The 72,089-nt window shown below is 41.3% G+C and overlaps 1 protein-coding gene across 2 annotated transcripts; it reads right to left on the bottom strand.

Moving 5' to 3' along the window:
- Nucleotides 1-35,588: 35,588 nt before the first annotated feature.
- On the bottom strand, nucleotides 35,589-66,054 carry MTNR1B (melatonin receptor 1B). Of its 2 annotated transcripts, XM_063336516.1 has the most exons (3): nucleotides 65,832-66,054; nucleotides 50,613-50,631; nucleotides 36,734-36,800 (listed from the first exon to the last, which is right to left on the bottom strand). In XM_063336516.1, the coding sequence occupies exons 1-3, from the start codon at nucleotides 66,052-66,054 to the stop codon at nucleotides 36,797-36,799; spliced, it is 246 nt and encodes an 81-aa protein (XP_063192586.1). In that variant the 3' UTR covers nucleotides 36,734-36,796. The 2 variants fall into 2 exon arrangements, with proteins under 2 accessions (XP_063192507.1, XP_063192586.1); XM_063336437.1 differs by lacking the exon at nucleotides 50,613-50,631 and having other exon boundaries at nucleotides 35,589-36,800.
- Between the last annotated feature and the right edge of the window lie 6,035 nt (nucleotides 66,055-72,089).

Raw genomic sequence — 72,089 nt, 5'->3', positions numbered from 1 at the left:
CCCTTGCGTTCTAACACTCCTCACCGAGGTGGGAGGCCAGGTGCGGCTGGGTTTAAATCCTGAGTGATGCCCAATTCAGCACTATCAGTCCAATCGTGTTTAATATGTATTAAACTATTACGATTTGGGTACACTAATAGTGGACTGCACCTTCAGTCTAGTCGTGCTCCTGAACTAGCACGGCCTCTCTCGAGTCTTTGGTCGCATTCAGTGAGAAAGCGAAGTGGCTAGCTACTTAAACAGTGCAGTTTATTTAAACAACAGATATACAGGTTCTTTAGGATTGCCAGTGATAAATACACTGTCTGCAAAGCACGTGCAAATAAAGATATCGTTAAGTATACAAAAGCGCAACAAAATTATAAACGATACAGCCTGGCTATAAATGTAGGGTAGAGATTCTCTAGAGAAATTTCTAAGTCCCCGAGAAAGCGCTCGGTGTAATCGAAGTCTTACCCAAAGGCGTCCCTATGGGGGGGAAGAAAGGCTCAGCCCGTCGACTGATCCCGGAAATCAGCGACGGAATCCTTCGCGATGGTGTCTTCCCTGACATCCCCTCTCTCTTGGGCTATTTTTATATTATTTTTTGTCTTCAAAGTGGAGTTTGAGTGACTTTAGTCGTACGTACTTTTATTATGATTAATGTATTCAAGGAGGAGTGTTCACACCTCGGGGGCGGATAGCCTCCGGGATGGAGGTGTGTTTTGGTACATTGTGGTGAGCAAAGTTCGCACAAAAGGACAGCATTTCATCAACATTTGACGAAATGTTGGCTCGGGTAGCGTGTAGGCCGCTTATCTGTTCCGTAGTACCATCTCGTCCCCATATCTGCTATTCGTCACAAGGGAAGGCCACGGAAAAAACGCGTTCCGTTCCATCCCTTGTGTAGTTTCGCAAAAAACCTTGTACAGGGAATCACAGATGTGGCATTCTTCATGTGCTAGCTGCGGCTGTATTCTACCTCAGAAGCCTCTTGATTTTATGACTTTCCTTAATGTGTGAACAATGCTGTATTTTTGTATTCTTGGCCAATTTAGTAATTATTCCACAAACCATATTATTAAAAAAAAGAAAATTATCATACCACAGAAACAGGTTTTAAAATTTTCCTTTTTTTTATGTGGCTTCTTACCAGGGTAAAAGAACTGGATCAGAACAAAAGAAAATAATGTAATTCCTACACGCACACCCCTTCTGTGAAGGCAGATTTTAGGCAGCAGCTATAAATATGCCCCTGTTGACAGCCTGCAGAAGGAGATGTTTAGGTGGAGTCCAGCTCCTTCGCTGGTCCTCAGCTGGGTGAGGAGGTTCCCGGGCTGGAGATGCTGCCATCCTTAGGTAACTCCTCCTGCCCCTGAGCTGACCATAAAGATCTGATTCACTTCTGAATTCTCCAGTTTGGTTGCAGGGCTCAGCTGAAGCTTGGGCACTCACCTGGTTCCCCCTGCATCTGCGGATGGAGCATGGAGTTTCCTCCATCTGGCTGAGAAATGGCTCATGAATTTTTCCATAGAAAGTAAACGCGCACAGCGGTGAGCCTGGTGTTCAGCGGGGAGGCCAAGGTCACTTATCAACTGTCTTCGGCCTACAGAAAAGACATGCTTGATTAATTTTACAGGTTTTAACTTATGGCCTCTGTACTCGTGACAGATGTCAGCATGTGGACATGGCTTTCATGTTTTAAAAACCTTCCACAATTTGGATATCCTGATGACTTTCTATTTTCTTCTTTTATCAAAGCTTCTTCTAATTGTTTCAGTCTTGTTTTGCTTGTCTGATGCAATAGTCTTGAAAGCACTTACCCATATGCTTTTTATGCATGATGTTAAACACTTCCAGGCTTGAAGCATATAAACTTTTTATCCTGAACCCCTTCCCTTTTTAGATAAAGCCCACACAGGTGCAAAGCCCCATGGTCATGGGTGCTCTACAAATGCAATATGAAAACAAGTTGCAATTCCAAACACTGACCTTCTGAGATTTTACATTCACGCTAGGGAAGATGACAGCTAAATCTGGAATACACTGACCAGTTTTGGGGTCTTTGGTGCAAGACAGAGATCAACAAGCTGGAGAGCAGAGTGGAGGACCACTAGCATGGAGATGGGTATGACTTAGGAGAAGAGGCTATGAGAACTGGATGTGATTAGCCTGAAGAAAAGGAAGCTAACGGGTGATTGAGTGGCAGTTGTTCACAAGCAATTGGCAGGTGAGTGCATGAGGTCTCTGTTACACAAAAGAATAAAACTACAAGTTTTATGTCACAGGTTACGGGCTGCTGGTTCTTGCCTTGCTAATGGGAAGATCCTGGAGAAAACACCTCCTGTAACTGCAGTCAAGTCCTTAGTGGCCACTGTTAATTTTCCAGTCCATTGTCAGCAATTAAATTGCCTCTTCTTGTGCAAGAACTCAGCGTAGCCAGGACTCACCTTCTGGCGAGGCTGCATGTGGGCTTCTACCACCTACACTGAGGAATGAAGACTATTACATTACAAATAAGAAGCTTCTTAGAAGCAACATTTTTCTTTAATTGTACCTTTAAATTATGCCTGTACTTCTGATTAATTGCATAGACACTGAAGTATCCAAAGAATGGAAAACAGATAATTTAGTTTTGGACTGCAGACAGTCTGGTGCTCTTGATATGTGTTGCTCGATGCAGTAACATTACAAAGACTATTTTAGGCTAACAGAAACGCGGACAGAAAAGCAGCAGACCTTGAAAAATCTTTCATTAAGATTCTAGCTTCTTGATATGACTGAATTCTTGGCACGATGCACTGAAGTTGGCATGTTACCCACAAAAGTGTAGCAGCTTCCTGCTGCAGAGCATGTTAACTGCATAGGAAAATTAAGCTGGAATTGTTAATTGTATTTGCTTTTGGCTAGCAACAAAGTAGAAAGCAAAGGTAATGTAGTAATTAAGTCCTGGTCTTAGCACACTACAGTGATAAAGATTTGGCTGATGAAGTATAGGTTAATTATTTGGTTGTTCTATGAGATTTTACAACTCTAGGATCTTTAAATATATTCAACAAACGTATTTTGGAAAAATCTTGGGAAGTCAAAATATAGCTTATATAAAATAAGTTATAAAAGGCATTTCCAGGGGGATTTCCTTTGGAAGTTTCCCAAGGTGAAGTGGATAAACATCACCACAGTGTAGTTTAGGAAGATATATAAGGCTGTAATCATGGATGCAAGCTGAAGTTAGTTTGGTTTTGTCGTGCTTTGGTACTGACGTGGGAGGAAATACCTTTGATTTTGGAAATAAAGAGGATATTAACTTGTTTCTCTCCTCCCGTTTAGTAGACCTAGGATCCTGTAATAATTTAGAGGAGCTGTTGGCAAAGTAACAATTACTTAATAGGTACTTTCTAGTCCATTAAAACCACATGCAGGAAGCAATAGAAATATAAAATGCCTGAAATAAAAAAAAGCGCAGCTTTTCTTCATTGGGGTTTCTCTGGAGCTCGTCTATGTTATTGTCTGTCAGGGACGATGGGTTATCTGGCCATTGCTCAGTCTCATAAAGAGAAAAGAGAGACTCATCAAATTGAGGAGTTACAACAAGAGAAGTGCTTACATTTGATTAGTCAGGTTTTACAGCCGAGGAGCTGTGTGATTCTCAGCTCTTGCCCGGTAATCCTGTGACAGCAGTGAACCAGTGCCCTGGGGAGGCCCTCAACCCCCAAAAGCTGTCAGCAGTACCCATTTCCTGGTCTGAGATTGCTTCAAATTCTATGCCAACTTTTTGGAAACGCAAACTAGGAAAAATTACGGCTAAGAAAATTGCTTTGTATGAGGGAATTGCATGGCAGAAACACTGACGTACGGTAGTTATCTTACTGCGTAGAAAGTTTATAGAGGTCTTATTGATTGGTTAGAATAAAAATGTGATTATTTTTGTTAGCATGTTTCAATTCTTTACTAGACTGGTTTTGGTTAGTGATGGAATGTAAGATAAAGGGTACTAATAATAAAGAAGCAGAAAAACAGTAATAAATGCCAATATAAATAAAATTTATTAATCTAGCCAGTGAGAATTGAGGCCTAACCATTAGATTAAGAAACACTTAGAAAATGAAAATGTAATGGAAAAGTATGTAAAAGCCATGCTTAAAGTATGCTTTCTCAAATCATTCTCCAAATTGGAGAACTGCGGTATCCAAACCAAAAGCTTTTGGATACCGCAGATTCTGATGAATTCTTATCTCTACCTCTTGATCAATACTTGTCTATAATCCTTTATTGTAAAAGTTTTGCTGTAATGGTGAGAAACTCTGGGGAGACCTTATAGCGGCCTTACAGTACCTGAAGGGGGCCTACAGGAAAGATGGGGAGGGACTCTTTATCAGGAAGCGTAATGATATGATACAGGGTAACAGTTTCAAACTGAAGGAGGGTAGATTTAGATTGGATATTAGGAAGAAATTCTTGACTGTGAGGGTGGTGAGACACTGGAACAGGTTGCCCAGGGAGGTGGTGGATGCCCCATCCCTGGAAGTGTTCAAGGCCAGGCTGGAGGAGGCTTTGAGCAGCCCGGTCTAGTGGAAGATGTCCCTGCCCATGGCAGAGGGGTTGGAACTAGATTGTCTTTAAGGTTCCTTCCAACCTGAAACATTCTATGATTCTATGAAACAAATTTAGGGAAAATAATAGGTATTGTCTAATCCAATTGTTACTACCAGATTTGCTCCAACAATGGGACTGCTTAACCTCAGGTGATGTATGGCATGAGCAAAGGAAAAGATAGGACACAGAAAGATTTAGGAAAACATCATATTTGTTTTATATATATACATTAGAATGACGCTTTATGTTTTGTTCTCCTTGTAATAGGTTGTTTCCAAACCTTGCAAATATAATTTAAAAACCATTATGCCTTGCCAATGAAGCTTGTCTTCATTTTCTTCCATGGCGCTGGGGAACGAGGTGAACTGGAGTGAAAGAGGAGAGCTGAGAATGCACCACTTCCACCGTGGCCATGTGTTAGTGTTGTGAGAAGGTGTCCTCAGAGCTGATGTGTGGGAGCAGTGCTGTGTGGGATACTGCCAGATGCCTGCTTTTGGGGAGACGCACCCCTCAGCAGGCAGTAATGAGTATTCTTCCTGCAGGGAGCAGATGGATGAAAGTCATCTGGCTGCCCTAAGCACCCCCAGGGTTCACACGGAGGCACGGTACTTTCTCATTTCCATCTCATCAAGGAGGCGTCTGACCACAGTCGCTGAGATCCACACTGTTTCTGCCTCAATCAGTCACTTTAATGCTCTTTACACAGAACTACGCCGTGAAGCCCTCAGAGAGGGACATTTTGCAAGCATTTGCAAGACTGCGTTTCACAAGTGCCTCCTTGCTTGAAGGAATTTCTTGGAAGTGCACAACAGCACTGCTCTGAACCGCAGCGTCTGATGTTGGTTACTGAGAAGTCGGGGAGGTATTAGTATTGATGAGAGCTGAAAAAAGGATGATGTAGCATAAAGTGATCGTATTTCTTTTTAATGTCCATTTTGTGGATGCTAAAGTGTTCTTTTAGGTGCACAATTCTGGAAAAGAAAAGCAGCAGCAAATAAAGAAAAAAAAAAAAAGAAGGGGGGAAACAATTGTAGAAAGGGAGAAAAATCACAAATATAAAGTTTTATTTTCTTTCTTTGTCTTTAGTTCCACTTTCAGCTTTCAAATCTTTCCGGATTTTGCAAAGTTACAAAATGGCAAAATCCTGCTGAATTTTATCTTTTGTCCAGAATCTTTTTTTTTTTTCCCCCGCAATTGAGAAATTTCAAAAAACAACATGGTAGTAAAATAAAGAAGAGAAAATATCTGTTTATATATCATCTGTCCTGTCACACACTCAGGGAGAGCTTGCAGGGCAGGTTAAAGCTGAGCTCAACTCAGTGCCAGAGGCTACCTGGGAGGTGAAATATTACTGAAGGTTGCTGAGGCACATCCCCAGACCATCGGCATGGTTCTGCTCGGTCCTGTGAGACCTGCTAATGATCCTACACTGATCCAAAGTGACTGCGAGATACTGGAAGGAAAAGTGAAGGACTGGGGACTTCCATCTGTCCCTCAGTGAAGGGACAAAGCACATCCACGTAAAGATGCATCCAGTAGACAAGTGTATGGCTGAGCAGATGGTGCAGTCAGGAGGGCTTTAACTGCTTTATCCAAGAATATTTCCTGAGTCATTCATCGACTGATGGCAGAGTCCAAAACACATAAAAGGGGAAGAGAAACTTTGAAGATTGCTTTACAAATCTATTGAGGAGAATTTTAATTCAGGACCAAGACTAGTATGGGACAGTGGACTACAAATGAGTATAAATAACACTGACTTGCTGACTTGGACAAAGGTCAAGAAACTAGAATTGATATTTATTCACTATAGGGCTATAGGAGTAAAAAAAGGCATCACAGAGTAGGCTGCCAAACATTTTAGGTTTCTATATGCAAGATAAAAAACATGGCGAATACATCTGCAAACCAGAAATTACTCATGCAAATGATCAGAATGTGATTTAATTTATAGAACAGACTTGGTGAGAAAATTCACATAATCGGCATATTAATATAAAAGGGTATAGTGTGTTTGTGGAGAAAAGGAAGGACGTCAAGGACATCAAAGAAGTCAAAGACTTAGGCCAGATCTGAGGTCTTGAATGTAGTAGGAGGTGAGTTTTGCTGAAAATCTCTGGGTGGGGATGGAAATGGAAAAAATACATACAACACAAGAGTGGGCCAGCAAATGAAGAATGTGGATGAGACTTTGTGAGAAACAAGCACAATCAACCAAAACACCACAAATCTTATGACAGTGGGGAATCTTCACGAGGTGGGAAAGGAATAAAGGAATGTAGAAGTTGTACCTGTTCTGCTAAACAGGAGGAGACAAGGACCAGCCCCTGGGTCTGAGGAAGGGCATGCACCCTGGTTTCCTTCCTTACTGTTGAGGATAATCCTTGTTTAGAGCAGACGGACACTGTCTGCACTTCACAAAACTGGGTCCTGACTCTGATCCACCGCAGCCCTAGGCATAAGCATGATTTTGCATGATATCTTCCTTTGCAATTCAATGTGTCTGAAGTAATGCAAGGGCTGTGTTATAGCTCACCAGGCTGCTGCTTTTATAGTGTGGAACTGAGAACACACGCTCCTTACCTGGGGTAAGGTGTGGATGTGGGGGCCTTCAAAACCAGGTTACACAGTCATTTGTCAGGTGGGGTTTGGGTTAGGTGTTTCTTCCTTTGGCAGAGGAGTAAAACCCAGGTGGCTTCTTAATCCCTTTTTTCCTGAAATTCCTTGATTTACTGGCAAGAAAAGAAGGGGGGAAGGGGAGAGAGAAAAGAGAGAAGAAAATTTACAAAATAAATCAAAATAAAACTATCAATTTTGAAAATAACAATTTAAATTAAAAATGTAAAAGGCCACTTCGGTGTTTCCCAGTAACAAATTTCAAAACTAAAAAAGGCGTTTTCCTAAAAAAAATAATACTTTGCTAAAAAATTTCTGTGGGAAACAATGTTGGTCAGAAAGTCTCAAATAATATGACAATATGAATGTCCCTAAAATGTGGAGGTCTCATGCTTTCCCACTTCGAAGTTTACCTTTTGTGCTCTTTTTCTATAGTTGATGTTCAACAGATTCCTTCTGGGCTTTGTATACTTGCATTTTCTGAGTTAGGTCTGAAAACTTATCAAATCACTTCAAGTCCAAGAAACAGGACATATGAAAAACCTATACCTTTTTCTGTCTTTTGGGAAGAAGATCATTGTCAGAACTTGGGATATCAGTCTGTGTTTTGGGAGATTGCTGTGTCTGTTTGCTGCATTCGTGTGTTCTATATTTAATGTACAGTCAAAGTGCCTAGAGCACCAGCAAGGCAGTTTTATTATTTGTCTATGAATTCGAACAAATAAATAAATGAACTAAATAAAGGAACCAAGAAAACCAGAGGGGATTTTGGATTTAGCTACTGAGGAAAGCCAAGGTATGATCAAAATCCTAGAGGTTCAGGTACGTTTCCTTATGTGATCGTACTGCACAGTACTCTTATGCACCTATAGATAGTCCTACAGGTAATTCCAAAGTAAAATATCAATCACCTTCATTTCAAATAAATGTAAATTAGCTTGGCTCCCATTCATGCTCCTTGCATCACACTAATTCTCTGTTCAGAGGAAGAGGCTTCCCATCTCCCTCGCCGTAGGCAATATCCGTTTTTGTAAAAGCATGACTCTTACTGACCCACCTACTCCAGGACTCACATTGGAGAAGTTGGCGGAGGACTGTCCCCCATGGGAGGGATGCCACACTGGAGGAGAGGAAGGGTGTGAGGAGGAAGGAGCAGCAGAGACCTTGGCCTCTATGTGGCTTTTGTGTGCCAGAAGAACATTGGGACCACTGAGTCAGTCAGCATACTCCTCTTATGGTCTTCAGGTATTGCTCACCCTACAAGGCAGCCTATGAGCACCTCGAGACTATGCAGTTGTCATCACTGTAGGGTCTGGAGTCTGCCTTCATTGCAGGCATTTAATTTCCTACTTAATGGTTTGGTCTTCAAGAAAACCTGTGCTACTTATGGGACATTGTATTGGGTTTGTGTGGCAAGGTTTTGGTAGTGTGGGGGCTCCAGGGGTGGTTTCTATGAGAAGCTGCTAGAAGCTTCCCCCATGTCCGATACAGCCAATGCCAGCCAGTTCCAAGACAGACCCACCACTGCCCAAGGCTGAGCCCATCAGTGAAAGTGGTAGCACATCTGTGATAACACATTTAAGTAGGGGAAAAAATTGCTGCACAATGACAATTGCAGCCAAGAGGAGAGGAGTGAGAATATGTGAGAGCAACAGCTCTGCAGACACCAAGGCCAGTGAAGAAGGAGGGGGAGGAGGTGCTCCAGGCACCATAGCAGAGATTCCCCTGCAGCCCATGGTGAAGACCACGGTGAGGCAGGCTGTCCCCCTGCAGCCCATGGAGGTCCATGATGGAGAAGAGATGCACCTGCAGCCTGTGGAGGACTCCATGCCAGAACAGGTGGATGCCCAAAGGAGGCTGAGACCCTGCGGGGAGCCTGTGCTGGAGCAGGGTCCTGGCAGGACCTGCCTGGAGTCCACGCTGGAACAGGTTTTGCTGGCAGGACTTGTGACCCCTTGGGGGACCCATGCTGGAACAGTCTGTTCCTGTAGAACTGCACCCCATGGAAAGGACACATGCTGGAGCAGTTTGTGAAGAACTGCAGCCTGTGTGAAGGACCCCCGTTGGAGAATTTTGTGAGGTAGTTTGTGAGGAGGTAATTGGTGAGTGATCTTCCTGTCTGTATCTCAACCCATGAGCCTTTCATTATATTTTCTCTTCCCTGTCCAGCTGAGGAGGGCAGTGATAGAGTGGCTTTGGTGGGCACCTGGTATCCAGCCAGGGTCAACCCACCACAGACATCACTCTCAGTTCAAGGCTCCACAGGAAATAGTTCCTCTCTTAGAACACAGGCAGTTTTATATCTATTCAACTCCACAGGATTTCTGAAGACAGCAGTATCTTGACCGCCTGACTTTATTTTGGAAAATCTGTACAACTAACTCAAACTGTGGCATAACATGCTTTCTCCCACTTCACAACCTGGGGCCAGGTGAGATTCCTGATAGCCTTGCAGTGAGGCTAATACAAATAACCAGTCACTCCTTTCCTTGTCTTTGCAAGATGCTGATTCAAAACAGCAGTTTGCGCTGTGCTCCATGCAATCTCTTAGATGGCCAGTAGTTTTGCAGTACACTGAAGTTGTCTTAAGAAAAGATTATTTTACATTTTCTTCCATTAAACATCAATTTATTGCCATTAAATATGACTTTATTTCAGCACTGAAGAGGATGAATATTGTCAGGAGGCTTCATATTTGACAAACATTTTGCTGAGGTGGGGGTTGCTAGTCAAGCAATTTTGTCTGGTCCCACTAAGATAAACAGACTAATTTTTAAGAATCAATTTGCTTTAGGGACTTTCTTTCCACAGGCTTTAATATTTGGTTAATATTCAGTGTTAGATACATCGTGCTTATAGTAGTGAGAAGTACTGGTTTACTCACACTGCTTTGTTTTGGAAAAGCAGAATGAAAATGCAGTGATTTACTAGAAACAGGAAGCAGAGTTTTGCATCACCAAATTAGTCGGAATGCCTTAGTGCAATGGAGTGGAGGTTCCAAAATAAAGGCTGGGACAGTCCTGTCTGCTGCCAAGGAGAACGCCTCTTGCATTTAAAGCAATCTGATTAGAGAAGACATACACGCGCTCCTTGGGGATTAGGTAATGCTTTATGCTTTGCTGATAAACTGCACAAGCTCCTAAGCGTGGTGCCTCTGCTTTATAACACAGTTTTACAATTGACACAAACTCACCACATTATAAGTAAAAAGAACGGGGTGGCACAAGCAGGGTAATTTACCATTTCATGTCTCTCTACATAGGTACAGAAATTGTTTCTGTTTGTGTCTGGCCATTTCAGATAAAACTACTATTTGTTAATCTCTTGCTTTAACAGGGTTTTCCTTTATGGGGCCATGCTTACACAATGCTTTAAAGTAAACGGTCTTATGCTCAACTCACATGATTTCCATACAGTGATTCCTGCTCCTGCTCATCTGCCTCAAAACCAGATAAGGTCATTTCTTTGTGGGACTTGCTGCCTCCAAAGCCAAAAAATTATGTTGTTTGAGAAAAAAAAAAAAAAAAAAAAAAAAAAAAGAGATGCAAGAAAGGAACAGAGGAAAGTTTCCAAATTGCTTTTCCACATCCCTAGACAATTATGTGGAAGTACATGTTTAGGAAAGAAGGCTTGGGAAAAGCAGCTAACAGTGGGTTCCTTAGTTTAGCTTTTTGCACGCATGAGGTAATGGTGTAATATATTGGATGGGGAATCAAGAGAATTTCAGAACATTCAGCTAAATCTTTACCCTGACGAATGGACTGAAAAGCGAATCTCCAGCACTGGTTAAAAGATTATTTCAGAGGGTGATTTTTTAATTTTAAGACAAGTGGCTAAAATACTCCTAAATTTATCTTGGCATATCTCAGGCTCCTTCAGTGGTTGTACTGGATTTGCCTCCCTTACTCAATCAGTGGAGCACTTTTTTCATTACCTGATTTATCCCCTTCCTTCACACCTTTTTGAAGTGTTAGTATCTTATCTATCCCAAATGGTGATCCCAGGGAGTCAGGCTAAATGATCCCAGTGACATCTTTCAATCTGCCAAGAAAAAGTCTTCAATAACTTCAGGTTTGGCGTGACTATAATTCTCATGAGTTGAAATTAAAATACACCAAAAAAACAGGATACAGGAAAGAAAATGGAAAATCACTCATCCACTGAATTCTCAAACATCTCTGGTGTATAAAAATACCCCTGAAGGAATTACTTTTTATCACATTGTTCGTTAAAGGAAGCACATATTCTAATTACAATATTAAGCAAAGTTATAATAATGAAAGGTCAAAGTAATCAAGAACTATCTTTACTCACAGTCTGTTACCCATCCTTATACAAAGAGCTGTCTCTGCCAGCCCTCCTCCCTCACTGCCTGTAATAAGGAAATCAGGCAATTGTTTTGAATAGAAGTAAGAGCAAGTGACATATTACAGCTAATTAAGATATTGATTTAACAGTTGCCCACAGGGAGAATGGAGCAGAATGCAAAAATTTATTATTTTTTTTAGCTTTCTTTCCTTGTAAAACTTCACAACTTTATTCGCAGTGAGTAGAGCCTGGTTTTCCAGGCTGCAGCTGGCTGATTTGGACTGGTAGAGTCCCGTCCTTTGGGGACCAGGGGGTTTTGGTTCTGTCACAGAGCTAAGGAGTGGGGCGCTGATGCCAAATGCTGCCTCGGAGATCCCAGGGCTGTGAGCCCACCTGAGGCCTATAGACTGACTAGATGGTGGCAAGCACTGAAATTTACTGTGGTGTTCATCCTTGGAGATATTCAAATCCTTACTTGGTGTCCTGAGCAACCTGAGAGGACCTTTCCCACGACTGCCGTGCTGTGATTCTGTGATATGTTTGGTGCCAAGTGGAGATGGCGATATAACTGAGATCTTTTCTAGAGGCAATGGGGAAAGGGAAGCTGTGCTCATCCTTACTCTTCATTTAGTCTTCATTATATTAGTCATTAGTCTTCATTTATACCAAACCAATCTCAACATCTGTCAGGTCAAGAAGACTCTCATATTCTAAGGCCCATCTTGCATAATTTGCCTGGTTTTATATAAATTCAGACCAAATAACTGTGTATTCAGCTGAACCATACACCAGTTTTACCTGCAGCCAACAGAACATACACATTTGTGGCTGGAATTGTAATTCTGGTACTATGAGGCTGTCTGGAGCTGCATTTCCTTCTGAACAGCACGCAGAGACCACTCTCAGTCTTTTAGTTCTGCGCCTTCAGTATTTATAATCCAGCAGTAAATTTCTGCCTCCTGGACACTTTTAGGCAGAGACTAGCAAGAATATAATAGAATAATTAATCACCTCAAGTACTGTACTGTACTGTCCCCCTACTTTTGTTGAAAAATTATCACTCTTGATCTTGATGAGAGAGATATCAAGTGTACAGCTTGTAGATACTGGAGCGCCACTGTTAGGTCCACCTGAAGCTGTCTCTGCTCTAGGCTGAACAAGCTCAGCTCCCCCAGCCTCCCCTTGCTGGTCAAGTGCTCCATCATCCCTCATTGTCTTTCATGGCCCTCTGCTGAACTTCCTCCAATTTATTGATGTGTTTCTTGCACCAGTGGGCCCAAAGCTAGATCCAGAATCTAGATGTGATCTAATGAGTGATATTTTGGATTGATCTCTTGTGGGTTTAATTGTTCCCTTGTGAATTTAATGTCTAGGAACTGAGCTCAAGTTCATACATCAAGTGTAGAAAATTTGTGATCGAGCTATAAACCTTACCACATGTTAACTCTATCCGCATAACAGGGGATGTCCCGGTGCCAGCAATCAGCTCCCTCGCCACTTGTCAGAGTACTGGTGACAGATGTTTCAGATGCTCTTTTTAGATTTGAAAAAAAAAAAAAAAAGAATAGGAAGCTGTTGGCGCCTGAGGAGGTGAACCCGTTTCACGCATTTCTTTAATCACTGTATGAAGGGAACTTCTTTGCCTGTTGTGCTGAGGGTTTGGTTATTTATACAAACTGGAACAGCATAAACAGGAAAGAATAAGATATCCTTACTAGTGTAGCTTTGGCACACAGGGGAGTCTAAAGGTATATCTGTGGAATATATCTATGCCTGAATTAGCTGTGAAATAGCTATCTCAGGTGGTGGTAGCCATACGGAGTTCAAAACAGACTGCTATTTACACACTTCCTGTGTTTGACATGGGGTCTTTCGGGGGTTTGTTTTGTTACTTTAATCACACGCTTGATTTATTTAAGAATGAACGCGGGCCTTAAAATGCTGGTGCCTGCAGTACCTAATGCAAAGCTGTCTCTGTTATCCATATGTGAGCTCTGTGGCCTATACATTGACTGCAGTATGGACGTCTCTCATAAAGAATACTAAAAGCTCCATATTTCTGATGGTGCCAAGCTCTGATTTGTGATATCTGACATCTCAAGGTGGGTACAGTTTGTAATATAGTGATATTCTTTAGTGATGTTTTTTATTGATGTTAGGTTGATGGTTGGACTAGATGATCTGAAAGGTCCCTTCCAACCTAGGCAATTCTATCAGTCTATGATTCTATGATTCTATCAAGTATCGCAACTATTTCATATTAACTAATGACTGGGGCCAGGCTCTTTTCAGTGGTGGCCAGTGACAGGACAAGAGGTAAAGGGCACAAACTTGAACATCGGAAGTTCCACCTAAACATGAGGAGGAACTTCTTTACTTTGAGGGTGGCAGAGCCCTGGCACAGGCTGCCCAGAGAGGTGGTGGAGTCTCCAACTCTGGAGACATTCCAAACCCACCTGGACGCGTTTCTGTGCAACCTGCTCTGAGTGACTCTGCTCTGGCAGGGGGGTTGGACTAGGTGATCTCCAGAGGTCCCTTCCAACTCCACCATTCTGTGATTCTGTGTGATTTGCTTTTAAAAGGTTAAATTCCCCTTGACAAGAGGGGGTGCAACCAGCTCTCAGCTGGTAACCCACAGCTTCAGAAATCCATGTTCATTTCCTAGTTTTGCAGCAACTTTGCACCAATTTGAGCAAAATGTTTGCTCTTTTCCAAACCCTGGTTGCCTTTTATGAAAAGGGGATTATAATCTTGTTTTTCTTCCACCTGCTGTCAGCCTTTAGATGTGAGTTTTGCAGGTCACACGGTGCTGTGTGTGGATAGTGTCTGAGAACAATGGGGTTCCGAACTCCCTCACAGTTACTTGCCTCTGAGCAGCACAAGTTGTGGGTTAATTAAAAACGAAAGGCTGTGCAGTTCTGTAAATGTACAATAATTGCAGTGTGGCCTTGGCTAATCTGAAAGCACCGGGGAGGCTTTCTCCTATACAAAGGAATCGACTCCTCTGTTCTAGTCTTTTTTCTATCTGACTTTAATAAACTGCTTACTTCCCAATACTTCCCAAAGTCTTAGCTTTCAAAAGTGGATATAGCATTTTCTACTTTTGCCTTTTCAGCACAATGCCATTATTGAGGAATAGGCGTGCAAGGTAGAGCAGAACAATTCTTGCTCCACAACTAATAGGCAAAGAGCTATCACAGAGTGAAGCTGAGCTTATACAATCAGAAAGATCTTCAATATGTATACCTAAAGGAATGAAGGTCATTAAATTCTCTTAATAGTTTGCTACAGGATTTGACCACTTCAGGACAGTCAGCCTGCTACGCATTTACAACTAGATTTTTAAAGTTCAAAGCTGGAATTTTCAAAAAGACTTCCCCAAGTTGCTTTAGCTGGAGTAAGAGGAGTTTTCCACTGACTCAGCATTTTCAAAAATTAAAATGATCTGAAGTCTCTTTTTCCAGTTCTGCTGACTGAACGATGCCACCAAACACAACACATTGTTAGAAAGTAGTGAGCATCATAGGGTCTGCATGGGAGGGCATTGTTTCTACAAAAGCCTTCAAATATGAGTCACAGGGACAAACTCCCAACTTATTTTAAGAGCACATATGTCATAGAATCTTAGAATCTGCATGGTTGGAAGGACCTTTGAGATCATCGAGTCCAATCATACACACACACACACACACACACACAAACCCCTAACAACCTACAATCTCTGCCCTTCGGAGCATGCCCTGAAGTGCCAAATCTAGACGTTTCTTAAATACCTCTAGGGATGGTGACTCAACCACCTCCCTGGGCAGGCTGTTCCACTGCCTGACCACTCTTTCAGTAAAGTAATTCTTCCTAATATCTAATCTAAACCTCCCCTGGTGCAGCTTCAGACCATTTCCTCTGGTCCTGTCATTATTCACCTGGGAGAAGAGGCCAACACCCACCTCTCTCCAACCTCCTTTCAGGGAGTTGTGGAGGGCAATGAGGTCTCCCCTCAGCCTCCTCTTCTTCAAGCTAAACATGCCCAGCTCCCTCAGCCTCTCCTCATATGCCCTGGTCTCCAGACCCCTCACCAGCCTGGTAGCTCTCCTCTGGACACGCTCCAGCACTTCAAGGTCCCTCTTGTACAGAGGGGCCCAGAACTGAACACAGTACTCCAGGTGAGGCCTCACCAGTGCCGAGTACAGAGGCACGGTCCCTTCCCTGCTCCTGCTGGCCACGCTATTCCTGATACAAGCCAGAATGCTGTTGGTCTTCTTGGCCACCTGGGCACACTGCTGGCTCATGTTAAGCTGGCCGTCCACCAGCACCCCCAGGTCCTTTTCTGTGGGGCAGCTTTCCAGCCACTCTTCCCCAAGCCTGTAGCGCTCAATACCCTCATCCACATCATTGATAAAGATATTAAACAAAACCGGCCCCAAAACTGAGCCCTGAGGGACACCACTGGTGACCGGCTGCCAAGAGGATTTCACCCCATTCATCACAACTCTCTGGGCATGGCCATCCAGACAGTTTTTAACCCAGCGAAGAGTTATGTCATTATGAAAGGTATAAGTGAAGGCATGTGGGATATCAAGGGACTGGATTTAGAGGCCCAGGCTTATGTCTTCCAGGTTTATGTTTTCTAAGTCCTTTCAGAGGTTACTGAGAATCCAGCCTTTAAGAGTCTGATGTACAGACTGACCAGTTTAGTCTGGTTGTTTAAATTTTACTTTCATATTTATACTCTTAAATGTGTGTCTTGGTTATGATACGTAACGAATAACATTTACTCACTTTGTCCTTGAGTAATGAGATTGCTAAATTGTGGAGTCTGAAAAATCTTCCCTTTTCTCAAAGCCTGAGCAGATTACTGAGTACCTGAGCAGTATCTGAGTAATAAGACACAGAATTGTCACTTTGGAGCCTAACATGCAGTGTTCCTGGGTTGTCAACATCTGGTAAATTTGTCCTTAAATAGGGAAAAGAATCACAGAACCATGGAAGGGGTTGGGTTGGAAGGGACCTTTAAAGATCATCTAGTTCAACCTCCCTGACATGGGCAGGGACATCTTTCACTAGATCAAGTTGCTCAAAGCCCCATCCAACCTAACATTGAACAGTTCCAATGATGGGCAAAAGATAGGGCATCCACAACTTCTCTGTACAGAGTGATCCAATGTCTCACCATCCTCATTGTAAATAATTTCTTCCTTATAGATAATCTAAATATACCCTCTTTCAGTTTAAAATTTCCACCACTTGTCCTATCACAACAGTCCCTGGTAAAAAGTCTCTCGCCCTCTTTCTTATATCCCCTTTAAATACTGGAAGGCCACTATAAGGTCTCCCCAGAGCCTTCTCTTTCCCCAGGCTGAACAATCCCAACTCTCTCATCCTGTCTTCATAGGAGAGGTGCTCCAGCCCTCTGATCATTTTTGTGGCCTTTCTCTGTACCTGCTGTAACAGGTCCTTGTCTTTCCTGTGCTGAGGACTCCAGAGCTGGATGCAGTACTCCAGGTGAGCTCATGAGAATGGAGCAAAAAGACAAGAGATAAGAAAAAGTAAGAATGATTAGTAAAATCCATTTAAACTGTGTAAAATTTATTCAAACAGAGAAATAGTTTAATAAACCACCATTTTGCCTGGTGAAGAACATCACAGCAGATTGGAAATCTATACTTAACGGAGACCTGTATGTGTCACCGTACAGATGCTTTATTCATTATGCCCATCAGTGGTTTTGGGCAAGTATTTTGTTTGACAAAGGGCTGCGTACACAGTGAAGGGATGGAGCTCAGTTTGCAGAGCCTAACCCTTAACAGAATCAGGAGCAGTTGTAAAGAGCTTCCCCAGCACATGATGAGCAGTGAAGAGGACACAGAAATGAAAGCCAGTAGAGAATATTTTTGCTCCAGTTAGCCACCCAGGCAAGAAGCAAAGCTGAGCTGAGAATTTGCTGGGTCCTTCTTAATATCATGATAAATCCAGAGGGCCGCCATGGTAATTCCTTCTTCCTTACTCCCCTTCTCTGTTCTATGTTCAGTACTGGCTAGTCAACTGAACACCAACATCCGAGCTCAGTTGCTGGCAAGCAGCTTTAATCTTCTTAGCCTGAATCCAGTTTAGTTCCAGCCCTAATCCTTTGATCTGTTTTTCTGTCAGACCCTAAATAAAAATTACAAGTTGCTTTTGTCTGTGTGGACTGAGCGTTAAGTCTTCAGCTAGGTGGATCTTAGCTCCCTGCAAAGAGTGTAAGGGATGATCTGGCCAGTCATTCCTCAGAATTTATCAGTTTCGCATCTCTCTCTAACAAATTATGTTGTAGGAAGCTCTGTTGTTTTTTTACCACTTCTTTGGCATTCCTCTGGTTTGAGACTCATCTGTGAGACGATTTGACAAGACCACCTTCAAGAATTCCTGTGTGCATTTAATCGTTGTTGCCAAGCACTTATACAGCAATCACTAACTTCTTGAAAGACAGACATAAATATCAGGAACTCTCCCTCTGTGTTGACATTTGAGTGGACAGGCTGAACTATAAGAGTGTACATTTCAGTCCTCAAACTTTGATGCAGTAGCATCACCTTTCCAGTCCTGAGCTCGTGGCTGGACTCTTGTCTCTTTAAACTGTTACTATTAGACTTCTGAAGTCTATCTACTTAGTGTTGAAAGATTTAGCTTTACTCTGTCAGAGAACACATGCCACCTACTGTTTACTAGCAGAGCTTGTTCTTAGATATCTCAAAAGCGAAGAAGAACAGGAGTCTGAAGATATATTCTGGTCCCTCCTAGCTTTTCCAAGTAGGCAGCAGAGAAATTCCTGAGAAAAATAAATGCTATCAGAGCTGTGGGCTGCACCCTAAGCTGTCTTTTTCTAAACTTACATTAACTTTTTTTTTTCTTTCTTTTCCTCAAATCCTTGAAATCAAATGGAAATTGAACGCATACTTTTACCCAAGGCTGAGCGCGAGCCAGTCCATTTGGCAACTGTGAAGACGTTTCAACAGCACGTCATGATATTTTATGTTTACTTGCTTCTGCACTTCCTGCTTTCAGGCAGAGGTGCCTGGTTGGAGGACAGGTTGCCACCAAGTCCAAGAACTCCAGTCTGCTTGGAAGGCACCTGGAAGGATACTGGTTCTTCCTGCTGTGATTCCAATTCTCTTTCTTCAAGTTCTCACTCCTGAAGAAGGAGACTAAAAGCAGATTGTCCTGTGTGGTTTCATACCATGTTAGTTACCTGTATACAAAGAAAGATTCTCCCATGTTGTCTGCCATCTGAGGTCAGATGTCTCCAGAGATTTGTGGAGTTTCACTTGCATCATTCTTCATTGAGCTACTGATGCTGACTCTGAACCTTTGATCTGCCAGTGTAAGTGCTTGTGGAACTGCTGTCTAATCCAATTCATTAGACATGATCTACCTTCTCTTAAACAGTTTAAAGTAGATCTCTTGAAGTCCTAATTGTATTGAATGAATTCTGCTAGGAAGCAATTACGTGGGCAGTTAATGCTGACAGATGTGAAGAGCAGCGACCAGACGTTGGTCATAGGCCAGGGACTCAAAAATTTTCACAGGATTCACACAGCATGTGTGACACTAATCTTATGGTATTTTGCATACAGCTAATTACACATAGGCCGCTGGGGAAAAGAGACTAGTATTGAATGCACAGCAAGGTTTCAAATTAACTTTGAGCTACAAAATACTGAAAAGTCAGGACTGAGTGGCTGTTGGATTTAATCTAGCCTAACAGGTAGTTTAAAGGAGAACATGAGTGATATAAACCTCACGCCCAAACCTTACAATAGTTTTCTTCTTGATAATAGTGGAGGTATTTCCTTTGGTAATTTTAGGAACCATTCTTTTTTTCTTCCTTAGAGAGCTGACATTTTATTGAATTATGTGTCAAGTCCTCCACAGATCAGCTCTACCCACGACTGACACCTGAGTTAAGTTTATTAAGCTTTTAGCCTGTGTCGTGTTTCTCAACCTTGGGAATTGTTTCTCTTTTGGATGTGATTTATCAGCCTGAGCTCTCTGCATCACTGGAGACTACAGACTTCTAAAGGGTCTGCCAAAGCAAGCCAGTGCTCAGTTAATTTAATCGGTTTTGTAGGGGTCCATGATTTTGTTGGAAGACGTTTTAGAGGTTTGAGGATTTTTCATAAGAAAAAGACAAAAACCCCACTAACATGCTTTAAATTACATTGGAGATCATTATTATTGAAAATTATTTTTACTTAATTTTAATAAATTTATTTAATTTATTTAATTGCTTTAAGTCACTCACTTATTAAACGTAGTTGCTGTACTGCTAGGTGTTTGCATTAAAGATGTTTGTGTGAAACGAAGCTGACAAACTAAACTGCTTTCTCCAAGGAAAGTGGTGATTTAGGAATATGGAGAAATTTGAAAGCACCCAATCAAACAGATCCGTTTTTGAGGGGTGTGGGGACCATGCTCAGAACCAAGCGGTATGTGGCCTGTGGGATTACCCATTGCTTTCCAAATCTCCACATCCCACTACAAGACCACCAAGGGTAAATTCGAGGTGCTTTTTGGTGTCAGTCCCATTATTTGTGTTGCAAAGCTAAATAATGCTGCTCATAAATGAAAAGTCATTCTTTCATTAATTAATCTTGCAAAGCTTTTAACCCCTAAACATTTCCATTGATTTTTACATGTCAGTTGCCTACCTGATTTAGCTTGATTCCTTGCTAGCTTCCCTGCAGAAAACCCTCCTCGCTCTGGAGGTGAGCAGCCCCTCTGAGTCAGCCAGGGAGAGCTGCCCACGTCCTCTCACACAGCGGGATTCAGATCTGCGTGAGAGTGTCTCTAAATTCCGTGTGAAAGGCTCTTGCCTCCATCCTGGTGACATAATACAGGGTTTTAACTTACCTATTGTGCATGCGCCGCATTTGTTTCCAAACGAATAGTGAACAGACTGCGGATACTATAAATATTCTATGTAGTTACTTAATAAACCCAAATGGCTGCAAATAAAAAGGACCTTTCTGAATTAGTGAGTAAATAATAATTGCTCAAAGCCTTTTTGCCCCAGCAGACCTCAATTACAACTGCACAGTATGCCAGAAAACATTTAATTACTTTCCAGAGGGCTCTGTAATTCTGCTTATAATGACTACACCTCCCTATTATTCCTGTGCAAAAATTACCCTTCTGATGAGTTTTTATTTTGTTTTCCTTTGCTGTTTTTGATTAAAGGAAGCAACTCTGTGGGAGTCTTGCTGCCTGTCCATCAGTCCCCCTTGCCCACTAGAAAATTTGTGCTTAAATCCCTTTTCTTCAGGGCTGCATATGGTGCTAGCACTTTGATGAGATCAGATCTGATAGCTGACCCTTTGGTGGGACCAGATCTGACATCAGCTGAAGTCATTACAGTAGGGTTCAGTTCTAATTAAGACAACAAAATGAAAATTTTCATATATGAGCCAAATGTCTAAGCTGACATCTATGAGACACCCACTCGTAAATCCCACGGAGCACTGAAAGCAAATTGGCCGACCAGACATGAGTGGCCTGAATGACCAACCTATGCAAAGGTGTTTTAAATGATCTGAAATGCCCTAGGGTTTCTCCAGAAATGTACACATTTCCCACACGTCCTTTGTCATGCATGCCTTAGAATATAGCTTCAGATATCTCAGGTTATTTGAAATAGCATTAAATATCTACTTCTAGGCAACTGGATGGCATCTTGGTTATCTGCTGTAGGGTGAACTGAACTGGTGTACAGATTCCTCTGTGTAGTAACCTAGTGGACACCTAGATCACACGCAGATATCTACATGGAACTCCCTAAATTCAGATGTCTTAATACTGATATCTTACCCTTTCCATATAGAGTAATAATTTTGCTTCAGGCCCTTGTAGCTGGAAAGGACTTATGCTATGAAACTGGGATGAGAAGCAAGTCAGGTTATATGTGGCTTTAGCTTATTGCAGTTGGATTTGTCCATCGGCACATAAGCGGCTGAAAAGTACCAGGAATATTGCTTTGAATAATCACCGTAACTGTTGTCTGTTGATGTATCTCCAGGTGCGGGTGTGTGGTGACAGATGCCGTGCTGTACAGGGAGTGATTTCCACATCTTGCGGAATTGCAGCAAGTTGGCTTCAACACTGAGCGCTCGGGAATCACCCTTTAGGCTTCAAAAGGGCTTGTAGAGAGGATTTCTCTCCCAGATAGTGTGAGTGCGGTCCTCCTCTAGAAAGGATTTTTATGGTACTGGTTGCAAAGGGCAGGACAGCATGGCCTATAGCAAACTGCACCTATGCCTGACAGAAACAGAGAAACCTATGAGCAACTACGTAGGTGTTTTGTTAATTATGGGTTCAGCTCTCTTTCCTGATCATAGTAAATAGTATTTTAATCTGAAAGGAAACCCAGTCATCTTCATGAAACTGATATATCATTTAGACTGTGAAATGCCCTCAGTTTAAGATAAAAGATGAGTATATCATAGAATCATAGCATCATAGAATCATTTAGGTTGGAAAAGATCCTTGGGATCATCGAGTCCAGCCACCATCTCCACTCTACAAAGTTCTCCCTTACACCATATCCCTTAACACCACATCTAAACGAGTCTTGAACACATTCAGGGATGGTGACTCCACCACCTCCCTGGGCAGCCTATTCCAGTGTCTAACCACTCTTTCTGTGAAGAATTTTTTCCTAAAGTCCAGCCTAAACCTACCGTGCTGCAGCTTGAACCCATTCCCTCTTGTTCTATCACTAATTACTTGTGAGAAGAGACCAGCACCAACCTCTCTCCAACCTCCTTTCAAGTAGTTGTAGAGAGTGATGAGGTCTCCCCTCAGCCTCCTCTTCCTCAAACTAAACAGTCACAGCTCCTTCAATCGCTCCTCATGCGTCCGTGAGTTTAAAAACTGAAAATTAGGATGAAAGAAAGGAAGAAAAAGGTTTGATACTGCATTGGTAGTGTTTGTTTATTATGGATTTCTACCAATGTGATTCCAGAATTATGTGTTTCCCTGGAGTTTGTACTCATCTGTGGCGGAAGACTGAACCTGTACTTCATATCAGGAGCCTGTTAAGATGAAGGACCATAGGTGAACCAAAATCAAGCTAAAACCAGTGAACCTACTCACTGCATCTTAAGGACTGACTAGAAACTCACCACACAGCTTACAAATGCGTCCCTGTGGCAACTATGAGGTGCCACCAGGAAATTTGTAGGACCTTACATGCCTTGGTGTGTTCAGTGGCTTAATCTGGCTGATAGGTGGCTTAATCCACTAGCAAAAAGACATTAACATGCTGTCTGGTGGACGCTCACATGAAAGCCTTGTGCACAGGTGTCGAGCAAATATAAAAGCATCTCGTGTCATGGATGCGTCCTTGTAGCTAAGCCCTGAATATAAATACAGAGTGCAGGTAGACCTTCCATACATCTCCTACTGTTTGTTTCTGTTTCAGGAAAACAGAGGTGAAATTTTGTGGATGCACTGATTGAAGAAAACAGTATATAACGGAAGGAACTGGCAGCTGATTTTTCTTTTTATATGGTCTTTGAGCTTCTGAAGATTTTTGCTTGATTCTACTTCCCATTTTATGGAAAGACTTCCCATTTTACCATAACAAGATGAAAACCCAGGATGGTTTTGCTTGCCTTCTTGTATACTTAGCAGGTATACTTGCAGCAGAACAGATGCCATATAGTAGCCTTTCATGAACAATAAATGCTACCTGAGAATGATTGGCCTCTACTTCAGTGTAGCTAATGAATTAACAACTCAGCTGTGACCACAGGCGTACTTCCTTCTGCTGAAACTCTTGTCTTCCTCTTTTTCTATGTAACTATGGAGAATTCTTTCTGTGTAACTGTGGTGGGTTGATCCTGGCTGGATGCCAGGTGCCCACCAAAGCCACTCTATCACTGCCCTCCTCAGCTGGACAGGGGAGAGAAAATATGATGAAAGGCTCGTGGGTCGAGATAAGGACAGGGAGAAATCACTCTCCAATTACCGTCATGGGCAAAAAAGACTCAATTTGGGGAAAATGAATTTAGTTTATTACCAATCCAATCAGAGTAGGATAATGAGAAATAAAAACTAAATTGTAAAACACCTTCCCCCCACCCCTCCCTTCTTTCCAGGCTCAACTTCACTCCCAATTTCTCCACCTCCTCCCCGCAAGTGGCGCAGGGGGATGGGGAATGGGGATTGTGGTCAGTTCATCACACGTTGTCTCTGCCGCTCCTTCCTCGTCAGGGGGAGGACTCCTCACATTCTTCCCCTGCTCCAGTGTGGGGTCCCTCCCACAGGAGAAAGACCTCCATGACCACCTCCAACATGGATCACTTCCATGGGGTGCAGTCCTTCAGGAACAGACTGCTTCAGCGTGGGTCCCCCATAGGGTCACAAACCCTGCCAGCAAACCTGCTCCAATGTGGGCTCCTCTCTCCACAGGGCCACAAGTCCTGCCAGGACGCTGCTCCACCGTGGGCTCTCTGTGGGGTCACAACCTCTTCTGGGCATCCATCTGCTCTGATGTGGGGCCCTCCACGGGCTGCAGGTGGATCTCTGCTCCCCCATGGACCTCCATGGGTTGCAGGGGGACAGCCTGCCTCACCGTGGTCTTCACCACAGGCTGCAGGGGAATCTCTGCTTCGGCACCAGAACACCTCCTCCCCCTCCTTCTTCACTGACCTTGGTGTCTGCAGAGCTGTTGCTCTCACATATTCTCACTCCTCTCCCCTGGCTGAAATTGCCCAGCTGGTTTTTTTTTCCCCTCCTTAGCTACGTTATCCCAGATGTGCTACCACCGTTGCTGGTGGGCTCAGCCTTGGCCAGCGGCAGGTCCATCTTTGAGCTGGCTGGCATTGGCTGTATCAGACATGGGGGAAGCTTCTAGCAGCTTCTCACAGAAGCCACCCTTCAGCCCCCCTGCTGCCAAAACCTTGCCATGCAAACACAATACAATAATCTAGAGGAAACATCATTCAACATGAAAACCTTCATAGTGAAGGCTGGAAATAATGCAGCAGTTTAGAAGTTTGAAGTTTAGAAAATAACACATTTAAATGAAGCGTAAAAATAATAGACTGCTGCTGAAGTTCAAAGTTGAGGATGTGAATTTTTTACAGAGGGCACTTGCATCTTCAAAGAAAGAATCATGGGCTTTAAAACTCATAAGTCAAATCTTGCAGCCTATGACAATCCAGTAAATCGAAATGAAAAGGGTTATGACAAAGAATTACAGGAGCTCCATAACAAGGTATACAATAGTTACCTGGCATGAGGGCATCTGAAAAAGGTCTCTTAGGCTTAGTTTACTCATTCTAACTAGTAAGCTAGTTTAACACTTGAGTTACCAGAGGATCCTCAGTCAAATCTGAACTGCGCAAAGAGATAGCCATTACCCTTCCAGCAGCTAATGTCTCTGAGGAGCCATAGCAAATGATTCAGCCCTTATTGCTGTCAGATCTCATATAGCAGAGAAGAAATATGAACATTACAATCAATATTTTATCCTGCTTTCCTAAACATCACTTGGGTGCCTAATTCTTCTTTTCCTGGTGCTTCATGCTGCAGAGTGAGAGGTCTGTCGGCATGTCTAAAGGCAAAAGAAGCCATACATTAAGTATGAGGTGATAAAAAGCCTGCTTGCTGACTGTTTTAAGAGATTTTCAAAGATATTTTTTCTTTATTTTTAAATAATATGTGTTATGATTTATCCAATTAACACTATCAAGAAACTGCTTAAATGCAACAGACACGCGAGCTGTCAGCCTTGGAAACAAAGAACGTGTTAACTACTTATGGCCTAATGAGAGAAGATTATGCTTACCCTCCAAAAGCGCACACACCATTTATAATAGAGAACTCTTAAAGGAATAACTAATTTATTAACACAAAAAGCCCTCTAAAATTTAAGGTACATATTTTTAATACCCATGTATTTTAAAATATAAATAGTCATCGATGTTTGGAGGAAGACTAAAAGGAACTTGATTTTTTTACCTTCATGACTACAAATGTACTTTGGTGGTTTTGTGTTTGCAGTGGGAAAAAAAAGATTCTTTCTGCGTGCTTTTGTTGTGAGATAAAATAGGGTAAAATGCTATTTGTGTTACAGAACTGTTCATCCCTTTATCCCATTTCTGCCAGTGTAGGTGGTCATTATATCCTAAATTTGAGAAAATAGTGTTATGGGATGGAGTGGGAAATTTCAAGTGAGATTTTTCCATAGTCTGGGACAAGTTGAAGATCTAAGGTCAGACCTTCCAACACAGCTAGTATGTCTTGATTTCTTAATTGTATCCCTCCTAAAAGCTCACAGTGGTTTTGCAACTGGATAAATAACAGTTTAATCTCATCCTGCTGGTGCTGAGTCTTTTACGGCATAACAGCTCTAAGGAGCTTATATGTTTATGTATGGTGTTATATATTCACATATATCTGTAGATGATGTTTGTTAGCTATCCTCATGTATATGCTGCCACCATACCAAACTCTTACAGCAGCTCTGCATGTTAGGTCTTCCTTCACCCACACATATGGGCAGTACAGGACCAAGTGGGGATCACAGCTCCTGAAAAGATTCCAGTTCCTTAGAATCATGAGGAACAAGGAACCACGTGCTGTGGAGCTGCCCTCTCTTCAGCTGCTTCAGTGTGGCCCGTAAATGCCTGTGAGGTTACAGAGTGCCTTTGGGCATGGGTTTGGGTGGGAGCAGAGCCCAGGACCTCAGTGGAGCAAATCTAGGAAGACAGAAAGGAAAGCTGGCCAAAGTGCTGACTTCTTGCCCTCACCTTGGTCATGAGGAGGCTTTGTCTAAGCTGGGAATACTAACACTTGTAAGACATTGGACAAATACTCTCTGTCTTTTTATACCAGATGACCCTTGAGGTCCCTTCCAACCTGGTGTTCTATGCTTCCGTGACTCTATTTTGAGTTTTCCATTGAGACAAGAAAAATACTGCATGTTTTATCTTTGTGTCATGAAACTATAAGGCATCCCATTCAATCAGCTTATAAGAGGTATCACCTAGAAAGAAAAAAGAAAGAAAGTACTCCCATTTTATTCTGATTGTTTCTAACACTTGTGGTTTTATCACTGATCTCATGGTAGTTAGGTGTTTTCTTTAGCACCCAACCTCATTATGCAAATCTTAGTGGCAGCACTAGAGCAGGAGGGTGGTAAATATTGCTGTCATAGTCATTGAGGAATTCTGAGCCTACTTAACCACTTTCTGAGCAACCTGGTCTCCCAGAGGAGGCTGTGAGAAGTTCATAGAGACTCCAAGGTGCCTGTATTTGTGAATGTGAGAGGAACAGAGGCCGTTTCCAGAACTAGAGTCTCATTATTCTGAAGAGCAGAAATATGTCATTCATTTGACCATTTATCTTACAGCAGCTCACAACAAAATATCCTCATAGCCAGTATAATTTGACCTTTTACTTGGATCTCTGCTCTCTAAGGCAGTATAATTTGTAGCGTCAGCAAATCTGTAGAGGGCAATGGAAAAAAGCAAAGGCAGAAAACCTGCCTTTTCAGTGAGCCATGTAGGACTTATTAGGCCAACAGAGATTCCCACTGCTCTGAAGAGCGCTCAGTGTATGCAAGTAATTGCATGTGCATGGTGTGTAACGTCTAGGAGGTTCCCATACCATGGATTGAATTATATGGCTTTTATTATTATATGGATTTTATGATTCATATGTTGCAAATAGAAATTATGAGACATTTAACCATTCCTTTCCTTAGAGAGAGCCTTCTTGGAAGGAATCTGAGTAACACAGATGTATTATTTAATAAGAACAACAGCAACAGTTTCCTGTATGTATTATTTAATAAGAACAACAACAACAGTTTCCTGTATCCTGTTTGCTGCATGCTGGGCTAAAGACAGACAGTGGATCATGATTTGCATTCATGTTCTCTGGTGATTTCTGCAATTTCAAATGCTTTCCATTAACAAGATATGAAGAAACATCACTGTTTCTAAATTAAAGTTAGCTGAGAGAGCCACATTCAAATTTACTGTAAAATCCCTTCCTAGTTCCAAGAAAATGAGGACACGAGGGAGAATCGGTCAGGCTGAAAAGGGCACAGGATGAAAGCCTTGTAACAAAGCTGTGGTCTTCTGGGGTGGAGTAGGGGGAGACACTACATGCATCAGTAGCACATCAAATTCTTTCAAATAACACCATTTTTGATCCGTAGCTTTCAGTTCGATCCATGCAAAGTTTTTTTTGCATAGGAAAAATTAAAATAATGGCAGAAGTTTTTCAACAAGCAAATGTACCATTTTAAAAAATAGCTAGAGGATGAGACGGAGCATAAAACTCCGGGATCTGTATACTTTTCTCCCAAAGAAATAGTACTGGAGGTCTATTTCTTTGCATGTAATGCATTTGAAAGATGGTCTCTATACATGGGACATTGTCATGTTGTGTTTAGATTTTTTTTTAATTTGTTCTCCACATGAACAAATACGGGAAAAAAACCAAAGCATATGCAGAATACGCTTTAGTACAGGTTACTTAAATGCCATATCAATTTCTGATATACACCAGAGAGGGCTATTAGAGCCATTGTATTTACTTTCCGTATTTCCAGCTGAAAGCTGGGCATTGTAACCACTGGCCCGAGTATCTAGCTCAATGACTGTGGTAGCCTTTTGGTAGTTCATATTGGTATATAAAATACTCTAAAATACTAAATGTCTGCTTGAAATTCAGCAGCAGAACAGGCTTTCATGGTGTTACAGTAACACCCAATTTAAGATTAGTGCCACTTCAGAGTAAAGGGAAAAAAATCTTTTGATGGTCTATGTTTAATGATAAAGGGAGGGCAGTGGATGTTGTACACCTTGATTTTAACAAGGCCTTTGACACAATCTCTCATAGTCTCCTTATCACTGAATTTGTAAGCTAAGGGGTGTATAAGTGGACAAAAAGGTGGGTGGGGATTTGGCTCAACTGTTGGACCTGAAGAACTGCGATCAATGAAGCAAAATCCAGCTAATGGTCAGTAACTAATGGGGTCCCTCAGGGGTCAATAATGGGACCAATGCTGCTTAAAGTCTTCAGTAACATCCCAGATGATGGGACAGAGTGCATCCTTAGCAAGTTTGTGGACAACACCAAGTTGGAGAAAGTAGTCAATATCCTGAAGGGCAGGGCTGCTCCTCAGAGGGAGCTGGACAAGCTGAAGAAATGGGTTGCAAGGAACATGATGAAGTTCAGTAAGACCAAGACATTGCATGTGGAATGGAATAACATCATGTAACACTACAGGCTGGGGCCCAGCCATCTAGGAAGCAGTTCTGCAGAAAAGGACATGGGGGTCTTTGTGGACAAGAAGTTGACCACAAGCCAGAAGCACGTGCTTGAAGCAGAGGGCTGCTTTAGGAAAAGGGTCACCAGCAGGTCAAGGGAAGTGATGCTTCCACCTTATTCAGCACTTCTATGACCACATCTGGAGTACTGTGTCCTGTTTTGGGCTCCCCAGTGGAAGATAGGTATTGATATACTGGAGTGAGTCCAGCAGAGACCACCAAGCTGGTCAAGGACCTGGAGCACAGGCTATATGAGGAAAGGCTGAGAAAGCTGGATTTGTTCAGCTTGGAGAAGAGAAGCTGAATGGTGGACAGTGCTGCTGCCTACAACTACCTGATCAGAGGATGGTAGAGCTAGAATCTTCTTGAAGGTACATGGTGATGGGATGGGAGGCAATGGGAGCAAGTCCCAATATGGGAAATTCCAAATAGATATTAGGGGAAAAAAAATGTACCATGAGGGTGATCAAATGCCGATGTAGGCTGTCCAGAGAAGTTGTGCAGTCTTCATCCTTGGAGGTGTTCCAAGTTGACTGAGCATGGACTTGAACTACTTGATCTATAGATGTCTTTTGAGCAGGGGACTGGACAATTTGACTTCTGGAGGTCCTTCCCAACCTAAGTTATGATTCTGGAATTCTGACAGTATTACTGAGACTATGAGGGAAAATTTACAGCTAGTTATATACCGATTACCACACAGATATGAACACTTCAAGCCAGAGGTAGTCTTTATTTTAAAGTGTCTTAAAAGTGTTTCTGAGGTGTTGTTGGTTTTTGTTTTTTTTTTTGGTAATAACTGTTTAAAATCAGAAAAAAGTGTTGACATTGAAAGCAAGAGGCTGTGAGAGAGGTGGTTCTTCCTGGAAAAACTTTTTTTGTCAGTTGTAGAGACTGCTTAACGCTCCTCAGCCATGTAAGCTAATTGTTCTCCTTATGGCTGGGGAAACAAGGCAGGACCAATCTGCTCCTGACATGAAAAGGGGAGCAGCATAGGAAAGAGGTACAAATGCAATGAAGAGTTAAAAAATAGAACCCTGGAAATTTGCTGTCAGCAGAGGATGAGCGGGAGGGGACAGTGACAGTAACTGCTAGAGAAACCACATTTCTATTAGCAATAGTTGTGATCTTATCCTCCCATAAACCACCCCAGACAGCAGCAGGATTTTCCGAGTTCTTCCTGAGTCTGGCATATTCCTGTGCTTCTTTTGTGTTCACAGTAATCAGGCAAGCTCCATTTTGCTGACAAAATAAAAAGCATTTAAATTTATCATTGTGCAGTCTTCCACATTTTGCTCTCATATTATTCTGTGTGTGTCTGCAGTGTCTTATGGGGACTTCTGAAAGTTAGGAATTGCAAAGTGCCCATTTCTACATTAGAATATTTTTTGCCTTGGAACAGGACTATACAATTTTACTTTTTGGAATTTTTCAAAGCCTTTTGGATTATTTTTTTCCAGGATAAAATGGTTACATTTACACTAAATACATGCAAGCACGTGATTTGCCACGAGGTTTCTTTGTGAAGCAATTTAAAACTATGGTCAAAAGACTTAATTTCACAGGGTTTGTTTTTTTGTTTTTTTCTTTTCTACGTACAAACACTCGCTGTTCAATAGTTTGTAATTAAAAAATACAGCTGTCACCAATGGGCCTCACATATCACTGCCTATACCGTTTGGCATGCATTTAATTGATTTTACCACATGACTGTAGGTAAAAGGGAACCTCAGCAAGTTTACAGAAGAATAAAATTAGTTGGTGTGTATTTCAGGCATAAAATATGATTTTTAAAATGCTGTTACTGGGGACAGCTCTTCTTTATTCTCCCAAAGAATGACTCTTTATACAGCAATTTCAAGGCTTCATTCTGCAGCCAATGAACTGTTTGGAGTTTTGCCTGCACAATGACATGAGGTTAACTTGTTCTGTGAGTGAGCACAAACGATATTCCATAGAACCTCCCCAGCTATCCCCAAGGATTAAAATACTCAGGGCTGAACACAAAAGTCTCTACAGTTAGTGAATGTCACGGTCCCACCTCTGAGACCAGGTCCAGTGGGACACACAGTGGGTCGTGTTCTTTGTGGTTTCAACTTCCAACTCTAGTTGTTAAATTCAGAGTATCCCTTTTTTTTTGACTATGCATTTAATGTGGTTCTTAATCCAGTGTAAATTTATGCCACAAAAATATTTATAAAAATATGGATTTAAAAAATGTTTTTAGTTATTTTGTTTCTCACTACAGCTGGAGGTGTTACTACCAAGACGATGAACAGGCATCAGTTGTGTTCTACAACTGACACACATAGCAGTCTCTTTGCATGCTCGTTATAACTTGAGGCAAAATAATGATTTATTATTATAGACCAGATGTGCAGTTAAAATAGCAACATATCAATAGCTGACTGAAAATAAATTGTCTTCCACATTTTCCATTAAATCTGTAAATGCCTTTAAACACAAGAAATTTTTCAGATTACCAAAATTATGTTATACACATATTAAGAAATATATACAGTCTTCCATAGATATTTATTCATTGGCAAATTCCTAGACTTGTGCAGTTCTTTAAAAATAAAGTTGGGAAATAAAAGTAATCTTTTTTATCTAAATGTGTTCTTAGAGGAAGCAGTGGACAGACAGAAGTGCATTTCTGCCCCTAAGAATGAGTCAGGCAGAATCATATTATTTGGTCAATAATTTGCTGTGAAAACCTGATCTCACTGAAGTCAAGAGTAAGAGGACTGAATCTTTAATTTTAAAATTCTTCCTTGAGAGTGAAATTTTCACTTGCATGGAGAGACAGGATAAGGCTAATGCATCGCTTCAGTCTCACACCTCCACTTCCCTCTTTACTGAAATATAATTTACAAGTGGTCTTCACCCATCTGTGTGAGGGTAAGCTTTTTTCCTAAGCAGAGTTCTACTGTAAGAACAATTCTAGAATACATACATTTCTTTTAATAAACAGAAAATACAACACTTTTTAATCAAGATAACATTAAATCCTTGAAAACACTGCAGATTTTCTGGAAACGGACTTTGTCCCTGAGACCCTAGTTTTGCCTTCACTAGTTACCCTGTGCAGAACACAGGGTCTACCTGACTTCCTCCCTCCTTTTTCTTAAAGTGTATATATCTGATATGCTGGTATAAATACTTCTATATAATGGAAATAATTTCTTCAAAGGTGCATAAATTGGTACAGAGCTGATATGTTCTTCCTGACTATACTATATAGGGTTATAATTGTGTTATAACCCTATCACCTATCTTGACGGTTAGCTACATTTTAAATAGCATTTAAATTTTTTCTTCAAATGTAAATTGAGGAAAAATGGATTGTGAATTATAATAAGAGAAGGGAGAAAAATAATTTAAGGCTTTTGATGTAGGTAGATGGACACATTACTATACAGAAAAATAAAAGTATTGCTGCATGAAGAGGTTTCACCATGCGAGAGCTGCAGTTAGTCATGTAAATTAATATAAATTTAATGTATTTGATTGATTTCCAGGTCAACTCAAATGCAATGATTTGTAGTAATACATGGTATAAAAACTTACTTTAACAGGCATGACTTATTTTCTATACATCAGGACTCAATAAGTAGCAGCATCTGGCACACTAAATAGCTCCATTGGCTTTGCAGACACCATGCAGAGCAGAATCCCATTCAGGAAATGTTGTGGTGGTAGAATCCACACCTAATAATTTAGCACTGTTTCAAAAATTTTCCATAATTTGTGAGGAAGGATCAAAATTTGGAACATTTCTTTCTTTGAACAATGCATTACTGTGTTTGAGTACTATGTTCAGCTCTGGAGTCCTCACCATAAGACAGACATGGACCTGCTCAAGCAGGTCCAGAGGAGTGCCACAAAGATCATCAGAGTGATAGAGCATCTCCCTGTGAGAACAGGCTGAGAGTTGGGATTGTTCAGCTTAAAGAAGAGAAGACTCTGGGGAGACCTTATAATGGCCTTCCAGTACCTAAAGGGGCCTACGGGAAAGATAAGGAGGGACTCTTTATCAGGGAGTGTAGTGATAGGACGAGGGCTAACGGTTTTAAACTGAAAGAGAGGAGATTTAGATGAGATATTAGGAAGAAATTCTTTACTGTGAGGGTGGTGAGGCACTGGAACAGGTTGCCCAGAGAAGCTGTGGATGCCCCATCCCTGGAAGTGTTCAAGGTCAGTTTGGATGGGGCTTTGAGCAGCCTGGTCTGGTGGAAGATGTCCCTGCCCAGGGCAGGGCGGTTGGAACTAGATGGTCTTTAAGGTCCCTTCCAACCCAAACCATTGTATGATTTTATGTTTCTATTCTATTACATGTGCGAGCTTCATTTAGGATAGTTGAGGAGATACCAGCACAAAGATTCTTAAAAGTGATCTTTAATTTTTAAAGTGCATGATAATTTGTAAAATTACTTCATAGACATTTAAAATCTTCTTCCCATCAGTACACAGGATGATAGCTGCTAACTTTTACAGCCAAGAAAGTGGTTCCCATGTTTAGATTTGTTTTATGGAGCTAAAACAGTAGTGGGAATTTGATCCAAATTCTGGACTTTTTCTGACTCTTGTCAGCAAGTGATAAACCAAGGTCAATCAATTTATGTCTAACAGTAGTCCGTCTACAAGTCAGACAAGAATTTTGACTTTCAAGTCACGATTTTGAGCACTCATAGAAGTCAGAAAAAGCAGGATTGTCAACAAAGCGAACTTGATGTCCTTTTCCTCAAGCTTCCCAGACTCTTGAAACTCCATATTTACTCTAAGTTTCACATGTAGATATACATGCATATTAGTTCTGTGTTCAGTACTTTGGTGTGGAAGTCATGGAGAAAAACAATATAGATTAAAACTGTCAGATTTACAGAATTATGTTCCAAGTAGAACCTACATATTAATGATTGCTACTTTTAGCTACAATATTTTTATTATGTACCACCAGGTTCAATTTTTCCCACCTCTTTCTTACCCCTCTTCACAAAGTGTTCAGTTTTCATCAGGCTACTACTCTATGACTCCTAGGGTACTGAGCTTCAGAGATTATCAGAAATTATCTGAAGAACATGAAAGAAGATAGAAGAATTGTCACATTTGCTACTGTGCTGTACTTTACGTAGACTTTTGGCAAGCGATTAAAACATTTAAAATGCTGTGTTTCTTTGATGTTTTTCTATAAGTACCGCAATGTAAGGGTGATGTTTAATTCGTCTTTATGGCTTCAGGAGCAGTATATAGGCTGTGCAAATTAACATCATGACAGAAATATTTTTCACAATAGCCAGGTCAGGAAAACCAAAATGGAATGTAATAGCAACCCGAATTCTTGATTTACTAGAGGCCTATCTCCTCTCCCCTGAACAACACTACTAAGAGTAATGTGCATTTCACGTCTAGTGATAAAATAACTTAATTGACTGTGTGTTTGCATACAGATCCCTAATCTGATTTAGAGATAATACAAACTACATTGTGTATATTACTATGCTGCTGTGGGGTATAACCTGGGTTGTAATCTGATCTGTACGGTCACTGTTATAATGTGTTACCTGAAAAAGAAGAAATCCAGTTTGAATTTTAGCTGAGTTTGAAAAGAAAATGGAAAATCATCCTATTATATTATGAACCATGCAAATATGAACTGCAGGTGCACTAGTTACGGGACTGAGATCACCTGTCTTTGCCTGAAATGTGTCTACGTGAGCTGCCTGATCTCCTTTACGGTCCATGAAGATACAGTCAGGGAGTTCTGTCAATCAGTTCCCCTGACCAATAAAATTAATAAAAGTAATAATTTGATAAAATGGATAAAATTAATAATTTCCTAGAACTCCATGGAAACTGAGAAAATAAATCATGTACAAACACCTACACTGGAGTAATCGCAAATTAGGCAAAATCAATTCCTGTCTAGCTATCTGAAGTGAGATGTATGAACCAGTAATCAAAGCTCCTTCTAAAGTAATGAAAGGAGACCAGGACCTTCGCAAAGCAATTCATCTCACCCTTGGATTTGTGTTTATCGTCACAGATGGAAGGAAACATATCTCCACTATAGGGAAGCTTGAAGGTTATTTTAGATTAGACACCAATAGTGGATTTTGTTCAGGATTAGATATAGACAAGTGAGGCAAGTTATATCAGCTACCATTATAATCAAAAGGACTTCTTTGTTTGGTCTAGTGTCATTTGAGATGATCTAGGATATTCTGCCTGACATGATCTAGGATATTCTGCCTGGTGTCCAGTTGCCACTCCAGATGATCACAGGTCATATGCCATAATTTCCAACCTGTTGCAAACGTGTAAATTTTGCTAAAGTGCATCAAATGACATTGGATGTATATATTTAGGTAAATAAACGGAACACAATGGAAATTCAATCCTCTCTAAAGGAATAATATTGCGTAAAGAAAATGTGTAAGAAATGAACCATTTGTATTATGTTATCTACCATAAAATCAATGACAAAAGATGAACAGAGTAAACACACTGTATTCCCAATCTCAGTGTATGTAAGTGTGGAAAACCTGTGAGGAAAGGCTCTAATGTTAATATTTGCTTTTACACAAATATTCTTCTCTCCAATTTACAGCTTTGATTCAAAGATACTACTACTGTCACCACTACATGCACAGAAATTTGGTGTTTGTCTTATGTGTGGAAAACAAAGTATCTGCTTCACCCTTTTTGTTCAGCTACAGGAGGGAGGAAAATATCACTCTGTAGCCTTGATGAGCTGCTGTGCCCATAGACAAGTACCTTCACTACATCTTCTAAGAAATGTATCCTGTATAAAGAGTGCAAAACTCCCACTGAAGTAAAAAAATGCCTCATTCATATGTCTGGGATCAGAATTCAGCTTTCGGAACTAAAGCAGCTTGCACTCACCTGCTGCTTTAAGTCTGAAATGCATTTTCAATTGATATCTTGTATAAATCATGAACTGAGGGCAATGTGCTTTATCAAGAAGACAGTATTCCAGTCACAAAGTGCCATCCAAATGGTAAGCCCCCAGAAGTAAACAAGAAAGACCAGAACATTACAACTATATTCTTGGGTTTCTCCATGACAAACTGTTGCATTGACTATTACACATTCACAAGGTATCAGTTTTCATTTGGTCATTGTTGTTTAAAGCAGGAGAAGGCTTGCTCTTCTGACCATCAGTTCCTCCTTTGGATGTGTCCTGGAAGAAAAGCCTTGGCATCCACAGTGACATTAAAATTCGTTTGTATTCATTCCGAAAATTCTGGTTAAGAAGTCCGTATATTATTGCATTAAGGCAGCTGTTGAAATAGGCCATGAAGTAGCTTATAATGAATAACCATTCGGGAACTTTTGGTGCCATTTCCATAGGATCAATGGCTACAGCCAGTCCAATGAAGTTGAGAGGTGCCCAGCAAAAGGCAAAAATCACAAAAACCACAAACATGGTAAGAAAGTTTCTGAAGTCACTTGGCTTCAGTCTTGGCTTTGTTTCTGACTTGACTCGTCTTCTAACCTGAAGAACTAAAACCCAAATTCGAAGGTAGCAGAAGCTCACAATGGTGATAGGAACAATGAAGTGAATCACCACAACAGCTATCGTATAGTAGGAGCTTGCAGTCTGAACAAATGTGCATGAATAGACGCGTGGATCATACTTTAAAGAGCCAACAAAAAAATTTGGCACAGTTGCAATTACTGTTAATACCCAGACTAAGGACACATACAGCATCGTGTTCCAACAGCTGTACACTTTGTCATAGGCCAAACTATGGCATATGTAGCAATATCGGTTTATTGCAATTGCAGTGATATTGAAAATAGAGCCTATTACACTTAGTCCCATCACAAAGCCACTCACTTTACAGTGCATTTCACCAAGCGTCCATCCATTGTGGAAAATAGCTAAGAGGACCAGTGGGTATGGATACAAGGCCACCACCAGATCAGCAAAAGCCAGGCTCACCACAAAGGCATTACCTGGGGAAAAAGAAAAATACATAGACATAAGTGTGAAAGCAAGCATAGTTGTGAACGAGAAGAAAATATGATATATTATTTTGGATATCTGCAATGCAAACGATGTCAGCAAGCAATAGGTCTGTGTGGAAAACAATTTTACAAGTCAGCTTAGAACACCATGGAAATATCTGCAGCAACATGATATTTCAAATTTGTTGCTGACTGAATTATACCCTTCTTTCTATTTTAATCTTTATTAAACATAACAACCAGTGAGCCAGTATATAAGCATGTGTTGAGGTTTTTTTCAGTGTAGCTAACTCCACAGCTGGATCAAATAAGGTGAAAAAGAAAAAAAGTCTAAATTGTGCCAGGTAGGCAAGCCATTATACCATTCTAACCTATCACTGGAAAACTAACGGGCTTGACAGGTATCAAGGGGAAGGATATACAAAGACTGGCTCTCTAGGGATTAGAATGATGTGTTGTTTTATGCATATTCTAAATTGTCACATGGTAGTTTATAGTATAGATATTTTCTGCATGAATGGCCTACCCATACTGTAGTTATTTTCCCATTGGATTGACCAAGGAAGAGTGAATTGCCTTCACTACCTTCTGTACAAAGGTATATTTAATTATACAAAGGAAAAATGCCTAAATGCAAGAAAAAGTATTCAAATTCATGGAAGGAGCCTTTCGGCCCTTTCTTGCTGATGGCGTTTAAAGAAATTTTAGTGATACGTTTGAGACGTATTGTCTTTCTTTAAACAGTGTCCTTTTCACAAGTTTGAGATTTCTGGACGTTGTATCTAAGGATACTTCAATAAAATAGTGAGGTAGTAAACTATATTCCTGAAAAATGAAAGGTGAAATCATTCTCGAGGAACTTACCAAGACACAGAAAATAGAAGTACTAACTTTAGATTCTTGACATTTAGGTAGCATAAAACACATATCTGGTTTGCATACTCACTTTTTTGCCTAAAGTCCTTCACAGCATGAACAGATGTGCAAAAGACCCAAGTAGCTTTTAAAATTGTATGTGGAACATAATTATTTTTTGAAAAGAGCAGTTAGATGCTCAATTCTACAAATTCTGAGCTTTCTAGTCCTCATCAAGGAAAGTAGTTCTCCATTTAGTTTTAAGTACAGAAATAATGCTGTGGGTAAGGATGTCATTAGCTGGGAGCCTTAAAACCAGCAAACATGTAGGACTGAACTCCTCAAAAAAAAAAGACAGAGAGAAAGAGAGAAAGAGAGAAAGAGAGAAAGAAAAAGAAAGAGAGAAAGACAGAGAAAGAAAGAAAGAAAGAGAGAAAGAAAGAGAGAAAGAAAGAAAGAAAGAAAGAAAGAAAGAAAGAAAGAAAGAAAGAAAGAAAGAAAGAAGAAAGAAAGAAAGAAAGAAAGAAAGAAAGAAAAAGACAGAGAGAAAGACAGAGAGAAAGGAAGGAAGGAAGGAAGGAAGGAAGGAAGGAAGGAAGGAAGGAAGGAAGGAAGGAAGGAAGGAAGGAAGGAAGGAAGGAAGGAAGGAAGGAAGGAAGGAAGGAAGGAAGGAAGGGAGAAAGAAAGGGAGAAAGGGAGAAAGGGAGAAAGGGAGAAAGGGAGAAAGAAAGGAAGAAAGGAAGAAAGGAAGAAAGGAAGAAAGGAAGAAAGGGAGAAAGAAAGAGAGAAAGAGAGAAAGAAAGAAAGAAAGAAAGAAAGAAAGAAAGAAAGAAAGAAAGAAAGAAAGAAAGAAAGAAAGAAAGAAAGAAGAAAGAAAGAAAGAAAGAAAGAAAGAAAAAGACAGAGAGAAAGACAGAGAGGAAGGAAGGAAGGAAGGAAGGAAGGAAGGAAGGAAGGAAGGAAGGAAGGAAGGAAGGAAGGAAGGAAGGAAGGGAGGGAGAAAGGGAGAAAGGGAGAAAGGGAGAAAGGGGAGAAAGGGAGAAAGGGAGAAAGAAAGGAAGAAAGGAAGAAAGGAAGAAAGGAAGAAAGGAAGAAAGGGAGAAACAAAGAGAGAAACAAAGAGAGAAAGAAAGAAAGAAAGAAAGAAAGAAAGAAAGAAAGAAAGAAAGAAAGAAAGAAAGAAAGAAAGAAAGAAAGAAAGAAAGAAAGAAAGAAAGAAAGAAAGAAAGAAAGAAAGAAAGAAAGAAAGAAAGAAAGAAAGAAAGAAAGAAAGAAAGAAAGAAAGAAAAAGAAAGAAAGAGAAAGAATGAAAAAAGAGAGAAAGAAAGAAAGAGAGAAAGGGAGAAAGAAAGAGAGAGAGAAAGACAGAGAGAAAGAGAAAGAGAGAAAGAAACAGAGAAAGAAAGAAAGAGAAAGAAAGAAAGAAAGAGAGAAAGAGAGAAAGAAAGAAAGGAAGAAAGAAAATTTTCTGTTTCAGAATGCCTTTTGGAGAATGAATTTAGTCCAGAATATGTGCTAAAATTAATCTAATCTCTACAGCATCTTGGCATCAGCTTATACCTAAAATGTTCAGATAAAATCAAGTGAGCATTCAGGTCTTTCAATCATATTTGGAAAATTACTGTAAAGGACATTTGGCAAGAGAATTTCAAAATCTTGTGTCTCGTTTAGGACTTCTTGAAAATTCCGGCTGCAATGCATAAGGACAGTTAGCAATGAACTCGTCAAAAACATAATATATCACTTTCAACTGAGAAGAAAAATGGTGCAATATCTATAAAGCCCTCAAGTGATTTGTCACTTTTATGGCTGTTTACAGGGTCAAGTGCTCACACTGTGCACTGTAAAGTAAGGTCTAATGTTTTTTTATTTCTATGTGGCTGACTGTGAAATGAAGTTTAATATTATATTACTGCAATGAATAATCTACAAAAGTAGAGAGAAAATTTTCTTATTCATAAAAAACAAATAATCGACATTTTGAGAAATCTAAGATCTTAGATGTCTTTTAACTGCTTGGAGAAACTAAATGTTCCTTGATACATCTAAGACACAGCATTTGGAGTGGCTATAATTACATTTGTAAGGTAACCAAAGAGGTAACTTTTTGTTGTCTGTAACAAAATAGAAACCACAGAATGCTCATCTACTTGGAATTGCTATCATTAAAAAGGCCAATGGAATCCTGGGCTGCATAGGGAAGAGTGTGGCCAGTAGGTCGAAGGAGGTCATTCTCCCCCTCTACTCTGCACTGGTGAGGCCACAACTGGAATACTGTGTCCAGTTTTGGGCTCCCCAGTTCAAGAGGGACAGGGAACTGCTGGAGCGAGTCCAGCGTAGGGCAACTAAGATGATTATGGGACTGGAGCATCTCCCTTATGAGGAAAGGCTGAGAGAGCTGGGACTCTTTAGGCTGGAGAAGACAAGGCTGAGGGGAGACCTTATTAACATTTACAAGTATCTAAAGGGTGGGTTGAAGGAGGATGGTGACAGACTCTTTTCAATGGTTCCCAGTAACAGGACAAGGGGCAATGGGCACAAGTTGGAACATAGGAAGTTCCATTCAAATACACGGAAAAACTTCATTACGGTGAGGGTGAGAGAGCACTGGAACAGGCTGCCCAGGGAGGTTGTGGAGTCCCCTTCTCTGGAGACTTTCAAGACTCGCCTGGATGCAGCCCTGAGTAATGTGCTCTGGGCAATCCTGCTTTAGCAGGGGAGTTGGACTAGATGATCTCTAGAGGTCCCTTCCAACTCTGAAGATTCTGTGATTCTGTGATTTTCATAATTTACCTGATTGGACTTTGTTCCTAGATTTCAGTTTCATCAGATGAAATATTGTATTGATTCATAAAAAATACATTTGCTCACTGGAATGGAAAGACCCCTTAATTACAAGTAGTAGCTACTGAAAGTCAAATATCTAGCCAGGGACTCAAAAAGATACACATCTGCACTGTTTTAACCTTCATAGTTGGGTGCCTAAAAAAGGAAAATAAGTTCTGATATTGACTTTGGGTGCAACAGAACTAGATAGACATTTCATGAAACATTCTTGCATATTGGTTTTGTTGCCCCAGTTAACAAGAAAAAGGGAACTTTTACACCCTCTTGTAATCTCAGTATGACTTGCTATTGTAGGAATTTAATCACAGAACAAACTTTCTGATAAGATCAGGACTTTTAAGGGCTAAGCATCTGCCTTCTGAAAAAACAATTGACTTTATAACGTCTCTGCCAAAACCAGAAGCAATTGCAATCACGAATAATTTTTTAAAGGTTTTGCTTCTTTCTTTGGTTTCAAACTGGCTAAAATGATTAATTATATATCATGGCATTTTATTTTTTATCAGATGGTGGTTTGGTTGTTACACATTTTTTTAACAAGTTGTTACACATTGCATACAGACATCACCCCCTTAGCTATATTTCCCCCTGGCCACAGACAGGTTCGTCCTTGTGTACTCTTCTGCATCTATTACTCTTTAGCATACAAAGGCCTAGCTTCAAGACAGGAAAATTGTCTCTACGAAGCCTATTGTGCAGACTGTTGCATTTTTCTCTGCCCCCTCCTCTCCGACTGTTTAACTTGGGTTGCTGCGTAGCAACAAATGTAAAGACTAGGGACAGGCAAGGCAGAAAGTGAATGAATATGTCTATAATGTATGGTCAGATCTTTTTTTAAATACCAAGGATCAATGACTCAATATAGTTATTTGATTCTTCCATTTCCATATCCTAACCTTAAGGGAAAACTCAGAGTTACCCTTGCAGATTTCTTACTTCATTATGTCTTCAGTGAGAATGTAAATGGGAAAGTTATTTGGGCTTAAGGCTTAAAAACCCCTCTTATAATCAGTACTGTTTATAATTAAATAGCCTTTTATACTGGCTGAGAATGATAAAAGCTACAGCTTTTCTGGGATGTCACTCTGACAGCTACCTGTAGGTATTTATCTGTACTAAAGGAAGAGGAGCAAGATTTTGACTTTAATGAAGTAAATAAGAGTCCTACCATTCTATAAAATGAAGCCAATCATTCCTCCGCAGAGTTCACAGCAACAGATACCCCGAAGAAGAAGTTAGACTGACAGACCCTCTGTCCATACACACTAGGCATTTCTCTAGTGCTAGCTCACTCCTCAGCCCTGCTTTTTATTCCTCTGCCAGACTCCTGTAGCCCCTGTACTCAAAACGAACGTTAAAAAGAGAGTTCTGGAAGGCTTCTGATAGCTTTCTTGTGGTGGATGTATAAAGACAGAATCTGGACTCAGTTTCTAGATAGTCTTATAGTCAGAGACACAAGGTACCACTTCAGTTACTTTTAAGTTAGTTTGAAGTTACTTTTGTATAACACTAAGCATCCAAAACTTTTTTGCTCTAGTTTTTAAATATTCACAAATCACACAAGGTGAGTCTAATCTTTTAGTTCTTTCCTGCAAGTCATTAAAGGAAAAAAAAAAAGTATTATAGGCTCAATCATAATTCCAAATTTCTGCAAGTGATATGCTGCTTGCATACAAAATCCTTCCTCAGCTGTGACATCAGCTCTCTTCAATAAAGGTAACCTTGATACTGATACTAGGCTTGGTATGGAAGTTGCTGGTGGCTTATAATTTTTGCTTCTGACAAGCAATTTGTGCAAAAAAAATGTAGTTTTTGTACTTTTAATCTTAATGTTATTGCCTTTAATTATATTATATTGTATTGGTGTAAATTATCTGCTTCTAGGTCTCTTTAATGGCTGCTGAAGTTAATAGGAGAATTGCCATAGACTTAAAGGAGACATTAATCAGATATAAGAAAAAAAATACCTCTTATTAACAAGAATGTGAAATACTGAAAGCATTTGATCACTATAACAAGGGCAACAATAATGGAAAAAATGAAGAACTTGAATTATATTTGGATGTAAAAGAACATAAACCAAAGCCTAAACCCCTTTCATCGTTCCTACAACTTTTAGAAGAGCAGATCTTACCTTCAGACAAAAAGAAATAGCAGTGCATTGATCCCAAGGCATGTTAGCCAGGATTCACTACAGCAAGTGCTTTATTGGATCTATTGAGTCCAGACCAACGTGGAAACAAGGCATATGTAACAGCTTGAGGAAATAAATCGGTCCATCAGTCAAGAAAGCTGTCCCTCCTTAATAGCCCCTTGTCTATAATTACTGATTAGCAATAGAAACTATGCAGCTCTGATGAACTATTATCTTGAATTTTCTTGTGCAATGTCACCTTTTGAGCACCCGGCTTAAATACAATTTCCAGGCTTCAGACCCTACTGAATCCTCATTAAAGTGTGTCTGAAGGTCTGGATCAGATAAAACTGGAGCATACTCAACTAAGAGCAAATTGGTGTAAAATTGACTTCATGTGTCTGTCTCCACTCCTGGTTGTATAAGAATAGCCCTGACACTGAAACTAAGGACCAATTGTCTCAGCCAAACCATTTACATGGCAGATTATTCCAAATGCCAGAATAAGTGCAAACCTTAGCAAGGTATGAGTGGTTTTTCAGCTCAGAGTTCAGGATTTTGGCAAAACAGATGATTACTGTGATGGAACTGTGTAGCTGGTCCCACTCCTGGAGCTTCTTCATTATATGTATGTCCATGTATGCATGGATAATTACTGTCTCTTCAGCTGATTGTCTTTCCCAAAATTTCAGTTAGTTTTTGGCATATTTTATGAAAGAATTACATAGTAAGCTAGAAGGTTGTGCTTTCAGACTCAGGATTTCTGCTAAAGTGGCTTTTAAAGGGCAGCCCTGGTTATCACTGGCTCTTACTGCTGCCACTGACACCTACCTTTTCTGACCTGCATATTTTCGACTGGACTTCAGTTCCTATAATTCTTGCAGCTCATTTCAGGCTTGGTTGTGGGAGTCCTTCTTAAGGTTTGCTCTTTAATGTGGAAAGAAAAACATGACTCCGGAGGGACTGAAGAACGGGCACCAGGTAGGCAGGCAGAACTAAGGACTGGGTAGGGTTTCTTTTCTCTTTCCAGAGCGGCTCAGCGTATTTTGCTCAAATGGCAAAAGGCTGATGCTTCTTACTTCCTTGCCACTAATTTTTGTCTCTAGCTTTGGCTTCTTTGATTAGTCACTTTTACAGTATGTAAGGTCTTGTAGTTCTTGATTTTTTGTTTAAATAGGTAACTTTTAAATTTGTTTAAAATCACCCATATCAACTCTTTTTTTTCTCACAATCCATGAGAAAAAATAAAACCTGCCAGCCTAATTCAGATGTAACTCCATTCATATCAGCAGGAATGAAGCTACCAGAAGTGGACACCAGCAGCAGGTGGAGCAGAGAATTAAGTCTTTCAGACATTGACATTTGAATTCCCTGTGATACTACAAGCCAATACCTCGGGTAATCTTTGATTTACAGAGACATGTTAATCTACTATAATGTTCAACAGTGTGTTACTAACAGAAGGTTTAACATAATGCTCCAAACAAATGCCAGATGGGTTTTTGTTTTCTTTGAATGTGACAGTTTAAAAGTTGTGATACAACTGCTTTGTAGTTATGTTTCGTGATTTCAGATATTAGTGGGATATACTGCAGACATTGATTTAATGGAAAGAGACAGGGAATATATTTTCACGAGAACTGCAGTATTTTAGAGGCTATAGCGAAAAAAATTAACATAGACAATGAGTGAAGGCTGTTGTTGGATCTATGGAATGGTCAGGTTATTTCCTTTTAGAAAAACATACATTCTATGAAACTGTCTGAAATATTTGGTGAGTATAATTATCCTGTGATATGTACAAGTAAAAATTCTCTGCCATCACTGGGAGCACTATATGCAGAGCAAAAGGGGAGTATTTGCTGTGACATTTGCCCTTTTATTGTGCAGCTACCCAAAGGCTTTGGGAGAGCTTTCTGTTCAGAAGAAATCCAGGCCTGGACGCCCTGAAAGTTAGACACCTGGGTTTTCACAGAAAATTCTGGAATCCAAATCTAAGTAGGGTTTAAACCTTAGTCATCAACTTTCTGGAGGAAAGCACTACGCTGTTATGTAGAAGATGAGAAGAGGAACTTTTCATTTTAAGATGAAACAATACAAACACCCCACTTTTGGATAGTTTAGTGGAGAATACTCTGTACACCCCTTTTTCAAGCTGTACTGCCATGAAAGAACGCAGGATTCACAGGAATAGGAGCTCAGCGTGTAAAAAGGAGCTTGAGATTGTGGCTTAGTGACTGGCAGACTGCTAGACTGGGACAGACTTGTGTCCTTGGCCCTACATCTGCAACTATGAGTTGGTGCTGGAAGCTACATTTGCAGGAGCTGAATCGTAAGCTCGTAAGCCGTAGCTCTCAGTTGTAAACATAGTCTTAATGGCAAGAGGCACCTGAGTTGCACTGTTCATTAACACGTTTTTGAGAGCATGTTTTTGGCATGCTTGGCGGCTAGGTATGAATATAACCCAGTGAGCAAAGCCTTCCTTTTTTCCTTGGTGCTCAGGGTTCTTCCCCAGGTGGTTAAATATGGGAGCACTGGTACTTGTTGAGAGTTTGCTGCCATGAATTTCATAATAGAATGCAGGTGCAAAAAAATATTTCTAGTGTTGTGCTGTTAAAAACTGCGTAAAAGTTTGAGATTTGTGACCCCTAGCTGTATAATTTTTCTCGCCTGTGGCTTGCTCTGGTGCGAGGAGGGACAGTGGTGTCTCTCTATTGCCACCTCATGCACCAGCCACAACAGAGACAATACATAGCACCGTCGAGCAGGGCAGATGGCAAAAGCAAGTGGTTGGTTCTTCCAGAGCAAAAGTCTGATCGCTAATCAGGTAGTACATTTATGGGGTGATAAATACTTTTCTGGGCTTCTGAGATGGCAGGAACTTTCCTGGTATTGAGTGTTTTTGGAGAGAAAAGGGGAAGCAGAAGAAGCAAGACAAGTTCTTCCAGAGAACTCACTATTGCCTAGTGGTTAGGACACTTCCATGGCAGAAGAGCCTTTCTTTGATAAAGGATGAGCCTATGTCTCCCATAGGCCCGAGAGAGCCCTAGTCACCAGCCCTGCTGCTCTTCTGGGGTTAGCCTGCTTCTTTCTAGGTCGTGTTCAAGAATTATGCCCTAGAACCAGAACACACAGGTTATCACTTATATTGTAGACTGCTCTTCATGAGCATGTTTCAAAGAAAAAAAATAATCCTTCTCATAAATTAACACGTGGGAAACTGAGAGTCTCCCAAGACACAGATTAGGAAGAACACTCTAGGTTCATAAGTCTTGCTCTTCTCTATGAGATAATACCGCCTCTATTAGGCACACTCTGGAAAAAATGACAGCACTTCTCCAGGTCAGTGCTACAAAATGACACCATAGTGGCATACTGGCGAGGAGTGGAGCCAATAGAAGAGCTAGAGCTATTAATCAAAGCTAGTCAAATTCAAAGCAAACAAAAGGGGATGGTTGCTGCAACAGGTAGAAAACCTGTGAAACTCCTTAACAGATCTTGCAGGTGTACAGATTTTACCTGTGTTCAAGGGAAGGCTGGAAAAGTACTTGGAAAAGACATCAGTTGAAGGTTTCTAAACAGACACAACATACTAGGTTCAGGAAATCCTCTGAGTTGGAAGGAATCACAAGTTGAGAGAATATATCACATAGGGTTGCTCTGTTCTCTTTTTTTTTTTCCTGAGTGCCTGCTTACATCTGGAGTTAAAGACAGAGTATGAGTATGAGGCTAGCTAAGCCCTTGGTCTGTACCAATACAACTGCTTTTACAATGAGGACAGTAGGTTTCAGTGCAACTATTCAGAAGCACGGTTCCTTCTTGGGCTCCCCTGTTGTGATGGAGTGATATGGCAGTCTCGTTCAGGTCCTTGCCAGCCACTCCTCTACACAACCAGCCTGGTTTTGTTGACAAAATGTTTGAAGAGGCAATAACCTTGTTCTGTATGTCTAGCCACCTGAAACTGAGCTGCATTTTGCAGCAGGGTCAGGGTGAAGATCCTTTATACCAATGCCCTTACACTGAACTTGGGATCTTGCCTTCAGGGTGGTCTAGGACGGTGAAAGACCCCTGTCGTTGCTGACAGAATGTCTCTATCTAGGGTACTATTGCTTCTCATGCAAGGAATGAAGCCAAGACATCTACTCTGAGAGCTCACCACCATGGGCACCACTGATGGCCCAGCTCCAAAACCTCTAGTCGCTGAGCACGATCACTGAATAGCAACACAACCAGACTGTTTTTTCACTAATTCATGAAAGAAGTTGTGTTTCCTGTATCTGTCAGTACATATCAGCTTAATCAGCTGTAATCACAGCTGTTGATTGCTTCAACCAAGGAAGAATAGGAAACCTACAGGAACAACTGCAAGTATGAAAACTCATTTACTGCTCACAAAGGGGCTAATATGAAACACTGTAAAACACAACAGGTGCAATCTAGCCAGATCCTATAAATAGCTAGGCAACCTATTATTGTTAATAACATTTTTTTTCAGTCTCCCAACGCTATACTGTATTTCACGGGGGAAAAAAAAGTGAAATACATAGCATTTTGTAGTATGTTGTTTTGTTAAAAAAAAAAAAGAAAGAAAAAATAAAACTTCGCTCAGATCAACTATAAAAGACTTGAGTGTAGAAGCAAACAAAATAGGGACATTTCATTGTGTCCTGGCAGATATTAATTTATACTGTGTGAAAGGCTAGCTCATCTTCTATTAGACCTTCACTATTACCTTCTATTACCTTCATCTTTGCTACTGTCTTTAGCCTGAATTTGTGTCAAAGGAAATTGTGTCGGGTTTTTTTGCTCTCTTACAGCAACAAAACAGCATTCAGGTCCTTAGAATAACCTATCTTCCAACTTCTTTTAGAAAGGAGGACAGGAAATTGAAGAATGAAAATAATTTTGTGCAAACAAAATCCATGTTTTGTTTTGGTTTTTTTTAAGCTGGTTGGTTTGTGGGTGTTTGGGGTTTTTTTTTAATATTCACTAGAAGATTAGTTGAAGAAAAGAAAAGAAGAGAAAAAAAGAAGAGAAGAGAACCCCAGAACATAAAATAATTCTGTTTTGAAATATAAGGCTCAAGATATTACAGAAGATACTATAAATATCCAGCAGATACATCAAGTGAATAAAATTTGGGCTATTGCAGACTAAGGGAATGCTCAGCACCAGTTAGCCAAGAGATCTGGTTACCCACGATAAGGTGTGTCTTGGAGCTTTGCCTTGTAGACCTATTTAAACAGAACAGAGCATTTTCACCAGTCCGAGCGTTGGGATCTCCTCTTACGGAAATTAAAACATGCAAGTGGTAATTTCCACAGCGATTTACTCAACTGCTTTGTGGGGCTCCAGATGAAGGACTCACAGCAGGTGACAGCTACACAACCAGAAACAAGCACAGGCAAAGCATGTACATGCAAACTAGTTACAGCTGCAAAAAGAAATCAAATCTAAGCCCATTATTGATGCCATGTACTTTTAGGGATTCCTATGTTCAACTCCCACATACAGTGGCAGATCCTAAGACAGTCTTGGAATTCTATAAAATGGGTTCTTATACACTGCAGTAAATATAGAACATGGGAACATCTAACATGGGGAACACTTAGGTTGCCAGGTTGCCAATGCTTCTAACATTCTCTGGAGTCCCTTCATTATGATCTTCTTTTCCCTTCTCTTGTTTCCTATTTTGCCAAGGAAGAAAATAGATGATACTTGATGAAAATGGCTGTTACAACCTTTCAGTGAGGAAAAGTCTTACTCTTTGTTCTGAGCTTTTGGAAGGCCTCATGGCTGTACATACACAGGGATATGAACGTCTTCAGAAGCAGTTGTCAGTCTGTGCCATCTACTTCTTGTGGAAACAAAGTCTTAAAGCAAAGTACACTGACACGAGTCATCTTATAATGACATTCATAGGTTTGTAAACAGCAGGTAAACAGATGAGAAAGTGATTTTACAGAAAGTGATTGTGCATTCTCTTTTAAAGCATTGGCTGGTTGGTGTTTCAACTCCATACAGACAAAGTATGTCATGATAATTTCCTGAATTAAGGTGTTCTCTGAGAGCCAGTAAAAGCCTTGCAAAATGACTAGACAAAAACTCTGTTCACACTGGGCCTGTGAGTCACGATATTGGTGGGACAGTTAAATGAAGGGTGATAGGCATAGGCATATAACCACAGAATCATTTATGTCGGAATGGATTTCTGGAGATCATCTCGTCCAATCCTCTTGTTCAATGAGGGGTCAACTACGGCAGGTTGTTCAGCGCCATGTTCAGTCAGGTTTTGACTATCTCCAGCCATGGAGACTCAACAGCCTTTCTGGGTGACCTGTTCTAGTAAGGAACAGATAGTTATACAGGATATTTACTGTTTTCACTAGGGAATAGGGGTAAGGTGCAGTTGATTTTGCACCAGATGAGCGTTCTACTTGATCTACTAAATAGCAGAGAGCATGTAAGATTGTACCTGCTACCATGTAGGTAAAGAAAAGACCTGGTCATTAACAACAAGCTAGAGTTGCTTGGTCAGCAGCGCAGATTAGAGTTGCTGGGGCTTTGTTTTGCTCATGCTTCTGTCTTCAGAATCCTTGTGGCAGCAGAATCTGAACAGTCTGACTAGACACAATGATCTGTGGTCCAAAAACAACAGTGAGTGACTTCTGTCTGCTTGAAGAACCTAGTCACACCTATGTATGGGCAATTCTCTTTTACTGGGTGAATACGCTTGCAAACTGGGATAAAACAATGTAATTTTTACAAAACCAAGCTTGAATGGAAATCAGTTTTGTATATATTACATTAGAATGTTGTGTTTGAAGGTCATGTACTTCACTATTTTGTTTTCTCTCCATAAGCAGACCAGATATTCTGGCTTTATATTTAACCAGGAAGCTGGTTGTATAGCAAGTTTTACAATCTTTATGGTCCTAGCCTTCCAGGTGTTTTATAACACTGACTAAAGAGGATTACCTTGTTTTGAGATTATCAAAGTAAAGGCATAATTACAGGATCTCAAATGAGTTATTTTTTGTTCAACTTTGAAACAAATGTCCAGTGCTGAAATTAGACTCTAGATTGCTTAGTCAACATTTCATGCCTAGGACCATAATCATAGGTAAAATTAGAATATTTCACCTTGCTAACCAGCAGGTCATTTTTTTCAAGGCAAATCACTCTGGTTAAACCATTTTTTACAAGGCCCGCTTCAACATCTGATTAACATTTTACAGATTTTTCTTCTAGTGACTGCAAAAGAAAATGTAAAAAAAGAAACAAGAATCTTGCTTAACATGAAAACTGATTCAGAAAACAATCTGTTGTCTGTGGGCTTTAACCCCACCTATGAATCTAAGTATTTTTGCAGTCACTTTAGAGGTCTGACAGGTAGGCTTTGTGTCATTGAGTAAACTGCTCTGTATTTCCACAGCACTTTCTACCACTGTATTTTATGCCAATAAAATAGATGGAATATCCCAGTGCACTACCTGACTTTTGGTAGGGGATTTTGAATGTTAAATTTTGTTTCTGTCATGACCTCTAATGTAACAAGACAAAGGCATATAAGGATACCAGTTCCCTATTAATCAAATAATTGTTGCATTATCTCAGTATTCGGCTTTTCTATTCAACAGAAAATTCTTTAGATAGAGCATTTTCTGCCAGGTGACTGTGCTGATGTAATTAAAAGTGTGAGAAAGTGTTTTGCTTTGTGTTCTCTTTTGGGAAACTATTGTTATGTTTCATTTAAGGGTTGAACTTACTGATGCAGAAGATTCGCGAGAGTTTACCTCCCAGCTGCTTTCAGTATCACTGTATACCGCAAATACAGAGCTCTGCCGACACAAACTATTCTCTTCCTATTATTTATCAAAAGGCTATGCTCTGTTTAACAAATAAAATAACATGCAACTAAAGGCACTAATACTACTGCAAACATATTTCCAGCTTCACTTTACCTGTTTTGCCTTTTCCAAACTGGAGCAATAAAGGGATGGAAAAATAGTGGCAGTAAGCAATAAAAGACCACGTTAAAGGCACAGGAAATTTACCACCTTTAAACATACATGCACTGCAAAAAAAACAAAACAACAAACAACAAACTTGGCAGAAATCAGGGATCTCAGAAGTCAGGATGAATCAAAGCTGACCTATGCGTCTGTAAGCCAGTTCTGTTGACAGAGTTCTGCCAATTATGTCAAATGAACATCTTTCTACCTGTACTTCGGTCAAAATAAAAGTTTTTTGACAGCAAACTGTGGTGTCGTGCTGGAGCCATACAGAACTCCCAAATCACAGATTCTCTTAGGTTGGAAGGCACCTCTTGAGATCCTCTAGTCCAGCCCACCACGTTCAAGCAGGGTCAGTGAGAGAAGATTGCCCAGGACTGTGTCCAGCTGGGTTTTCAGTATGTCCATAGATGGAGAGTCCCCAGCCTTCCTGGGCAACGTGTTCCAGTGTTTAACCACCCTCACAGTGAAGAAGTTTTCTTATGTTCAGATGCAATATCATGTTGGGGTTTTTTTGTTTATACCCATTGCATTTTGTCCTCCTAGGGGGCATTACTTAGAGTCTGGCTGCCTCTTCTTCATTTCCTTCCACCAGGTATCTATACATCCTGATAAGATCCCCCTGAGCTTTCTCTTCTCCAGGCTGAACTGTCACAGCTCTTTCAGCCCCTCCTCAAATGCAAGATGCTCCAAGCTCCTAATCACCTTAGTGGCCCTGTAGCGGACTTCACTCCAGTAAGTCCGCATCTTTCTTGCATGGGGGAGCCCAGAACTGGACACAGCACTCCAGGTGTGGCTTTATCAGTGCTGAGAGGAAGGATGCCCTTCCTCGGCTTGCTGGCAATGCCCTGATGCAGCCCAGAAGGCTGTTAGCCTTCTTTGCTGCAAGGGTGCATTGCTGACTCATGATCAGTTTGTTGTCCACCAGGACCCCCAGGTTCTTTTCTGCCAAGCTGCTTTCCAGATGAGTGTCCCCCAGCATATATGTATGCCTGGGGTTGTTCCTCCCCAGGTACAGGACTTCACACTTGCCTTTGTTGAAGGAAATTTCATGAGGTTCCTATCAGCCCATTTCTCCAGCCTGTCCTGGTCCCTCTGAATGGCAGCACGACCTTCTGTCGTATTAGCCACTCCTCTCAGTTTTGTATCATCTGTGAACTTGCTGAGGTTACAATCTGACGCATCATCCAGGTCATTAATGAAGAATTTAAAAAAGTGTTGGTCCCAGTATTGACGTCTGAGGCACACCACTTGCCCTCATACTGGACTTTGTGCCACTGGTCACAACCTCCTGGGCCCAGTCATTTAGCCAGTTTTCGATCTACCTCATGTCCACTTATTAAACCCCTACTTTGCCAGCTGTCTATGAGGATGTTATGGGAGACTGTGTCAAAAGCTTTACTAAAGTCAAGGTAAACAACATCCCGTGCTCTCCCCTTATCCACTAAGCTAATCATGTCATTGTAAAAGGCTATTAGCTTGATTAAGCATGATTTCCCATTTGTAAATCCATGCTGATTACTACCAAACACTTTCTTGTCTTTCATGCTTTTGGAAAAGGTTTCCAGGATTAGTTACTCCACAAAATATTCATTACCTTATTAATGAATCAGAAGTGGTACCTGCAATTTTATTGACTGCTCGTCTTCCAACCATTAATTAGGTCAAACTTTTCTTAGGTTATGATATCTAAATCTAAAAAGCAATAGCTGAGAATGAGCCACTAATTGGAAGCATGTCACGTATTCTCATAGGTTGAGGCTATCCACAGGTTTATAATCCTGTCTTGAAAATAAAATATACATGAAATTTCTGGAAGTGTTTTGGAAGGCATTTCAACTCTTCAAATAAGTTCCTTTGGCCTCAGTGGTACTGGCAGTGTTTGAGGGTAAAGGAAGGAATACATAGCTGCACCTCTTACCGCTTCCAAAGTACTTAACACTTAGTCCATTGCAGATGATTTTTATTTACAGTTCATGAATGAAGCACTGGGGATCTGAAAGAGCATGGCATTTTACTCAGAAGAGAATGCATGATCAACTCGATTGGAGCTTAGTGTGGTTATCTGCTTTAGCGTAGTTACCAGTCAGTCACCTGGTTAGTTACCTGGTTTAGTGTAGCTACCAGTGAAGTTACCAGTTTTATCTGGTAGTTAGCTACACTTTAATAGTGTAGTTAGCTGACTCCAGTAGGAAAGCTTCAGAAGTATTCCTTGTGTAAAGTGATTCACGTTTGCTTTTTGTGAATTCTAACTCTGTGGGTAACGGAATTAAGCAATTTTGCACATAGGTGTAAAGTGGGGGCCATTTCTGAACACCTTGATGCCCAATAAGTTCCTTGGCTTGTGAACACTTTGGGAAGTTTGCCATTTTCATTTCATGCTTATGTAGAAGTAATGGTGTGGTGACCCTGTCTGCATGTCTCTGCATTGAGAACAGTGGGTAACACCCACCGTTCTTAGCAGCTCTTGGATACGTGAAGGATGCAGTCCTTAAGCCTGGACTCGGAACTGTTAACAGCCTCAATGAGTGAGGTTACAAACACCCTCAGCAACAAGTTGCTTCACTTCAGAGCAGTGCAGTAGCAGTTACGGGGTAGTTTACTACATCAGAAGGGGTTTGCTGAGGTGCTTTCAAGAAAATAGTGGAATTAACTTTTAACTGAGAGGCTAAAAAGGATGACCCTCCATTTTTAAAGGACAACATGGAAGAAAAGTGCAAAGGTGTGTTAAAGTTGCATGCTTTACAGACCAGAAGGTTTGTCTAAGTGAAGATGGGAATTCCAGCTAAGGTGTTGTGTGAAACTTTTCCTCTGTAACAATCCAAAAATAACACCCTGCACATTCCAATTATTTCAAACAAGCTGTCTGGAATGCTCAGTCTCTTGAATATAGATTCCAAAGAGTCTTAAGAACCATAAGTTGTAGTTCACAGAAATGAGTGATGGGATAGCTTCCAGTTGGCACGTATTGACTAAGCCACCTGCATGTCTTTACTTCTCTTGAAGAAAAGCAGCATGTTTTAATATAACATCCTTTTCTTGTCAGTAGAAAAGCTGAACAGAGTTGTCTGCTTCTAAGAATATCTTTAAAAAGACTAAAATGCTGATGAACTTCACCACGGGCAGGATCTGCACAGCATGAGTAGCTTGAATAGACACTTTAAAAAAAAAAACCACAAAAAACTATGTAGATAACATTCAGTAAGTAGATTATTTTTACAGGAAATAAAAATACCTAGGCTGATTAGACTACACATATTTAATTTAATTGTGATCAGCGGCACAGAGTCTAGTTGGAGGCCTGTAACCAGTGGTGTCCCCCAGGGGCCAATACTCGGTCCAATTTTGTTCCGTATATTCATTAATGACCTGGATGATGGGACAGAGTGTATCCTCAGCAAGTTTGCTGATGATACCAAACTGGGAGGGGTGGCTGACATTCTGGAGGGCCGTGCTGCCATCCAGCGTGACCTGGACAGGCTGGAGAGCTGGGCAGAGAAGAACTTAACGAGGCTGAACAAAAGCAAGTGCAAGGTCCTGCACCTGGGGAGGAAGAATGCTAAGCACCAGTATAGGTTAGGGGTGGACCTGCTGGGAAGCAGCTCTGAGGAGAAGGATCTGGGGGTCCTGGTAGACAGTAAATTATCCATGAGCCAACAATGTGCCCTTGTTGCCAAGAAGGCCAATGGAATCCTGGGCTGCATAGGGAAGAGTGTGGCCAGTAGATCGAAGGAGGTCATTCTCCCCCTCTACTCTGCACCGGTGAGGCCACAACTGGAATACTGCATCCAGTTTTGGGCTCCCCAGTTCAAGAGGGACAGGGAACTGCTGGAGCGAGTCCAGCGTAGGGCAGCTAAGATGATTGAGGGACTGGAGCACCTCCCTTATGAGGAAAGGCTGAGAGAGCTGGCACTCTTTAGCCTGGAGAAGAGAAGGCTGAGGGGAGACCTTATTAACATTTACAAGTATCTAAAGGGTGGGTTGAAGGAGGATGGTGACAGACTCTTTTCATTGGTTCCCAGTGACAGGACGAGGGGCAATGGGCACAAGCTGGAACATAGGAAGTTCCGTGCAAATACACGGAAAAACTTCTTTACGGTGAGGGTGACAGAGCACTGGAACAGGCTGCCCAGGGAGGTTGTAGAGTCCCCTTCTCCGGAGATTTTCAAGACTTGCCTGGATGCAGTCCTGAGTAATGTGCTCTGGGCAATCCTGCTTTAGCAGGGGAGTTGGACTAGATGATCTCTAGAGGTCCCTTCCAACTCTGAAGTTTCTGTGATTCTGTGATTTATGGGTGATATTCTTCTGACATTAGGTCATTTTCCCTATTTGAACACAAATGAAATGCTGAGTATAATGAGGCAGCTGGAAAAATTGTACTGGCTTTAAAATGAAAGGACGCTGAGAATTTCAGGCAGGACTTGGGCAAATCTTAGAGACATGAGGATGCCATTTACAGGTACCTGTCTTTTTTGCAGCGATGTATTTTACAGTTTGATGCTAGCTCTGAACTTACAATTAGTTAACACAATTATAGTTACAAGGCTGACGTATTAAGCAGGTACTTTTTCTGTCAGGCAGACTGGTAGCTCCAGTGGCTGTACTTGACAACATTCTGACAACAATTGTTGCCCTTATTGTGCAAATATGGCAATCTAAAACAACAGATGAGCAGATGTTATTCGATAGCAGAAAGATGACAATGTTTGTGAAAGAGTCATGTAATATTATTATAATCTTCATACAGGTATTTAAACATTGAAAATGAGCCAAGTCCATAAAAAGCAGCTGAAAATATTAGTAACTTTTTGAGAAGGGTTATGTTTTTACTTCAGACATAATTTAAGCAGCATTTATTAAACAGTATAATAAAAGATCTCTATAATGAATAAATAATTTAAAAAGAATCTCAGCAATCAAGATCCTAGTCACTTGATGAATGTATTTAGGGTGTTGTTATCTGTTGTCATGTCAAGACGTGACTGTCTCTTACACAGCTGAAATGTCAGGAAAATGCTGACTCTGTGATATAGTTCAGTCCTTATCAGTATTGAGACCAAAAGTAAACTAGAAGATTCCAAGCAGCTACTGTTGTTAAGAAGGACAATGGAGTTGCACCCACAGTGATTTAGATATATCTTTGTTAGCTTTTGCTGTCAGGAAATCTGTTTCATGCCCATTTCAAGTGATATTAAGTGATTAAGGGAGACCTTATCACCATGTTCCAGTATTTAAAGGGCGGCTACTAAGAAGATGGAGATTCCTTTTTAGAAAAAGTCACATGAAAAAGACGAGGGGTAATGGGTACAAGTTACTCCTGGGGAGATTCCAATTAGACGCAGGAGAACAATTTTTCACAATGAGAACGATCAGCTATTGGAATAATCTCCCCAGATTCCCCAACATTGGATACCTTTAAGATTCGGTTGGACAGGGTGTTGGTCCACCTTGTCTAGACCGTGCTTGTGTCAAGAAAGGTTGGACCAGATGATTCTTGAGGTTTCTTCCAACCTGGTATTCTATGATGTATCTGCTAATAGTTGAAAAAATTACAGTCTTTTAAAATGAACTGTCCTGGCCTCTGTGAGTAGATTTTGTCTCTTAGTTGTTCTTTGGCTGATTGTGTCAGAGCACCATAATCCTTGAATTGCTTCTGCTTGTCCATCCAAGAATAGACCTTTAGTGCAGAGAGGTCATGCCTCATGCAGTTAGTAAGTGTTGTGAAGGAAAAAGCAGTCCAGAGTCCAGGAGATGCCTGGCAGCAAACGGAGTGCTACTAAGACACGTAGGAATTCCCATACTACAGCTGCCAAGAGGTCCTTCGAATTTCCTGTCTCTGAGGGTATGTTTGCACAGGTTATTTCAGGGAGACGAAAGCAAACTTATTCATACTCAGAGCTGAAAAAAAGGCTGTGTGACTGTGTTAGAGATGGATCTATGGAGAGCTGGGAATGGTGTTGCAGGCAAAGCATCACACTAACATCATCCTTTGTTTTTGCTTTTGCTCAGAACATGGGTAGAGTGGACTTGTGCCAGCTGAAATACACAATGTAAATATATCCTTTGATTCTTCCATTGCAGGTTCAAGTCAGACCTTATACGTCTCCAACCAAATGCTTATTCTATTTCTGCTAAAGACAAGCACACCAACAGCTCTATTTACCCAGTGAAACAGAACTCGGCCTTTTATTCTAAAATATGTGTCTGTGTCTTGGAGCTGATCTTGGTGATATACTTCCTATTCACTTATCAAGAAATGCATCACTTCAGCCACAGGATAAAATAAAATTATAATCTAAAACTGTCAATCAATATGGTGTTGTCAGGTGCTTCGAGGGAGGATACAAATTATCCTATAGCTGTAGAATAACCTGCCTCAGATTAGGATTTTACTCTAATGCTTAGTTGCTAGAATTTGGTTTACATGTGCCACTAACACAGTCCATACTTTCTCCAGCTTTTGGTAGCATTAGCCCTTATGACTTTGAACACTCAAAGTTATTTTTCTCCTTTATTATATTTCTGCACTCCTAAACACATCTTTCAATTTCCTTAGGTCAATAATTTCCTTACAAACTTTCTACTCCCAAAGTATTTTAAAATTCTATATTCTTTAGATTTCGTCTCATCTAGAACATTCTTAGGTCTCTGATTTTTCATTTTTTCCAAACTTACTTGCAAGGTTTACTTCCTTTTGCTGAAGAATGCTTCCTTTGTTAAAGTAATTTTCCTAATTTGCAAATGAACAATATTGGCTTTTCATTTTGCTCTTCTACTTTTGGAATTACTAACAGGTTAACAAAGTTTAAAGTTATTATTTTATAAGTAACTTTGAAGATTTATTTTCTCAGCTGGTTACTCTTTGAACTAAGTCTCACAGAGAAGAGGATGGAATTGGTGATGAACTTATTCTGTTTCCACTCCAAGAAGAGAAATGTAATTAGAAGCACGAGAAGAGTCATGGGCATATGACTGAATAATTCTAAAGATGATGTAGAAAGACTTGGAGTATTGATCATTTGGAGGTGTTCTCTGAGAAGAGGTTTCATATCTTCATGAACAGACTTCACCTAAGCATATGGGATACCAGCTTGCAATCCAAGCTGGCACAATGAATAAAAAGAACTTGAAATTGAGAGATGGGAAGAGACCCTGAGAAGGAATCATATAGTTTCTTCACTGAACACCCAGGGCAGGGTAATTTTGGCTTCAGGAAGGTGTTGGCAACAAATATAGAAAATAGGAGCTCAGAGATTGAGTAGTTTGACTGGAGTGGTAATATAAAATGTAGCAGAATCAGTAAAAGAATGCCAGGAACCTATACAAAAAAATAGGGGATCCAAAACCAGTGAGAAATTAAAATCAAACTTCTGTTAGAATGGAATTGCACCCCTGATCAGAGAAGAGAAATATTAACTGAAAGGTGTATAGTCTTCATAAATGGGTGGTGGGGGTGGTGGGGTAGATAAAAGGCAAAAAGGCTGATAAAAGCCAAAAAGGCTGATAAAAGCCTAGTAAAAGCCAAAATTACATTGGGAAACAGTTGCAAAGATAATGTGCAGGGAAGTATACAGAAACCTGCAGTAGGATGAGATCACCTCTGTTTTAGTAGGGAAACAGTAACAGAAACAATTCAATGATGGGAAACTGCAGCTCCTCATATGTAAGGAGATATCATACTGATGGCTGTTGAGTTCTGGACACACACTCAGTAGATGTCTTCAATACAGAGTCTATTTGCCAATATACCCCAGCCTTTGTTTTGATAAAGAACAGACACATCCCTGAAGAGCCTGTCATAGGAAATAATGTTGTACTGAAAGCAGATGAGATTATTTTCTTTAAATGAAATTGGAGAATAAGCAAAAGGGACATAACTAAGAAGGGGTTTTGCACATTTTGAGTGCAATTTGCTAATTAGGAAAGTGAGGTCAACGATATTGAGGAGCTTAGGGACTTGTGGAGGAAGCTTGGCATTTCTTCATATTACAGATACAAAAATATTCTCTGGAACTTGCATAAAGATGGAAAAAAATAAGAAAAAGTTCCATATCTAGCTGGAGGAAAATCTGTCTCATCAAAGATATCAGGGGCAAGAAATGAGGCTAGAAGGAAAAGGAAAAGATATATCCACCAAAGAAAACTGCTAGAGAGACCAAAACTGTATAAAATGGGAACTGACAAAAACCCTAAACTTAATTGGCTTTGCAAACACTTCTAAAATGAATAAAATATCCTTTCAACACTTTAACAAAAGGAAAAAGTAAAGAGGAACTACTGGGGGAGGGGGAATCTGAAAATCAACTTAAAACAGCTGCTGATCTCAAGAAAGATTTTTGCTGCAGTTTTTAGTAAGGACAATAACAGTGGGCTTGGGGACAAGGCAGGCTGGCAGGTGAGGAATTAACGTATCTACAATAAAGCAAAAATGTCAGAGAGATCGAATATACTTGATGGCAGGAATCTTTTAACATCTGTTATCTCAGAGCATCGTGTATTCTGAAAGGAGAGAAAGCTACCTGTGGGACCTGTAAAAAGGGGCCAAATGCGTTCTCTGGTCCTTGTTGCCAGTAGGGAAATCCTGATTTCTCCCAGGGCTTGGCTCTCATGTGTCCCAAAGAGCGGTTTAGCCATGAGTCACCTGCGGCTATGGTGCTCTCACACTTTACTACCCATGTCCTCCTCCTTTGCTATGGTGCTGGCACAACTGCTGTGTCTTTTTGCATGAATGGTGCTAGCAATAAGTCAGAAAAATAATTAGTCAAGGGAGCAATGAGAAAGCTATAACAATGTTGCCATCTCTGGAAGATAGATTTGTCTACCATAGTCTATATGCTAACATGGCACTTGTATTTAAGGTGGTGAATCAGCTCCAAAGGGAGAATGAATCAAGAAATATTCAGGGTTCTTAATCTCATCTTAATTGTAGGCAAGGCTGCAGAAATAAATCTGGAGGGAACGGAAAATTAAAAATGCAGGTAAAGACAAATGGAATAAAATTCAATGTGAGCTTATACAAAGTGGTTGTACTAACTAATCTGATCATTTTTATTTAATAAAAGCTGAACTTGGACTTTCTGTAGCTGGGAGGTTGCTCTGAACTGATCTAGCCTTGGAAGCACATATGCTAGGGTACCACACACAGTCTGTTGCTACCACTGCCTGGATGGCAATGAAAGAAAATTGTTGGACCAGAGGGAGATAACCTACATTGAACTAATTTTGTCTGATTCAGAAGTCTTATGTCACAAAACACAAAAAGAACTAATGGAATTTTGTGATAATACAAAGTTGAGAGCCCACATTGATACAGGGAAATGTCAAGATCTTTTTTTCCTTGAGGACTGAAAGAGCAGAAAGTGGATAGGGTATAATAGCATGAGGTATGAGGTCAGGTGCTGAGGGAACAATAATTCTGTGGACTGAAAAGACAAAAGAAAAAGAAGAGCTGCATTAGCAAGTGACCGCACCAAGAAGAGTCACCTGTATGATGCTATCACATAAAAGGAAAACGTGACTCCAAGGCACACCAGGTCCATTTTGTCCAACCAGGAAAGGACAGAAAAGAATAGAACGTTAATATTATTTTCTTGAAGGTATTGGTGATACTTCATCTGCATTACTGTGAACAGTTCAATTGGCTCTTGTTCAAGAGTGATTAATTCAGCTGGGATAGGTGAACTGAAATGTCTAAAACAATTAGGGAAATGAAGAGCCTTTTCAATTAGAGGAAACTAAAAGCATTTTGTTTGTTTACCATGGAAAAACAAAGGTTGAGAGGTAAATATGTGTTTATTCTCCGTTACTACAGCACAAGAATTCTCATCAGGTAGAGAAATGATCCTTTCAAGTTAAAAGGCAATTATAGTTCTAGAAATAAAAATATACACTATAAATTAGCAACTAATAAACACAAAGTAAAAATTAAAATATTGAACCATAGTATTATCACAAAGAGAGGTAAAAGCTTTATTTTAAGTATTGGGTTCAATGAACTTCTATGAATGTTGAAGTCATGTTCCCACAAATTTCTTAGTGTTGAGCAGCTTCAAGGCAAGAGAGAGATTATTGTGAGAGAGAATGTGAAGGCCAAACACAATCCCAGGGCTAAGACAGATCCCATGGACCCAGGGATCAAGCAGTCAGGAGTACAAAAGCTAAAACCATAAGAGTGCAATCTCACACTTTGCTCATCAAAATATATTCTTGTCAGCATCACTGCTGCTATTAAAAGACAATTTTGCCAAGAGTTTTCAGGACCCAGGAAGCATATTGAACATTTCAGTTGTACCAGGAATGATTTTTTTTTTCATGTCAATCTTATTTGGATCAATATGATCTCTTGAAGGAGAGGTGGTAAGGAGGAAGAAAACGTGCACATTTAAAAATGGAACTTGCCAAGTTACTAGAAGAAGTACATGATGACTTCTGACTTCATATGTTGATTTCTTCTCACCCGAATGTAGGTGACTACATTGAGATAGTCCCTCTTGATTCTTTTTGCTTTTAGTGGAGAGAAATAAACACTTTTATCGGCTGAATCATGTGATGCTAATGCTGTGTCAAAAATAAGTTATATTAACTATGCCCTAAAAATGCTTATTTTTTTTCATTGATTATATAAAGGGAGCCCAAAGGAATAAGTTCAGAAACAGGTATCTCCACTGTTCTAAGCGATGAACTCCACCCCAGGAGAAAATTGTACTCTATCCCAGGGGACAGGAATAATAGTAGGGGAGGAATAAAGGAAAGAAAGAGAACTGGTGTGGCCAAAGAGATGAAGAATAACTGAAATAGCATATAACAAAGTAGAAAACATACCCTCAGATATATTATGGAGGTGTGGGGTGAAGGCCACAGAAAGGGAAATAGCATGGAAAAAGAGTACAAGACTTGGTTATATTGCCAAACGTGTTTATTTAGTAGACAGATGACTATCAAAATTACAATTCTATGTGCAATAATGTTTAATTTTGTACGGATGTACATATGAGAAATGTTATCCATCTCTACAGCCATTACATAGAACTAAACATGCAAATAAACCCCTGTTCTTACAGATAAAAGAAACATGAAATTTGAATTAATTTGTGTTGCAATAGTACCTTGCCCTTCAAATGGAAATCAAAATCTCATCGTGCTGTGTTAGCTGTTATATATAGAAAGGAAAATAGTGGAGAGAGCAAAGAGGGTTGACACAATGCACTAAAAATATCACTTTCTGCTTAATGTATTCCTTGGCAGTGCACCAAGGTTACTAGGCCTTCTGCCAAAAGTCAAAAGGTCCCAAGTCCTCACTACTCTTTGAAATTATATTGAGTTAATGTGCCTAATTGTCACCTCTTGCTGATTTTATGTTGGCTTTAAGGCCAATGAAATACAAATAGTTTGCTTTATCTCCCTCCTGTGGGAGATGCCTTGCCAGTTCCCACCTTCTGAAGTGCTTCTTACTGGGTTCTTACCCCGGTTCATGTTATGGTTGTACCTATGGTTATACAAATGCATCCTAAAATTCTTAAAAACATCTAATGGGTTTTATTGACTTGATGCACCTTCAGTATACTTGACCATCCAGCAGTGATTGCTGAGCACATGTAAACTTTTGCACCTCAAAAGAGTAGCACTTTAAAAGCTGCCTTCAACAAGGCATGCTCAACTGAAGACACCAAAAATAAATAGTTGCTTTTGAAAATTCAGAACACATTTGACATTTCAAATAGAAAGACAGGCTAATTTATTATTTCTGTATACAAAGTTTTATTTAGTTTTGTAATGTGTTGGACAAAGTAGAAATGATAAAAGCATTCATTTCTGTAAATTAAATCACTTTTATAGATCAGAAGTTGCTCAGCCTCTCACAGAAAGCCTGGGTGCATTTATGTAAGAAGACAAGCGTGTTGATTCATACCAATTATGCTATGCATTACTTGGAAGAGCCTTCACAAATTTTCCCCTCCCCCTCCAAAACCAGATTTAAACGTGGGAAAGAGGCTTCTGTATGCTATGAAACAATCCATCTGTTGTAAGGCTGGCAAAATTCCCACTGTTTAAGGAATGAATGAGCAATCTCTAAAAGCACCGATCCTACCCATTCTCCATTTCTCTCTAATACTTACCACTATAAAGGCTAACAGGTCATTTTATTTCACTCCATTCTTGTGCCTATAATAGCATTAAAGTAGATTTGCTTTTGATAATGCTTTTGATGATGCTTTAATTTTAAGCAGAGTGATGCATAATTACATTATTTGCAATTACCAGATTTCTCCCTAAAGACTAGGACAGAATAGTGTTGATAAGTCCTGGAAATACACAAAAGCCCTGTTTTGCTTTCTGAAAAGAAGATTACTATTTGTACTAGTGAAGGGGGCAGAGCTGGTTAATTTATTCCTCATACACCTGTGGCTTATATGAAGTCCCAAACTCTCATCCCTAGCCAAGAAAATCTCTCATTAGCTTCTTCAAGGAGAATTGAATGTTCATGGTGCTATAGCTCTTCCTTTTTTCTTCAGTCATCTGGACCCCCTGTCTCTTGTCACAAGCATTCCATTAGCTTCATCTTGCCCCTCTCTGACATCCCTGATTACAAGTCCAACTCCTTTCCTGCCATTTTTACCTTACCATTTCACTTGATATCACCTCTGCTCCCCTTGTGAGTATGAACACGTAGTTTCTGGTTTGCTCAGGAAGGAAAACTTGTAAGTCCACCTGCTTGTCCATCTTCTTTTTTTATGGGGGCTAAGGGCTCCCAAGCACTGCCTTAGTTCTCCACCACCTCCTCATTCCCTCCATCACTCCACCCACATCAGTTTGCTCTTCCACTCTGCTCCTTCCTTAAGAAATTGTCTCTTGAAAGACCTCTGTGGACATTTACCAAACTATCCTCTTTCAGTTTCATCCCCAAGAGACATCTCTCCCTGATGGAAAACTAAGAACTGGTAATTTAAAAGGTATTTAACTTTATGAAGATTGTACAGAAGGAACTCCCTGCTATTTTTCATGATACTTATCAAAGATGAAGAGATCCTTGGGACAGGGTCAGTGACATCATATTAAGGATGATCCTAGAAGGAGATCAATTAGTAGGTATTTGAATTAGACAAGAATACCATTTCTTTCAGCGGTCCTAGGACGCCACAGAGCACTTTGATCAGTATCTTGAAACTTATTCTTCCAGACGTCACTCTCTCCCAGTCCAAACCCTCCTCTCTCCTGTCGTTTGAAGGAAGGAAGCCGTTCATAAGAGGTCCCCTCTCTAGCTCCTCCCTCGGCCGGGATTTGGTGCCTCGAGTCGGCCGCCCTCCCGGCGAGAGCCTGTTCCAGGCGCGAATCCCTCCGGGAACGCACCTTCCCGCGGGGCCGGGAGGTCGCCGGTGACTCACGGGGGCTCCTGAGGGACCGATGGGAGCTGCCTCCCCCGCCGCGGCGGGACGCCCGGCTCCGCTCCGCTGGAGCCCCGGCACTGCTGGCTGCCGGGAGGGGAGCCGCCTTCCGCGGCTTGGCACCGGGTCAGGCTTCACCGGCCGCGGTACGGCTCTGCTGCCCAGGGTAGCGGCTTGGCTCCCCTGAAGGTACAGCCGAAGTACAAGCCCGGCGCCCCCAGCAGCTCTCTCCCCGTTTCTTCCCTTTCTCACCCAAACCACGCTTTCAGACATCCTCAAGTTCGGTGCTGCTCCGTGGGGTGCAATCGCTCAGCCCCGCATAGACGGGACCGGCCGACATCCCTTGCACGCAGCTAGGCGTGTAATGAAGGGTTAGGAAGAGGAAACCTCATCCCTCCACAAACTGCTTCTGTTCCTAAGCATCACTTAATTTAAAACAAAGGCGAATGAGTGCCTATTTCCACTATAGCGCCAACAAGAGATACCCACTAAAAAAAAAAAACAACAAACAAACCCAAACAAAAAAACCCCACACCAACCCCCAAGCAAACAAAAACCACGCGGGAGAAACAAGTGAGCAGCTCTCCCTCCTTCCCCTTGGTGAGAAATCATCCCGCCGCCTCTTGGGTGTGGAGCTGGACCTGATACAACACAGAGCCAGGGGATGATGCCGTGCAGCTGACTTACTTCAGCTCTCAGCAAAGTTTTGTTACCCCGACCTGCGCACGGCATTCAAGACGTGACGAAGCGAGCAATTTCGTGGACTGCTTGGTGCTACGAGAACTTTAGTAGATAACACCCCTATTTCCGGTGGAGCTCCTTTATACTGCACCAATACCCAGCCAAGTGCAGGTATGCGAGCAGCAGCCTAACTCTGCGCATCATCCAACGACCCGGAGGCAGCCAGCTGCATCAGCAGGGAAGGGGAGGGAAAATGTATCTGCATGCAGCGGGACATACAGGAATCAGGGAAGAAGTTGGCCAGAGGGAGGCAAATCCGAGAAGTTGCTGCTAACTACCGAGTTTTGTAGCGCGAGACACGTGTGACTAGCCCAGCAGTGATGAGAAAGGAAGAAAGCTCAGCAAATAAAACACGCAGCGCCACATTTTGGCACACACAAAGGAAAACTGTAGACACGATTCAAGGGAAAACACCCCACTTTATTTGCTGCTTTCTGGCTGAAGGCTGTTCGGTGAGGAGACAAGAAGAAAGGCGGTTTCGCGGACGTTAATTGCGCACTCCGATGAAGACTCCGCAGCGCGGGCCGAGCCGCTTTCCCGCGCGGGCACAGCGCCTCGCCCTCAGAGGTACTCTTCGGCAAGTCTTTAAAGTTCCCTTGGTTCTTCCTCCGACCGTTTCGGGCACGCTCGTTGCCTCCGGTAATTTAATCGGATGTCACCGATTCCCCTCCTCAGTAGCTCCATAGAGAGTACACAATGCCTCCTTAAGAGACACTGGATGACCTGCATTCCCCTCCTTAAGGGCTAGGGCAGGACCGAGCACGGGCTAAGGAGAGCAATGAGCTAGGAAGGACCTCCACAGGACGGAGCGCTTGGAGGTCCCTGCACGCATTTTTGGGCAAGCACCGATAGAGAGGGGGCTCTTCGGTCCCCTGCCTTTAGCAGGTGGCCCGCCAGGACCCCACAAGCCGGCTGGTCCCTTCAGGGCAGCCAGAAGCGGGGACCGGGGTGCCCGTGGGGCTCTGGGTGCCCGTCACCACCCGCCGCCGCTAAGGTGGTGCGCCGGGGCTCCCACCACTCAGGTGGTGGGAGTTCCTGAGCTTACCTGAGTTCCTGAGCTTGCGGTTCTTGAAGACGGAGACGATGACCAGCAGGTTGCCCAAGATGTCCACCACGGTGGTGAAGATCAGCACGCCTGAGAGCACCGTCACCACCCAGGCGGGCCGCGGGGCACCCGCCGCCGCCTCCTCCCCTTCCCGCTCCGCCAAGCCGAAGCGGCTCCGCCCGCCGGGGTCGCAGCAGTTCCTCAGGGAGCCATTCTCCAGCATCGCTGATGCCCGGCTCCGGCCGCCCTGACCGGCCGCCGCGGGGACCCCGCTGACTGGGCGCACGGGTGTGGGGGAAGCCTTTTAACGGCCGCGCCTCGCGCGCGGCGCCCACCGCCCCAACGCGGGGCTGGAGGGGCGGGGCTAGGGGCGGGGATAGCGCCCCCTCCCCGCAGCCGATTGGGAGAGGCTCCGGGGGGCGGGCACTTCGTCGGAGCCACGCCCTCCGGCCACGCCCCCATCGGCAGCTGAGGGGAGGTGGCGGCGGCCGGAGTGAGGGGAGTCCCGGCGGCGGGACGTAGTGGCGGGCGGCGGAGGCGCCCGCGCTCGGTCAGCCCTGGTGGCGGCTTGCGTGGCCGGAGAGCCTGGGAGAGCCGCGGGCACAGGGGAAGGGCTGGCAGCGAAGCTCCCCCGCCTCTCCCTCAGCGCTTCTCCTCGCAGCAGCCCCCGACCCCGCCGGGCTGAGCCGCAAAACTCCACCGTCCGCGCCGGGGAAACGTGTGTGGGTGTGGGTGTGTGTGGGTGTGGGTGTGTGTGGGTGTGGGTGTGGGTGGGTGTGGGTGTGTGGGTGTGGGTGTGTGTGTGTGGGTGTGTGTGTGTGTCTGTGTGTGTGTGTCTGTGTGTCTCTGTGTGTGTGTGTGGGTGTGGGTGTGGGTGTGGGTGTGTGTGTGTGTGGGTGTGTGTGTGGGTGTGTGTGTGTGGAGAGGGGGTTTACCCCCCGAGCCTCCGTCCGGTGTGTTGCCGGCAGCGCAAAGCCAGGGAAACCCCTTCCCTCCCCACCTCTCGGGACTCGGTGGGCCCAGCTGGGTGTTTTCCTCCTCTTCGCCTGGGGTAACAGAGATAAAAAGGTTTGACATTTGCCTTCTCCAGGCCAAACGGACCCAGGTCTCTCAGCCTTTCCTCATAAGAGAGGTGCTCCAGTCCCTTGATCATCTTTGTAGCCCTCCACTGGACTCTCTCCAGTAGTTCCCTGTCCTTCTTGAACTGGGGGTGACAGGACGACACGACCAATGTCAACTTTGGAAAATGTGTACTTTTCAGAGGTTTTTCCTTTCAAGCTGCAGGAGTACAGCAGGGCATCGATAGACTTTGCTCTGAAATTAAGTTTGAAACGTATCGCTTCATTTGCAATCCCAAAGTGACAGATGCCGTATGCTCATTTGCATTAAATAAAAAAGATGCAGGTGACACAGGAGGACAGACCCTGCATGTCCCTGTGCCTGGCTTCCAGCATGGCCGGCATAGTTAGCAGGTGCCACTGACAGTGTATCCGTGGACTCGCATAGCGTGTGCTGACAATTAGGGCTGCTCACAGTGAACATAACTCAGAAGGGTTCTGTGTCCTACTTTGCACTGTTTGCAGGCCAACCGGGCCACACTGGATGGTTGTCCTGCTTCCAGGTTTTGCCCCACTTTTGGGAATGCTGCAGGAGCTCCACCTGCAGAAGAGGTCACTGCGTAGCTGCATTCTTCCCCTTTGTGTCTGCTCAGGACAGGGAAAGGTATGCCCCATAGTTTTTCAAGAATTAGATCTTGAGTTAGCCTGCTCGATGAGTTAACTTGGAAAAATGGGGCAACTTTCTATCCTTTCTAACAGCAAATAATTTATTATGGCACGTTGCTTCTTTGAGCCTCGCCTCTACACAAGCATGCACTGGTGTAATCAAAATACTACAAATTATTCTTGGATTTCTTCTTCCAAATTAGAAATAGTTTATTGCCGTTCAATTTAAATGTATCCCTAATCAATTGTAAATATACTAAAGTAGTCCTGGAACGAACATAAGAGTGTGCATGTGGGTTTTTGCACCAGTCTTATTTACACTGATTTAAAAAAAAATAAAAATCATATCTCAGATGCTTTCTGTTTAACATAGGCAATATGCAAGGCATCACGATCCTTTTCAAACCACAGATGGAGTTACCACAGCTTCATGGCTTGAACCAAAGAAGGACTGTCTTCTGAGAATTATCACTCCTGAGTTGTTATTTTGCAGTTCTGCCATAAGAAAGTAATAATTGCGCACTTGATAGAACAGGCTCGCTCTTGATGGAAGCAAAAGCCTACTAGATTTTTCTTTTTCTTCCTCCAGAAGTTTAAAAGGAATTTTATCCAAGGAAATGCATATTTTCTGTATTCATCAGTGCAAAGAAGGATTTTTCTCCAGTGAATAATAATCTACCTTTAAGAAGAGCTTTTGCATTACAGTGTCTCCCTTTATCTACCTCTGTTCCAATTTCCCTTTTCAGAAAGCTGGTATCCTCACTGCCCGTTATCTATGTACTACCCCAGTCTTACTGACTTATTATGGAAAACTAACAGATATTATCATTTATTTTCATGCCTCAGGCTCTTTCTGGGCTTCTTTCCAGAGCGTGTATAAGTGCTTTTAGGAGAAATGTACCATTTTGTTGTCTGTTATTACGACAGGATTTATCTTTAACTGTTTGTCAAAAGCTTAAACTGTCCCTAAGCATAAATGTGACTTTTGAAGGTAGGCTTTGCTTCTGGCATTCTCCAGGTTTGCAGTTCATCCACACAAGAGGAATGCTATATATTATCCCTGCCACACACAATTGTTATGTATCATCACTCATTTTGTTTTACAGCTCCCAAAAGTGTGCCAAGTGATTTAGAGAAAAATTAGAAAGCTATGGCCTGAACTTGGCCTGAAGTATGAGCCTGCTACAAAATGTGAAATAAAATAAGTGTTTGTAACAACAGGCTGTCTTTTGTGGCTGCGCTGGCATTTGACAGTGGGAAAACACATAAGTCGTAATCAAAATGGTAGCCTTTCTGCCTCAGCAACCTTTAAAGAGCAGGTTCTTCATCTGATCTGATTCCCAATCTCTTCATTCATATCAGTAACATAGGTCTGAATTCTTATTTAGAGTTATCTACAGAAGCATGTTATAAATGTTAGTCTTTTTGCTTTTCAAAATGATCGATTAAACTGCATTAAACAATCTATGGATGTTCTTACTCAGCTTTTTAGTAGCCCTATTTCGAATTAACTAAATTCTCTTTGAAAGTGAAATGCGTGTTTAAGCTTATTGATTGTTAGATTGTTATGGTTGATATGGAATAACTCATTGTTGCAGAAAGCACTCTATCTCAAAGGAAGGGGTATGTTCTTCAGAGCTGGATTTTTAAGATGTTTCTATTTTTAAGTTTTGGGAAATTTTCTTCTAATTCTATGTCTAGGAAAAGTAATTGTTCTGTGTTTCCTTTTGAAAGCAATCTATCTAAGTTTTCTAAGACAAACTATATTTGTGTTGCAGGATAAGACCAGGAATTACTTGGATGGTGAAACAATCAAATATTCCACGCATCGCTCTGCTGCCAGAGGCTGTACTCTTGTTTGCCTTTTTTTTTTTTATTCTGAAGACAAATGACTGCTTCCTAGTGATGCATCCACGCACTTTGTTTTCTCTTTTGTTGATTTGATTTTTTGAAGGGACTTATCTTTAATTGGTCACAGAAGTCAAACCTCTTCATAAGCACAAATGAAATTTCAGGACAGAGGTTTCTATTCGTGAAATCTTTTGAATTTTGGGTATTGCAGTAGAACAGAAGAATAATTTGTCTCTGCTGTGTTATGTCATCACACATTTCTACAAGACCAAAGGGCACTTAGAGCTAAGATGCAGTCTCCAAATAATGTTCCTACTTTTAACTGTCTCAGTTTAAGTTGACTGTTTTCACGTGGCAGTGGCTGGAGTTTGGACTTCTATACCTCTTCCATTTCTATCAGATTTTGATTTTTTAAAATAGTTCTTTATATATTTTTGAGTCAACTCGAGCCCATCTACTGTTGTTTAAATGAAAGCCTGTTTGCCTGTCCACTGCTGTCATGAGCGTGTATAGAAAAGAATATAGACGAGTCTATCTTCTCTGCAGAAAGAGAAGATCCACTTAGTAACATTTTCCCAACTGAGTTTCATCTTTTCCCTGTACAATGTTAATATGTTTTAGGTAGAAATCAAAGCCTTAGTGGAGGGTTATTTTGTTGTCCATAATTTTCCAGCCTGTTTCTCCTGCTGGAAATTGCCCATAAAATGAGATCTGCCGTCTAATTCTCAATGATTTATTGGTACTTTAGTCATGTGAACTGTCAATAAAAATAGTCACTTGGGTTTGAAACTTTAATCTAAATAGATTGGGCAAAACAAATATGGGGAGCGGAAAGGGATTTAGGCTGGGTACATCTCAACCTAACAGAGAGAGATATCTCCTTCCAAAGGACTGTGTGTATTCATTGTAGTCATCACTGGATAGGCGTTGAAGGTAGATGGAATAGATAACCTTGTCTTGCTGCTGAAGCTGCAGAGGAGCTTTGATGAGTAGCTTAGACCAGGTACTTCAGTGTTAGGTAATTAAAGGTGACTCTCGCATGGTGAAGATTACTCCAAGGAGTCACAGCAGGGCTAAAACTAAACGCTGATCTCCTGATTTGGATTCAGTGTCAACATTTCAAAGCCATCCTATCACTAAACATGCTCTCCTATTCCACATTCCCTATTCTTTAGTGTTAGTAGGTATATGCATATATATACTTTGCATACTACATACACGTATATACAGCCCCCCGCCTTCTGAGTATACTCGTACACAAGCTACTGTTGCTATTCCACTCCTGGTCCTGTTCTGCCAATTTGTGTCGTGCTTTTCTAACACATAAGCACTAGGCTGGAAGGGAAGAAACTGATTTTAATTCATGACCCAAAGTAATACTTGAACTTCCATGTTTCAGGGGTGAAAGGCTAATTCCATAATCCTGCATAACCCTTTGCCTAATCCTTTTTAAGATGGAAAACAGAGCCAGAAGGAAATAATTGGTTTATATTATTAAAGGCAGCTACTGCCATCCCTTGTTCGTGTAGCATTCAGGTGCTGTTATCTCTGTCCTTCAGCTTGTTTTGCAAGCAGCTGCTGGTTTTGTCACAGCCAGAAGGCCAAGATGGGCTGGGGAGGGAGCATTGCACTGGCAGTCAGGAGGTCTGAAGTTCTGCTGGTGACTGTCCTGTGGGCTTACCACAGCACTGCGGCTAAATAACTTCATTTCTTTGTCTCTTTTGTCAAATTAAAATGAGGCTAAGGCAACTCTGTTATGTACTTCATGGGAAGGAACTGAGAGTTAGTTTATGATTTAAAATTTAATTTTGCTATGCATCTTATTGCTTTTGTTTAAGTTAATGCAAAGCAGTCATGGACGGCCTAGGCTGCATAAAAACCAGTCTGCTGCCAATACCAGCGGTAACAGATGGTTGACTTCATAGGGTTGACCGTGAGTTCAAAATGACCTGAAATTTGGAACCAAGAAAAAACTGAGTTTGGTGAATCAAATGACATCATATCTTAAACACAACTTTTTTACAAAGAAAGGGGTTGTTTCCTTCTTCGCCACCAGTTTCCACCAGTATTGTCCCAAAGACAACATGAACTGTGTTGTCTTGAGCTGTGTCACAGTATCAAGATATCACCTGAGATATGAAGTATCACCTGAGATCAGTCAGGTGGCTGACACAATATGCACAAGACACAGAGTTACAACTGCCTTTTTCTCGAAGGAGTGGAAGTTTGTCTCTTTCCCTTCTAGCCAGTTCCTGATTTTCACAAAACCTCTAGGAGTATAATAACCTCAAGGCTTGAGGCCATGACTCAAATCTGGTGGAATTTAGCAAAAGTTTAAAAGTTGTTGGGAGGGGCTAACAAAAGGACAGATGTGTTAATAGAAGGTCTGATTATCGTTAAGTCCCACTTTCATAGGAAGTTTAGGTGGTCCAGGACTTAGGGTGCTTCCATCTAGACTGCCTGGTGCTGTATCCACTTGGTCCTTGTATGCCAGGGAAATAAAACTGGGACTGGAGCTGGAACATGATGGACTGATGGGAATAAAAAGCAAGTCAGACTTGGTGATTGCTTGATTAGAATTAGATTGCTTCATTTTCTGCCAAGCACCATCACACCAACCAAATAATGTGCTTTGCTGGATTTGTTTTTCCACGTTGCCTATGATTCAGAGGCAACAGTCTGG

This window comes from Chroicocephalus ridibundus, chromosome 1 (assembly GCF_963924245.1).
Source record: "Chroicocephalus ridibundus chromosome 1, bChrRid1.1, whole genome shotgun sequence".
In the NCBI taxonomy this organism is placed as follows: Eukaryota; Metazoa; Chordata; class Aves; order Charadriiformes; family Laridae; genus Chroicocephalus; species Chroicocephalus ridibundus.
Note: the sequence above shows the minus strand (reverse complement) of the source record. Positions and strands in the feature narration are given on the sequence as shown.

What these genes read in the sequence shown, in the direction of transcription:
- MTNR1B (XM_063336437.1), bottom strand. Translation starts at nt 66,054, where the DNA reads ATGCTGGAGAATGGCTCCCTGAGGAACTGCTGCGACCCCGGCGGGCGG. An exon ending in CCGCAAGCTCAGGAACTCAG is followed by an intron (nt 36,801 to 65,831) that starts GTAAGCTCAGGA and finishes CTTTTTCCCCAG; the next exon opens with GTAATGCCTTTGTGGTGAGC.